This window comes from Phragmites australis, chromosome 23 (assembly GCF_958298935.1).
Source record: "Phragmites australis chromosome 23, lpPhrAust1.1, whole genome shotgun sequence".
NCBI classification, from domain to species: domain Eukaryota; kingdom Viridiplantae; phylum Streptophyta; class Magnoliopsida; order Poales; family Poaceae; genus Phragmites; species Phragmites australis.
The window spans coordinates 1,184,300-1,238,070 of NC_084943.1; the positions used below are offsets into that span (position 1 = coordinate 1,184,300).

Sequence of the window (53,771 nt, forward strand, 5' to 3'; positions counted from 1 at the left end):
AGAAATAAATGCACCGGGGTTTAGACAGGTTCGGGCCGCTCGGGGGCGTAATACCCTACTCCTGTGTAGATGCAATATACTTCTTTGAAGGGAATCCTTCAAGGATGTGCCTGGTTACAAGGGTGTATGGCTAACAGAGAGCTTGGGGCTCCCTTGCTCTAGCTCTACCCGAGCTTGCTTGTGGTGTTCTTCGAGAGTGTCGGGTTGGTTTTTGGGCTTGTCTTCCTGTGGTTCTATCTCGGTTTCTTAGGTCTGTCTTCCTGTGTTATCCATCCCTTCCTTTTATACACACGCCGACCTCGACTTACCCCAAATGGGAAAGTGGGGGCACGAGTTCCAATATGCCACGGAGAAAGGCGTCATCATTCCGTCCGGGCGAAGTGACAGGGGCTGTGGAAAAACGCGGTGCGTATCCGACCACCCGTTACTGTGGACGTCTTGGCGCCGTTGAGAGGGCCCACCGGACGGCCACAGAGGCACCCGGCGCGCCCACCCTGTCTTATTCTTCTGCCAGGGCAGGGTGGCAGGCGGAACGCTTTGATCCTGGCAACGTTATCCCGAGATACCCCGGATGATACGGGACGGGACCCGTGCAATTAATGGACCCACGCCCCTTTGCCAAAGCATGGCAGGGACTGACACTGCGGCGTGGGCAGTTGGGAATGTCAGGATGTCAGACCGCGCATGCCCATTAAATGCAGCTTCGGACCTTTGACTGGCTGACACCTCGCCGACGGGTCCTTCCGGGTTGTCGGGGCGTCGGGTGATCTTGCGCGAACCTTCGGGGAACCGAGTGCTCGGGGGCTGCCACGTGCAGCCCCGAGCACTCTCTTCCGAGCACTTCCTGTAGAACCTTCGGGGAACCGAGTCCTCGGGGGCTGCCACGTGCAGCCCCGAGCACTCTCTCCCGAGCCCTCCTGTAGATCCTTCGGGGAACCGAGTCCTCGGGGGCTGCCACGTGCAGCCCCGAGCACTCTCTCCCGAGCCCTTCTGTAGATCCTTCGGGGAACCGAGTGCTCGGGGGCTGCCACGTGTAGCCCCGAGTGAAGGGTTGCGGGTAGGCTACGCTAGCACAAAATAAATTTTCTCTACCGCATTCAACCAGGAAGCCATGCGAGTAGGGGATCATGAATCGTTACCACTTGACGAGCAGTGCAGCGGAAGAAGAGTTGGAGCAGACCAATCCAACGTCGTGCGCGTCAAGTAGTCGATCGTCAACCTCGTCCCGAGCACGTCCCGAGCACCTTCCGAGTACTCGCGGGTACGTCCCGAGTACTCCCGAGCAGATCAGCACTGCAATAGTAGCAGCGCCTCCACGGTATCCACACGTACAAGGATGGAATCGCCGTGCGCCGGTGTGCTAGCACCGCGCGCCCGGCTAGGGTTTCGAAGGGAGTTCGGGAATAGGAGGCGGCTAGGGTTTCTGAAGAACACTATGCGCCTTGGCCCCTGCCTATTCTTATATAGAGCACGCTAATGGGCCTTTAATCAACATTAAAGCCCATTATGACTCTAAACCCTAATGGTCCTTTAATCAACATTAAAGCCCATTAGCAGATCCAATCCGCAAACTCGATCGCCTCTAGGGCATATTTTCCCCAGCACATGGAAGACTTACATTAGTGACAGGTAAAGACTATTACCCGTCACTTATAACATACACATAAATGACGGGTCGATCACCCGTCACTTATGTCAACATCAAATGCATAACACGTCACTGATGTATTTCTCCCTAGCACATGGGAGATGCACGTCAGTGACGGATCACTATTATGGTCCATCACTAATATAGTCATCGGTGACAAGTCATAAACCGTCACTAATAACCTCTCATCAGTGACGCGTTCGAGGTGACGAGTGTGATACCCATCACTGATGTGCTTTTTTCACGTAATGAATGGGTGTTCTGTAGTAGTGTACTAACCCTGAATTATTACTTCAAGAGATTAGGATAGCAGCTTTACTGAAGTTTAGCTTAAATCATAGCCACGTTTGAGAATAATAACAGCTAATATGGTGTGCGACCTAAACAAGAATCTTTTATGACTGTTGGATTGTTGCTCTAAACAAGAATCTAGAGCTAGTTAATATGTTTGGCCTCTAATCCTCTCGTGCCCAAACTGCTTTGGACGAGTTCCTCTTGTTTGGCTTGTGGCTTATGGCCACCCCTGATAATCATGTATAGTCCTCCTAGTTCCCTTCCCTTAGCAAGTATAAGAATCTCACTTTTAGTAGGATTGGTATAGGGAATTCTTGTAGCACTCCTCTGCTATTCCTAAAAGAATGTGATTCCAGTTAGGATTGGAGTCACATCTCAGCCGTAACACGTTCTGCCAAATAACCTTTTATTTCCCATTAAAAAAGTGAGAACTTTTATTTCTCTTTCGTCACTGCTATAAGATCAAACAATCTATTGCTGCCGGCCTGCCTGATGTTGACATGCAGCATGGTGTTGGATAGAGAAGGCCAATGGCAGATTTTTTTTTGACACCTCTCGACTAGGTACAAATGTAGCATCTGTTCGAACAAACATACACACAATAACAACACACACTCCACCCTACACATCCAACACAAACACACAGACCTACATCTATACGAAGCAAAGCGTCCTTCTAGGAATCGACGAAACCAGTTGATTCCGTAGGTGACGGGCACGTCACGATCCCCTTATAGCTTCACGCAGGAGAGGCAGACTTGCCACTAGGGCAACTAGGACCATGGACTTCCTCCAATTTTTCGTGTAGCCTAACACAGTCAGCCCAACAGTCCCATATGCAGTTTACATCGGCACTATCTCACAGGTTGGAGATATCAACGTCAGATGCATCATTAGATCCATAGACACAAGAGGCATCCTCTCCTTGCATAACCAAAGAGGGGGAGTGGGAGGAGCAAGATATGGAGGTCCATGGCATCTGCGGCTTCGCCACTGCTCTCACTCTTAACCGGTGACACCACTCACTTCAATCCGTCCCCCTTCGACAGGTATGAAGATAACGAGAGGCCTAGCCAGCTTCACATGATAAGCTGATCATACACCCAGTCTCATCTGCTCATGCTGTCAATGATCCTGCCATTCACGCAACTAACATTTTTCAAGAACATGTATGATCCAGAAACCACCAACGACGTGAGCAACGGGAAATAGTATGCGCTCGAAAAGTTCCATGAGTACCAGTGCCCTGCCGTGTTTGCAGAGATGGTGCGGCGCAGCATCCCTGAGTCGCTGAAAATCCTGAGCAAGGCGTGGTACCGGCCGCCCTGGCAGGTGGTGCTCGGCAGGTTCCAGATGGGCACGGTGACAGTCGCAGGCGACGCGATGCATGTCATGGGGCCATTCAACGGCCAGGGAGGCTCGGCCGCGCTGGAGGACGCTGTCGTGCTCGCCCGCTCGTTGTCGCTAGCCGTGCCAGGAGGCGTCTATGCAGTGACGAGTGACCATGGACTGCACGAGAAGATCAGTGCGGCGATTGGGAGGTACGTCCGGGAGTGGAGGCCAAGGGTGGCAACGCTGTCTCTCGAATCTTTCGTTATGGGAACCTTGCTACGGCCAAAGTCGCTTTTTGAAGAAGCTTGTCCGCGTGGCCATCTTGGCTATTCTGGGCAGCGAGTCACGTCTCCAAGCCAACTATGACTGTGGCCGTCTCTAGCAATTATGATCTGATGGGAGTACAAAGAGTTTAGCTCCTGTTCCAGTTAATTTGTTATTAAGATCACGTCTTTGCACTCATAAAAAAAAGATCATGTCTTTGCTCCACTTAATGACCACAAGAAAATATCATACAAAAGGGAAACACTTGCGCAAACGGATCATGAAGTGGTCGATGTGCGTGCATCTAGAATCTCGTCCACTTACGGATGAAAGGCTCTAATGCATTGCTATCGCGGTCCTGTGCTAATGCTACTAGAGTTTTCTATCCTAATTGTGAGATCATGTACTGAAAAATTGATTTGATTGATGAAATTAGCAGAGATGATCCTCCCATATTTAAAGGGCAGCAGGTCTTAGCCGTAAGAGATCAGGATTACTAATTCAAACCGAATAAGACTTACAGATATGATTCGATTATGCCTACCTGATCTCCAGACTTTCTATAACAAACATATATTTCATATTTGAACACGAAAGCTTCCATATATCTACCCGAATACTCTTTAATGTAGTTCGGCCTCCTTAGATTCGACCAACCATCTGTCTGGAGACCAACTACAGGAACAAACCGTGATCACCGGTCGCCTGGTCATAGGTCACGGTCACTAGTCGTGGTCACAAAGTCACTGTCCACTGGTCTGAAATCACTGTTCATTGGTTGGAAGTTACTATTTACTAGGCGAAAGTTACTGTTCACCTATCCGAAGCACTATTTGCCTGGTCGGATCACTGTTTATCTGGTCGCGGTACTATGCACTGGTCGACCAGGAAATTCTCATAACCGAAATTCTTCACAATATACCAATTTCAGTCGTCAACACATGCCCCCTTATTTTTTGGGTAAAACTTGCTTGCAAAAAAACACTTGCATCCCAAAACAATCCCAGGCAATATATTGGTCACTATAAATTACCTTAGGGCCACATATACTTCTTCGGGCGATGAACAAACTATATCGGCCTTTTACATATATCTTCTTCATCCATTAACCATTCGAAATTCTGAAGGTATTGTAAAAACCTTAATAACATTCATACCTTCGTTAGGCAAAGCACCATCTCTGATTAATGGAGAACCATTATTCATTTGCATGTCATCATCATCAATATTTGATTCTTCAATCTTCTTAGACCTCCATACCTTCTTGACAGGTAGCATGGGCTTGACTCCAGTAAGAATATGATCTTTCACCTCCCCTGCCTTTGCTTCCTTCAATCCTTGCATGTGCAGCCTTTGCAATCGCCTCTTTTGTGAAGGTAAGAGACCATCCTCAGATGAACCATGCATAGCCGCTACCTTCATTGCTTCACCATGCCCCTTGTGGTTAACACTTGAAACAACATTAGCCAATTGTTGTTGCTCCTTCTCTTTCTCAATACTCGGCCCCTTTTCTTTTCGGTTCAGATCTGAATTCTCACTTAAATTAGCTTTTTCCTTCACACAATAAGCCCTTTTAACCGGCTTCCTACCTCTCCCATTATTCGACCAATTCCTTGGCTCAAATCGGTCCTCTCTAGGATGAGATAACCTATCAAACACCGGTGGCCTAGGTGCTGTTCATACTAAATGGAATGGCTCAAGGGGCATTGGAGGTGGCGCCCATGGGCCATACCAGCCCCACGGCGGACAAGGAGAAAATACCATAGGAAAAGGCCTCCACGGCATGTGTATTGGTGGCCCGAAAGGAGGATACAGCGCTGCTGCATGAAAACCTTCCCATCGCCGATCTCGACCATCAAACTCATGCTTTGGAGTTGCTCTCGGTGGCTTAAAATTATCAAACCGACCAGCAGCACGTGGGCTGGCTTTCTTCCTCTCATACTTAGCCAGAAGTTGTTTGAATGTCACCTTCGGCTTTACATTTGGTATAGCTCTAGCAGTTGATGCTTGAACATTAACCTTAGCTTTAATATTTTGACTACCTTTAGAGACCCAAACCATCTTCTTATTTTTACCTACAATATTGCTAGCCTTACTAGTTCTATCATTACTAATCTTGCTAGCCATTGCCACTTTCTTGCCTTTGGTTGCATCAGCACGTTCTGGCCGAATCCATACCTGCTTGTCTTCACAATTCAGCATACTTACAGGGAGAGATTGTTCTACTCTATGCCCCCTTGTCTCTAGATGATTTGCAAACTTCAATCGACCTTCATTAATAGCCGATTGTACTTGCCGGCGAAACACATTACAATCATTAGTACTATGAGTAAACAAATTATGCCACTTGCAATATGAATGCCCTTTCAACTCTTCACATGAAGGTATAACATGATGATCAGATAATCTGATATGTTTCTATTGCAATAAAATATCAAAAATCTGATCACACTTGGTAAAATCGAATGTATACCTTTTCATCCTTAGCCGATTCTTTTGCGGAGATGATTTCAAAGCTAAACAAACAAATAGTTCAGATTTGACACCTACCCATTCGGCTACACATTTAATTGTACTTATCTTGCTCGATATCTTAGAGTTATCTTCTACTATATTAATATTGGTCTCTTCAAATTGTTTCAACCTCGGTCTTGTATCTCTAAGTCCGAAATAATCACAAAACTTAAGCCACATTCGTGACCAAATGTAAACCGAGTTTAGAGCAAGTAAAATAATCAATATAAACATACTGCCTAGCAAAGATAATGATGGGAATAATCCTAACTTGAATGTATTACCATTATCGGTCTTTCTATATAACACAATAATTTGGCTGACAAATCCCCTAGTGATTCTACTATCTTTACCCGTAAATTTTGCAAGCTCTAGCATTTTAAAACCCCACGAGTATGAGACCGCATTATCAAAATCAAAATACGATCTTTTGTGTATAGATATTGCATTATCAAGCTCTATTTCAATTTCTCTTGCAACATACTATCAATTTGTTCATTAACATCTCTACCCAATCTTACAGAATTATTAAGCATAGAATCACCAAAAGACTTATCTACCGAAACCATAAAATCAGATTGGGGAGCAGATAACGTAGTTGCAAGTCGTACCTCTTTTAGAAGGGTATCATTGGATGGGAACTCTTTTATCTTAATAACACATTGCTTTGTCTTCTGATAGCACGAAAGCAGCTCCTTTCGATGTTCTTGCAATTCCGCTTCAATCGCGCTATTATCTTCTTCAGATAATTCATTAAGCGTAGATTTGTTGCCACTATTTACATCAGCTATGGGCATGACCAAAACACCTTCATTTCGGTCTTGATCATCAATTGTTTTAGCACAAAATTCAGATGATAGCACCATACCTTCCTTTATCTCAAGCATAGCCGACAATTCAACAGTAGCCAGCTTTTGTTCTTTTCTTTCAATTACAGCCGGCTTTTCTTTTTCTAAAACCGACTCTGACTCCATATTTGAATTATAGGAACTCGCAATCTTCCACACTGAATCAATTAATTGTTTCCTACCTTTAGACCCCCAAAATGTTTCACATATCCTACGTGCTTCATCTCTGTTCATGCCAGATTGCCCCCCGATACTTTTAGGCCCTATATGTTGCTCGGCTATGAGCCGAGTAGGTGTGGGATCAACCTGTTGCTTTCGGGTAAAGGCATGTGCTTGTGATGTATCATACAAATACGACGTTGTGGGCTGCACATATGGTGTATCTTGTTGAAAAACACTAAAATAGCTTTCTGACAATGAATAGCAAGGAATACCAGAATTTTGGGGTAGTGTGGGAGATACATTATATGCCACAGTATTATATGGAGGTACATGCATACTTGTTGAATTCTCATCTATTTGGCCATAATCATCAGTGGCATATGAAGCTGAGTTATACGCATTAGGTGTTGCATATGGTGCTGAAAAAGTATAGGGTGTAACCTCAGCTCTAGTGACATATGATGTAGCATATGGTGATTCAATATAATTGACCAAATGATCAACATTACTATGGCCATACATCTCATTCAACAGCATAGCTTGTTGTGTAAGCATAAATGGTGAAACCCTTGCCGATAAATCAAGAGGTCCGATTTCTTGTTGTGCACTACTAAAATTATTAACATGTGATGGCTTATAATGATTGGCCGAACCTATCATATCAATTCGGCTGTAATGATTGTTCATCGGCATGTTAGTTTGTGATACACTAGGTGATACGAATATTGCTGATGAACTAGGGGGTACAAATTCTTTCTGCATGCTACTAGCATTAAAATTCAAAGTACTGGCATTATTGAACATGGAAAATTGCATGTTATTACTACCATATAGTCTTTGCACAGTACTTACATGACTAGAGAACTCAGCATAATAGCATTAACAGATCTATTTAGTATACTTACAAATTGTACCTCAGACTTGGCGTAGATGGATGGCGTAATGAAGTTGTTGGAGTTGATTTCGAGCCCATATTGCGTCATGGCTAAAGAAGTCGATTCCCCAGTGGAGTCGCCAAAATATGTTGGCACAAAAATATGGATCCTCATGCTAACACATGAGCACCTCGTGTGCAATCCGTAGCACAACGCGTAGGGCGTGTAGCAACGAAGATAACTATTGCGCTTTCGCGGCAACAAACGACCGATTTATGAGCAAACAGACAAAGGATAACTAACCCAGTGAGCAGCACTTGGGAAGCCCAGTCTGGTACTATGGCGATGGATCTTCGTCAGCAAATCGCATCCGGGAGGGACCCCGTCGGAGCACGGTCGGCTGGCAGTTTGTCCTTGGTCGTCGAGATCAAGAACGAGTAGAAGCAGGAGGAGGACGAAAAAGAGACAGGACTACATGAGCTAGGCAAAAAGACGAAAGATAATGTAAATTATGTTTGATTGATTGGTTGATGTCCTCAATCGGTCATGACCCTCTCATATTTAAAGGGCAACAGGTCTTAGCCGTAAGAGATCAGGACTCCTAATTCAAACCGAATAAGACTTATATATATGATTCGGCTATGCCTACCTGATCTTCAAACTTTCTATAACAAACATATATTTCCTATTTGAACATGTAAAGCTCTCGTATATCTACCCGAATACGCTTTAATGTAGTTCGGTCTTCTTAGATTCGACCAACTCTTCCATCTGTCCGGAGACCAACTCCAGGAACAAACCGTGATCACCGGTCGCCTAGTCATTGGTCATGGTCACTGATCGTGGTCACGAAGTCACTATTTACTGGTCTGAAATCATTGTTCACTGGTCGAAAGTTACTATTCACTGGTCGAAGTTACTGTTTACCTGGTCGGAGCACTATTTGCCTGGTCGGATCACTGTTCATCTGGTCGGATATTGTTCACCCGATCGCAGTACTATTCACTAGTCGACCAGAAAAATCTCAGAACCGAAATTCTTCATAATATACCAATTTCGATCGTCAACCCTCTTCTTCCTCTCCAGCACCTCGGTGAGCACCCCCGCACCTCTCCGATGCTCTTCCACCACCTCTTGGTGATGCGGAACCCTTCCTCTCTCCTCACTGTTGTAGTGGCTCTTCCGCCGCTCCAGCTCATCACCGGCCATCCTCCGATGACCAGCTCGGCCGAGCCGCAGCTCGCGAACACCGCCCCACTACCGTGAAACCGGTGCGCGGCTCAGGGTACGGCGCGGATGCCCGAGCCGCTCCCGCACCGTGCACCCTCTCTTCTCCCCTCGCGACGATCGACCCTAGGCGTCCAGCGCAGCCGCGCGTAGCCACAGGGACGTCACCGCGACAAGCAAAGGCTAACGCACCGCGCCGTTGGGTGCCTGAGCTCTCGACGCGTCGACTCACCGGAGCGCGGTAGTTCCTGCCACTGCCGCTCTAAGCGGGCAGCTGCTGAGCGCACTCTGGGCAGCCGCGGTTGCCGCCGGCCAGTTCACAGTGATGCCTGGGATGGTTTCCGCACAAGAGAGCCCCGTTCCAAGCCTCGTTCCCTCGTTTCCGCCCTAGCCGAAGCCGCGACCATGTCCGGCCGGGTTCTGGCACTGTTCCTGCAAGCCGCCGGTGAAGTGGGACCCACCATCGAGTTCGCCTGCTCACGTAGGTTCTCAGCACGTAGGTCTTAACGAGGCCTGCCGCCGTTTAATCGTTGCTCGTAGACTTCCGGTCGTGCGCCGCCCCGGTGACTAAGCCATGTGGACGAAGGTCCACGGGCCCGGCTCACCGTGGACCCCCATTCAAACCAGCTCTAGTCCACGGACCGTGGACCTAGTTCACGGTGGACCTAGCCCCATGTCAGTGGACCCGGTCTATAGACCAGGAGCACACCTATCAGTCTCTCACATCTTTTTCCTTTTTCTAAAAATAATTTCTGGATTTAAAAACTAATTTAAAAATCCCTTCATATTTTCTGATTTTCAAAAACTATTTATTAATTTTGAAATGTAATTAAAAATCTAGTGATATTCTTTGGAATATTCTTTTCCTTTTTTCGAATTTCAAAATTAATTATTAATTATAAATTCTAATTTAAATTGTCAAAAATAATTATGGAATAATATTTTCTTTTCTAGGATTTCAAAATTAGGTTTAAATTTTGAAAAATAATTTAAAAATAAGAAATATTCGCTATAATATTTAGTTTAATTCCAAAAATATATATTAATTATAAAATCTGTTTTTATATCACAAGGAAATATTCTTAGAGAATATACTATCCTCTTTTCTTTTTCTGGAATTAGTTTTCTAGAAGATCTTTCGAGGACTATTTCTCCTCCGTTCTAACTCTGATTTTAGCGTTTCTTTCATCTAAATTCATCCTCTAGCTATTTGTGCTAGTTTAATAATAGAGTTTATTTGAATTTTAGTTGGATTTAAATTTGAATTTAAATCTTGTTTCTATATACGCTTATGAACGGTAATCTTGCATAATTTAGAGGAACCAGAGTTCCAGGAAGGACCTGAAGATCAGGACCAGTTTGAAGAGCTACCATAAGACTTCAAGGAAGGAGGCAAGTCTTGTCTCCTTGATCATATTGATCCCACATTAAAAAAAAATTGGTCGAGTTCTTTTAAATGTATATGCATGCTATGTTTTAGATCTATTTAACCATGCCATGTTTACCTTATACCATGGTCAAACTTAGATGTTTCAACATTATTTATATTAATGTTGATGCTACTTTGTCACTAGTATGCTTAGGGTTTGTTACCTCTGTATGTTGTTACCACTTTTTACTTATTTCATAATATGTGTTGCGAAGGTGTGAAAAGGTGGTGTTTCGGTTGATGATGTGAGTGTGTGGTAAGTGTGGGTGAAAGTTAAAACAACAAAAACTGTTTTGACAGGGTGAGCAGTGGTACCCTGGATGATGGGCAGGAACACCTTCGTGGTATTCGCTGCTTTGTTGGACAAGAGGCCTAGGAGTCCCTTGGGATAGAAGAAGATCGTCTTGGTCGCTTAAGGACCGAATCTTTGTGACATCTCACCTAACTCCTACCGTACAACCACATGCTCCCTGTATGGGTGGGGACTTGGCTGTTTTCCTGTCTTGCGAGCTTGTTGACCACGATGGATGTTGGAGTACTTCAGGTCCTGGAGCAGATGCATAGTGTATCCAAGGAGATCCTTGCAATCCGGCAGAAGACCGTAGGTGGTCATGAGCCCCGAGATAACCGAGAATGTGGAAGTCTTGCAAGGCCAGATAGGCAAGGGCCTCGTTATAATCCTTCCCCACAAGGCCTTGGTATGGAGTTGGCTATATCGTGTGGGAAAAGTGTACAATTTTTACAGAATGCTAATCTATTCGAATAGCCACGTCCTTAGTCATGGACATGGTTACGGTTGAGTCACATTGGTTTGCCCCCAAGTGTGAGTTTTCCTTGGTGGAGTGTGTGGGCTGTGTGGATGTCTATATTTTGGGAATGCCGTCTGGGAGCCGTGGACTGGGTGGGATCAGGGGTCCACCAGTTTTAAACTTGAATCATTGATTGGGATGGCTAGCTCCCTCGGTGAACAACCCTAGTAATTAAAACTTGTTTTATCAAATGCTTTGCATCTTGATTGCGAAAGGTTTATCAAACTGCATAAAAATTGCTTTGTGCTTAATCTATATCCCTAAAGGCTTATCCTGGCCATACCCTCAAGCGTCTATGCAACACCTTGAGGTAGGTCTAGGAAATTGCTGAGTACTTTGTGTACTCATTCTTGCTTACTGTTCAAATGAAGACGGCGACTACGACTTCACCCTTAAAGATGACATTTGAGTCAACAACCGCACCCATGTTGCCTGTGGCAATGGGGCTCACCTTGTATGTTGCCTTCTGCTGTTAAACTCTGTCTTCAATTTGACCGGTCAGCCGTAGATGTAATGAATCCTATGGCGTATGACCTTTGATTGGCAAACTATTATGATGTAACCTTAATTAAGGTATGACTATAGTGTACTCTATTATAATTCTATGCGTATCAGCTGCTGATCTAGAAACTGATACACGAGACATATGAGGACTCAGGAATAGGGTTCGACATGAATGATCTGGTTGAACATGTGGCAGAAAAGGGAAGTACAAAGCAGTGAGAACAATCCTAGTATTTTCTCCGTAAGGCGATGCATGTAACTCTCCATCCAAATGTAATCCCAAAACTTCCCAAGAAAATACGCTTCCTCCAAAACAGGGCCTCAATGTGTATTGTTCAATCCATCTCCTCTTCTTCTGCATACTTTCTTTTTTGCTTGAGATGGTGTTCTTGTACCAACCTGTTGTTCCTCTTCATCCCCTGAGTCGGTACGATGAATCAAAGACGAAAAAGTACCAAACAAGTTCAGACTCTACTGTAACATACTGAGAAAGACGGAACCAACACAAGGAAATTAAGGAAGCATATGTAGATGAAGCGATTGTGTTAATTTACCTCCGAGTTTGGAAGATCTGTCGACGATATTGGTCTCAATGTTTTTGGGTTCTCCTGTGTACATCACGTACCATTTCCTTGGATTGCGTCCATCGCGCGCATAGGCATTGACGCGCTGGATATGGCACAACTTGTCCCATTTTCCTGTGGCTATGGAAGTGAGCAGCGGTAGGCTGCAGTCCAGAAGGAGATGCCTAGGGTTCACATTTTGCAAGTACGTTGGGAGCGTCTCCATGCAGTAATCCTCCAGCCCGAGCCTCTGGATTGTAGGAACACCGTGCAGTACTTTCATCTTTGGGCACTTAACAATAGTAAGACTTCGCAATTTGGGGAGGTTAGTGATCTTCTCCAGGTTGGGGTTGTTAAACACATCAAGCTCAATAATGGAAGCCAAGCTCTCCAGAGAGCTGAGGTGCTGGACCTCATATATGTATACCTTTTTCAGGGCCCTCGCATGGGAGGCAAGGCCAGGAGGAACGCGCCTCAACTTGCACCTCTTGAGTAGGAGCACCTCCAAAACAGGCAAGGCTTGCACATCAGTTCGCTCCTCCCACTCCCACTCCTCCCATTCCACCATTCCAATGAACTCCAGCCTATGCAATCTAGGAAACGCCGCCTCTGCCTGAGGTGGGTGACCATGGTAGGGCCGCTGGAAATCAGGCCCCACACGCCTGATGGCTGGAGCATGGTCAACCTGTAGGAGCTGCAAACAGGGGAGCTGACACAAACCATCAGGGAGCTTGGTACAGAAGGCCAGGTCATCCATCGTTAGAAACCTCAGGAACTTAAGGGCCACCATTGCTGTCGACGACATCATCCACCTTGGGAGCCGCTGACCAAAATATCCTCCGATATCGAGACTCTCTAAGCATGGCGGAGGGCAGAGCTCATCAAACACCTCCACAATACGTCCTTGCTCCTCCTCAGAGGCGTTTCCTTCTTTGGTGGCCAAACCATCGTCTCCCAGTCTGCTGCTGCACCCTAACGTCAAATAGGTAAGATGCTCCTTGGCACCAAGCTTCGCCTTTGTGGCAAGCGAGGCAGCAGATACATTCTCGAGACCCTTTATTGCAAGATCCCTGAGCTGGAAAAGAGGCCCCAACTCTTCCAAACTACACCAATCACCACACATGAGGGCTGGAAACCCATATAGTTTCCTCAAATTTGTTAGGCCACCGAACCCCCTAGGTATGCCAACATTTATACTTGTGCCAGTAAGGCTCAGATACCTCAGCTGCCCTAGCTTTACAATACTATTAGGAAGTTTCGTCAGACGTTCACATCCTCTAAGGCTAATGAGCTGCAAGAACTTCATCTTGCCAATGTTTTCTGGCAGTCTAGATATATCACAGTACCGTATGGACAGATACCTCAAGTGCTTCAGTTGATACAGTGTGTCAAGCAGTGGAGCAACATTTGCAGATTGTATATGCAAGGTTCGCAGGCTTGAAAAAGCAATCAACGAATCACCAGGCATAATATTGAATTGTCCAATTGATATTAGTGTTCTCAAAGATCTCTGTCCTTGTAACATGCTCCACTGTAATTCACCTGATTCGGATCCTCTGGTTTCTATACACAGCCGGAGAAATTTTTCTGAATTGAGTTTACTAATAATACCAATTTCTCCGTTGTGGGCTACTAGTGCTTCATCTCCTGACACGCATTGACCAAATGAGCGAACAACATCGTGCATGGTGCAATGATATTGATCAATATACTCTTTGTCTGGCTCTATGAGGTTCCGCACGATTAACTCCTTGTAGTACTGTCTTCCTGATTCTTCAAGTTCATCTAATGAGCTTCCATGAACAAATCCCTCGCTGATCCACATTCCAACAATTATATCATAACCAAACACTATATTTTTGGGGAGAAGGGAGTAGTGCAGAAAGCATTGCTTCAAACAAGGAGACAGATCTTCGTAGCTTAGGTATACAGCGTAGTTTAGCTCTTCCGGCATTCCAGCAACTGACCATGCAGAATCATTCAGAACTTTCTCCCAATCACTTCTATTTCTCTCTTTCTGGCACAAGAGTCCTCCCATCACTTTGACTGCAAGTGGCAAGCCATCACATTTTGCTATAATTTCCATTCCGATATCCTTTAGCATATCAATATTAGCTTCATTTATCTCATTTGAGACTACCTGCAAGCAGTTGAAGCCCATAAAATTGGTAAGCGATATATGGGCAGTGCTATTTTTAATTACTAATAGCTCTATCTTCATTATTATTTTTTAAGTATAATGCTATCTTCATTGTTTTATTTTATGTTTGTCGAGCACTTTCAGATTTCACCTCTAGTAGCACTGTTTGGTAAAAAAATTAGGGCATAACAGTTAGTCCTGCCTTCCAAAATAGTGTGAGTACAACCACCAAATTTGACTCTAGTTTCGTAAACCATTGGGGTTAATCTTTATTTGCGCATGACACCGGGTTTACTGGATTCATAGTTCATTATGCAAAGCAAAAATGAATATATCACTCTTGCTTCATGTCAGATGTTAACAGGTGGATTACTGAATGAGAAAATTGATGGGCTTCGTTGGTTAATTGGTAGAGCAGTTTGAACTAAATTTGTACTGAAATATGCTATGCCTTTTTTGAAGTCCCAATGTATTAGAAGTTTAGACCAGCTCAGTGCATGTTGCCCAGTATAAACATAAACAAAAATGTTTTGACAAGCTTGAATTGATGGCACGCATGTCATGTTAGTGCTATTTCTGTGTGAGTCTTCACTGAAAACTTTTTTCGATGCAGGAGTCTGTACTGAAATGTGTTTGCTCAACGTTTCAAATGTATATCAACAGTCCATCAGATCTTCAAAAATAAGAACAAAGTTACACAGTAACACGTGGAGTATCAACTTGTAGAAATGCGAAGCAGATTGCACAATTGCAGGCAAAAAAGGTATTAAAAGGCAGCAAACATTGCACGGACCTGCTTCTTGAGCAATAACCAGGCATCTTCGGGCCCGAGTTTGTCGACATGGTGGTAGGGCTGCACTGCTTTCATTGCTCGAGCGACTCTCACATCTCTTGTGGTGACCATGACTCGGCTACCTTCTCGAAGCGCAGCATTGACCAAGGGTGTTTCGAGCACATCCTCCCATGCCTTGTGGCTCCACACATCATCCATGACCAGCAAGAGCTTCTTCCCTGCCAAGGCAGCCGCAAGGGCTGGCATGAGCACGGCCATTGCTTTCTCTCCGCTATGGTCTCCCCCGGCAAGGGTGATGGCGGTCCGGAGCAGCTCGGCCTTGTCGAAGTCCTGGTTGATGCTCAGCCATATCCTCTTGTCGAACTTGTCCTTGATGGTCTCGTGATTGAAGATCTCCCGGGCGAGGGTGGTCTTGCCGATGCCGCCGACACCCACGATGGCGACTACCATGATGTCGCTGTTGCTGCCCTCTTTTTCTGTTAGCATCTCCACCAGTTCTCTCGTGTCCTCTTTGATCTTCTCCCCGACCACCACATCCGACCGGACAGGCTCCCCCGTCGTCTCGCGGATGGCAGCTCGGCGAGAGGTCACCTTGCTGTTACGGGGCTTGTTGGAGCTGAGGTTGAGGAACCTCAACTGAGCACTCCTCTCCTTGATGCCGTCCAGCCTCCGGTTGAGCGCCCTGATGCGGCTGCCGATGTCGTGTGCGAAGAGGGGATTCCGCAGGCAGAACAGCAACGGGTTGCAGCATCCAGCCGTGCTCGCGGCGAGTGGGCCGCGCTCCATGGCCCTGAGCTGGCACAGGTCGAGGATGTCGATGGCTTCGTACATGGCATCCTTGAGCTCCCTCACCCACCCCTGCACGCTCCGGTCGGTGATGTTCCTCCTGTCGGCGTCGTCTAGTATGTTCTCGAGGTCCCCGAGCTTGACACTCAGGCTGTTGATTTCGCTGGAGACACCCAACAGAATTCCCACCTCTTCTCTCGTCATATCCGTCAGCAGGCGAGCGACGTAGGATGCAAAAGCATCCAGGACCACCGCCATTGCTTCAGTCTTTGGTTCGTGCTGTAACAAAGTTGAACCAATTAAAATCATTTCCGTCATTAATTTCAGCTAAAGATCTTTACCAGTGCTAAAATAGAATTTCATGTCACTAAGAACGTTATTAGGAAAGAAGAATACTAATCAATTTACTAGAAGCTGCCGCTTTATTCTTTTGATGACAAGGCTAGCATTGCTAACAAGAGAGACAGAGCTACGCTACACTTGCAAAATTGCTAAGGCAGTCAGACAAAATTTCAACAAGAAGATTACAAACAGGCAAAAAGAAGAAAAAAGCATGGTAGTTGCTTCATACTCAGAGGATGTTATCCAGACTAGAGCAGAGGCGGCGGCGGGCGAGCAGAGGGTGCAGGTGGGCAGGTTTGCAAGTTCATCGGTTTGCAGTGAGTGAAGGACTGGGTGATTGATTGTCTGTATTTCAGGGATTCTGGTTCGGTGGATCTATATAATTTTGGAGACAAATGTGTATGATTGTTTATATATACTATTTTTATTTGGTTCGATGGATACAAATATATATTTCTAATTTGGTTTAGAGTTTTTTTCCGTAGTTTGATCCGATAAATATAGATTTCTATATCCGTTTATACAGACAGATCTACTTGTTAGTATTATAAAATCACCTTTATACAAATAACATATCAGAAACACAATTCAATCTGTTCAAATAAATACAACCAACCAAACAATATTACATCCGCTCAACCTGCTTCCTTCAGTCTACGTATATACGAGAAACAGAATTTAAGAGCAACCAATCACGTCTACAGTAAAAGAGTCAATGATCGAGTCAAGAACAGATCTAACAAAAGATTTCTTTAACCTTTTATATATGTCGGAAAGGCACCGTGCCACGCAGCCCATCGAGATAAAGGTTTACAACTGCTACAAATCTCCATGACTAGGACGGCTGGACGGGCGTGCCTTTGCGTGGAGTCCAAGAGGGCTTTGCGCGGAGAGAGAAAGCCGTGGGTTGTCCACTACAGACGCACTTTGTGGGGATGACCATGGACTCGACTTGGCCGCCGCTGACGATGCCAGATTCCGCCAGCGGCGCCGTGTGCTGCCCAGATCTGACGGCGGGATGCGTCGAGGGAGCGATGGGGAGGGAAGGGAGAGAGCCTCGGGAGGGGGCAGCACAGGCAGAGCTGTTGAGGGAGAGGGCCATCGTCAGTGAAAAATGGGGAAAGGGTGAGAGAAATTGGAAGAGCGGGCGACAAAAATCAAGAAGTAAACGCATCCACGTACAACACTCGCGTTGACACTTTTATATTTATTAGGCTGATTGACGCGGCTATAAGATTTTAGTGTTTAATCAGAATAAAAAAATAATGTTATAGTAATATTATCTAAAATTAAAATTAAATAGACGAGTTAAGAAATAATCAATCTAATTCTCCTTATTTGTTACAGTGATTGACTTGCCACATCTCCAATCTCATTTTTTTTATCTCACGACACCTCAATTATTCCTGTTCTCCCTCATAGGAGAAGAAAAATATAAACCATCGTACCAGCACCTTTAGTACCTGTTTATTATTCTTCTCATAGTAGCTCTTTCTATTTCTCCTGTTGAAGCATTAATATATTAAAAATAACTAGAAGAGAAACAAATCCCCATTTTGCTGCTCTTGGAGCCCACCTGGGCCCTGCACATGGTGGCGGTGTGCTGCTGCTCTTCTCTTGTGATGACAGAAGGAAGTGAGTTTAGGTTGAGGAGTGTTGTAAAGGAAAACTGCGGCCAGCGCCTTGGTTTAGGCATCAACAGCGTGTGGAAGAGAGAGAAGTGAGGTGGTGATGATGTTGATCTAATAATGGAGGAGATCTAGGGGATTGGAGGTGGTCTTGTGGTGCTGTTCTCACGAGGAAGAAACAGAGAGAGATGAGATGTTGTAGCTCTCGCGAGGGGATTGTACGTGAGATTCTAATAAAGAGAGCACTATGAAGGTGAGGAAGGGGATGGGGAAAGAGGCGGATAGGTAGGAGCACAGAGGGGAGCCTTACCTTAGATCGGTTGATGGAGATGAGCCCGTGGTCCGCTGGCGATGACGTTATCGTGGGGTGTGAGCAGTACGAAGTCAAAGCGGGGATTGAATTGTGCGGTGGTCGGATAGCAGCAGCAGCACCCAAGGAAAGCCAGCAAGGGTATGGGCAAGGGGGATGGGGTCGAAGCTGGGGAGTAGGAGGGCAAGCCGAGTTAGTCCACGATGAAGGGTGAGCGAACTGGGGCGAATCGGGAGGAGGGCAGGAGCCCGACATCACCAAAAGAGTCTGGAAGGACATAACACGACAGCACCACCCATTGGTGAAAAATCAGGTGAGCGACTGAAACGCTAGACGCACGTATCAGAAACAGTAGCTATAGTGAGAAAAGTGGCTTAAGAGGCCACCAATCTCAAGTTCGTTAGAATATGTACTTGATGCCCTGAAAACTTCTTTCAAAAAACCAGTGTGAAAAAAGAGTAAAGAAAAAATGTACAGCTCACGTGCTTGACATTGCATATGTTAACTTACTAAAAATGTTAAGTCGAGAAAATACGGTAGGACAAAATCAACCAAAACAAAATGAGCACAAATTATTTTGAAGGGGACACCTGGAGGATTTTTCCCACCTGAATGCGAGCACCCGGTGGAACCCGGGTGTGTGAGCTCCGGAGAGGTTCTATCATGCGAGCGATGCTCGGTTCTCCAAAAAGAGTATTAGCGAACCTACTTGACTATGACTCTCACAATCCTCCTACCTTATTCTGCGAATCTACTTATTGGCGAACGACGGCTGAGAACTTGAACGAACAAATTAGTAGTACTGTGTACCCTTACATTATTGGTTCAATTTAAAAGATCACTTGCAACTGGGATAGCAGAAATAGAACCCCTCTCATATTTGGAAACATGATGTGGAATTTTTGGAACCGAATCTAAACCGGTTTTAATCTGACGTGGTGCATAAATTCCTGTTTTGGTCCGACCTGGCATCGAGGCGGCTGCTGGCGCTGGTGCTCGCCTCGATGGCGGCGTTCTTGAACCGGCCAAGCCTGACGGGGAACATGACGCTGCTCGTGGCCGCGTTTGGCGCCTCCTACTGCTCCTTCTCCTCCTCGACGTCCGGCTCGACGGACGACGTGTCCGCGACGGTGAGGACGCACGTGGAGAGCGAGGCGTGGCAAAGCGGGCACGTGGCACTGGAGCGGAGCCAGATGTCGATGCACGCGACATGGAATACGTTCCCCAACCCCCTACCGACGGTGGCAGCGGATAGCTCACCGTACGCGAACTCCAGCAGCATGTCGATGGCAGCCTAGTCGAGCCGCCGCCAGTGCCTTTTTGGCCCTATTAATAGGACCTCCTCCAAAACACAACGGAGGCAAAAAAACACACACCCGCCCACCCGCCTCTGAGCTCCATCTCCACTAGGGTGTCGTTGTCTGCACCGCACTCGTCGTCGTCGTGCTCTTTCATTGGGCAAGGAGGAGAAGCAGCAGCAGGAGGCGCCAAACATGGCTGCGAGCAGCATCGTACTCCCCATCAGGCTTAGCCGGTTCAAGAACGCCACCGATGGGGACGCCATCGAGGCGAGCACCAGCGCCAGCAGCAGCCTCGATGCCACGTCAGACCAAAACAAGGATTTATGCGCCACGTCGGACCAAACCCGGCTTAGATTCGGCTCTGAGGGGTTCCACATCCGGTTTCCAAACATGAGGGGGTTCTATTTCTAGTATCCTGGTTGCGAGTGATCTTTCAAATTAGATCAATAGTTCAAGAGAGTAAAATAGATTTTTTTTTCCTATATTTAACATGCATACATGCACTTTTTTTTATAGTTGGGCATAAAAACCCATAACAAAATGGAGGCGATCCATGGGCCGTAGCCCAAAGGAAAATTTGGTTGACCCCAGCAGTGCGAAGCCTACTCTTCTCCGCATCGAACCTTGCTCTACTTGACTAGTCCAGTCCACTTTGGCTACGTGCCAGCGTACGCTGCTCTGCTAGTCCTATACTCCACCTGCCAGCCAGTGTGTCCCTTATCCAGACCGAGGGCTCAGGTCACCAAGCCCGGGTGTCTGCGCCGCTGCTGACCCCGATTCCCCACGCGTGGCCATCCACCCGAGCCGGACCAGCACCCAGAATTGATTTTTTCGCCACCGTCAAAAAGGAGTTTTTTTTGCTTATTTGCCATTTTTTACTTTGTCTTCGCTTATTTGCTACCCAGAATAAGGACTTCTTGATTATCTCGCCATTATCCTATTTTAAGTCATTTTTATTTTCTTTTCCTCTCTCGGACCAACTAAAATGACAAAAATGCCCCTGCTCATCTCAGGCTGAACCAAATCGACTCCATATTCTGGCCATACTCCGGCCCGTGTTCACCCTCCCAGCGTCAGCTGCTGCTGCTGATACCAAGAAGAAGAGGAAGAATCCCCAAGCTTCTGCTGCTGCACGGTTGCTGAATAAAGGTTAGATCTGATGTGGTCATTCCATTTGAATTGTTCAAGCATGATCCGAATAACCTAGAACTGCTTGATGGTGTTAGGAGGTAATGAAGCTATGTCGTACCAGTAATCAAATCATTCAGTGTATTACATGATATGTTTGCATAAACCAACAAGCTAACTTTTTAACTATTTTTCACATTTGCAGCTGTATCGAACAGATCAACAAGGCCAACAGGGGTGAAATAAGTCGGGACTAATTGCAAGAAAGACAGGTAATACTATTGATATACTTCTGTGTTACTTTCTTATTTGCTGCTTCAGATTAAAGTATTGTTAACTGGTCCTCATGCTGTTTCTGCAGAACAAAGCTATGCAAGACCCATAAATCCAGAACATCCTTACCGATCCTATCATGCGACAGGTATCATCAAATGTTAGAAATCAAGCACCATACAATCAAATACAGGATATAATTTTTACGTGAAAAATTCTTACAGAAAAAAATCACGAACGTCAATCAACGATCTTCACTATATTAAAAATGTGTATAATACAGTAGATTATAATGTGCGTCTCAATTCTCCTTGCAGCTTACAATATATATTTATAGGGTGAACATATACGACTCGAGTCTAATACGGACTGTTTCGAAATGTAAACCAAATGTGTCCCATGTATGACCTAACAAGAATTCATATCACAATCCAACAAACTCTACCTTAACACAAATTCAATCTTGTAGCAAATGAAGAATCATCAATAAATTCCCTTCAATAATAAATATCACCGTCGCTAAAAAATCTCTAGGACTCAAACTGTAATACCAACTAAACTTAAGCATTGCTCAAATTTAATAGCAGGAATTGGGTTTATCATCATATCAGCGGGATTATCATGAGTGATCATCTTCATATTTTAATATCATCTTTAGCAATACACATCTCGAATATAATGATACCTCGTATCAATATGATTTGTTCTTTTATGATACATCTGATCCTTTGTAAGGCAAATAATACTCTGCCTATCACAAATATATTAACGCAACAATTATCTTCACAAAGCTCAGTATACAAACCTTTCAGCCAAACAACTTCTTTGCATGCTTCAGAAATAACCATATATTCAGTTTCAGTAGTTGATAAAGCAACAGTAGCATGCAAACATGCTTTCCAACTAACAAGCACAACCACCAATAGTGAAAACATAACATGTGATAGATCTCCTCTTTTCCAAATCACCAACATAATCTGAGTCAATATAACCAACAAGTCCATTTTCAGATATTCCAAACTGCAAACAAGCATTAGAAGTACCACACAAATATCTGAAAATCCACTGAACAACTTTCTAATGGTCTTTGACAGGATTAGCTATGAATCTACTAACAACACTCAGTACATGAGATAAATCAGAATAAGAGCAGACCATGACATATATAAGTGAACCAACTGTATTTGAATATGGAACTCTAGACATTTACTCAATATCATAATCTGACTCAGGACATAAAGCTGAAAATAATTTGAAATATGCAACTAATGGAGTACTCACTGGTTTTGCATCATGCATATTAAAATAACGAAGGACCTTCTCAATGTAGCCTTATTGACTAAGACATAACTTGCCAACTTTCCTATCTCTAATGATCTACATGCTAAGAATTTTTTTTGCTGCACTTAAATCATTCATCTCAAATTCACTACTCAACTGTGATTTCAATTTGGCTATTTTTGATTTATCCTTTGCAGCAATTAACATATCATCGACATAGAGAAGCAAATAAATAGCTGAATCATAACAGTTTTCAAATAGACACAGCTATCATAATCAGAACACTTAAAATCATTAGAGAGCATAAATGAGTCAAACCTCATGTATCATCCAATTATTATAATTAGCAGAAGTAATAGTCTCATTATAATTAGAAGGTTTTACTTTACCTTCAACTTCTTCTGCACAACTCAAAGCATAAGTAACAATATTACACTCCTCAATTAACCTATTGGGTGGATTAATTTACCTTCTAAGCCTATCAACTGCAATAGAATGTTGTGTAGGCTGCACAACGAAAGAAGAATACGGAACACTAGATGAATCATGATCAATAAATAAATTTTCAGCAATAGGTGCATCATGGTCAGCATCATCTTGTGTACCTTTTGCATTAATAAAATACTCCATCTTGTGTACCTTTTGCATTAATAAAATACTTCTGTGAATTTTTTTTTCAAAAATAATATCCTTTGCATCATATTTCGTGGAGAGGAAGTTTGAAAAAAAAATGTGCAGCTCATTTATTAACTCATGTTATTTTAACTTTGTCATGTCTATCATTATTTTTCCTATACAAATAATTGTATAAGTAAATTAATAAAAGTGGTTTCACTAATTTTGAGGTGTTATGGATTAGTTATGAATTAATCTATTTGCATCACATTTACTCAATCATGCACGTTACAATAACTATTTCAAGATTTTATGTATTTTTAGAAGATAGAGGATCATGTAAGAAGACTAAAAAAATTGGTTTCATGATTTTTGGATTAGTAAATAATTAACTATGCATTTAACTCGAATTAATAAATGAGTGCATGTTTTTCTTTTTTTTTTCAAACTTCCTCTCCATGAATTATGATGCAAAGGATATTATTTTTGAAAATAAATTTCACAAAAGGTCTTAGAATTGTCTCTACTTTGTTTTAGAATTTTTTGTGATTTTTTTAAAAAATATTTTGAATTTTTGAGGGTGTTTTTCAAACAAAACCAAACCTTTGGGGTTTTTTTAAAGCAAAACAACTTTTGAGGGGGAAAGTCAAAATCCAAGTGACTTTAGGAGGGTTGCATTTTTCCTTTAAAGATAACATTCCTGCTAATTACCGCATTTTGTGTTGCATGATTCCACAATTTATAACCTTTAACACCAGATTTATAACCAAGAAAGATGCACTTAATAGCTCTAGGCTCCAATTTACTATTATCGACATGAGCATAAGCAGGACAACCGAAAACTCTCAATTCTGAATAATCAGTTGGAGAACTAGATCATACCTCAATTAGAGTTTTATTATCAATAGCAATGTTGGGTGATCAATTAATAAGATAGCAAGCAGTGGAAGCGGCTTTAGCCCAAAAACATCTATGCATACCTGCATTATACAACATGCAACGAGCCCTCGATATGATAGTTCTGTTCATACGCTCAGCTACACCGTTTTGTTGTAGAGTATCAGGAATAGTGTAGTGTCTCACAATGCTTTCAGACTTACAATATGAATCAAATTCATCATAACAGAATTTCATTCTATTATCAGTGTGAAATTTCTTTACCTTCTTTGTGGTTTGCCATTCAACCATAACCTTCCACTCTTTAAATACTTCTGATTTATGCTTCAAGAAATAAAGCCAAACTCTCCTCGAGTAATCATCAATAAAACGAGAATCACCAAGTGAAGGCATACAAGATGGTCCCAATAAATTAGAATGCACATAATCAAGAATACCTTCTATTGTATGAACCGAAGTGTTGAATTTCATCCTCTTATGTTTACCAAAAATACAATACTCATAAAATTTTAGCTTGACGATGTTATGTCCATCAAGAAGATCTCTCTTGCTCAATTCTACCAAACCAAGTTCACTCATATACCCAAGACGCATATGCCAAATATTAGTAGCATCATAATCTGATAATGAATGTGAACTTATAACGACATCACCTATGATTGTAGTGCCTCAGAGATGATATAAATTGACAGACTTCAAATCACCTTTCATTACAATAAGGAAATTTTTTTCACCTTTAAAATATAATCTTCTCCTAACCAATCATACCCTTTATTATCAAGAGTACTCAAAGAAAATAATGTTTATTTTCATACATGGAACGTGACTTACATCTGTTAAGGTTCTAACAATGTCGCCATGCATCTTTATCATAATTGATTCAATTCCAACAATTAGACATGGGTTGTCATCACCCATCCTAATAAAACCAACACTTGAACAGAATTATAAGTGGTGAACCAATCTCTATATACGCATATATGGAAAGACGTAACAGAGTCAATAATTCATTCATCACCACTACTAGCACATCCGACAAAAGCAACGAGAGTCTCTCCATCAGAACTATTATCGGAAGCAACAACTAAAACTTTACTATTTTCGTTAGATTTACCTTTCCTATTTTCTTTATTCTTCAACTTGTAATATTCAGATATGTCATGATTATTTTCTTGCAATACCTGTAAAAAATTTCTTTGCCTCTGAACTTCAAACGACCCCTGTAACCGTTCGAACTTTTACCTCTTTGACCATGATGCGAATTCTTTTTCTTTGTCCTGCCACGCACAATCAAACCATCTCCATTAAAAATCGAGCCATCAGTAGATACTATATGTTTCATCTTTTCCTTAGCATGCAATGCCTCATAAACTTCTTTCAAAGTTAGAGTATCATGACTGTATAATATGGTATCTCTTAAGTTTGCAAAAGAACTGGGCAATGAGCACAAAAGAATAAGACTCAAGCCACCATCATCATATTTTACCTCCATGGACTATAGGTCAGCAACGATCTCCTTGAAGACTGAAAGATGATTCAACACATAGCCACCTTCCTGTAATTTGTACGTGAACAGCTTCATCTTCAAATGTATTTTGCTGATCAGATCCTTTAACATGGAGATCGATTCCAGCTTTAGCTATAAAGCAGCAGCATTTTTCTCCTGTAAAACCTCTTGTAAAATATTATTTGATAAATGAAGATGAATTTGTGACAAAGTCTTACGATCCTTTCTCTTTTCTTTATCAGATCAAACTTTTGATCCTTGTTCTCAAAATTATCGAGCGCATTATCCAGATTAATATGTATAAAAATAGCTCATATCTTAACTTGCTATAGAGAAAACCTTCTATCTCAATCTAGCGACAGAATACCGTATTTCATATAAGCGTGTAGCAAAAATTGTGTATGCGTGTAGCAAAAAATTGTGTGCGTGTAGCAAAAATTGGCTTGAAATTGTTTTTCTTCTCCTCGGGACAGCACACGCAGACTCGGGGGCAACCTTTTTGATCTTCGAGATAGTACACGCACGCGGCCACGCGGGACAGATCGATCTCACCGTCTCGAAACGGCTGTCGTTCCTCTGTACGAGCGAGTCAGCGAGATTCCTGGTTGACACGCGGCCGACGGCTTCAGATCACAGCAGCGCGTGTAGCAAGGCGGCATCGGGTGCTTCAGCGGGCCCCGCCAGGAGATCGTCTCCACGATCGAGACAACAGCAAGAAACCGGACGGTTGTGCTGATCGAATGACGCGGGAACCGGCCGTCGAGACGGTGGGCGCGCGAACGGATCAACGTAGATGCAATCATGGACGACGACGAAAGCGAAGGAGACCGATGGCGAAATCGATTCGGTGAAACCGAACAGATCTGATTTTTTTCTCGTACTCGTGTGTTCAATCTGGCTTTAGTACCACCGGTTAGAAATTAAGTATAATAGGATCAAATATGAGATATAGTTGTTACGTGAAAAATCTTTAAAAAAAATCACTAGCGTCAATCAGCGATCCTCACTATATCAGAGATGTGTACAATATAGAGAATTAAAATGAGCGTTTCAACTCTTTTTACAGCTTACAAGATATATTTATAAGGGTGAACACATGCGACTCGAGTCTAATACGAACTGTTCCGGAATATGGATCGAAGACATCCCTTGTATAACCCAACTTGAATTCGAATCATAATCCAACATAAAATCTATGTTCTCTGTTGAAACTGATAATATCTGGCTGTGAGTGACATTATAATTCTTGTTTTGTAGGTGCTAATTGATTTCCTGGAGAACCCCCGGGCTGCTCTTTTTTTTTTAACTGAACCGGAAGAAAAACTACCCGTTGTATTAATTAGAAGAAAATCCAACAGACAACGAACAAAGTTTGAAAATGAGAGGCCACAAAAGGAAAAAAATACACCAGGGCCGGGATCTCGGCATAATCCTGAGCCCAAAGCAGAAAGCCTACTCTTGCGCGATAAGGCGTCCTAGATGGCGCGCAAAAGCCCAAAGAGAAGCTTCGTCCTTCATGACTTGGACGAGTGGGCTGCAGCAATCTCTCGATGATCAAAAACACACCGATTTCGTTCCTTCCGGATCTCCCAGAAAACCAACATGATGAGCGATCTAACTCCTTTGTGCGGGGAGTGCTGGATATTAGCCATGGCCGTCCACCATTCGTGAACCGAGTCCGTATGGGGCCAATTGGCCGAGTCAATGCCTGAGCGAGCCAAGTTGCCATTTGGGCCAAAATGCGCAAGGTGAATCTGCAGTTCGCGAGGAGATGATGACAAGTTTGAGGGAACCGTCGCAGAGCCCGCAGGTGGAGGTACAGGGCCATCCCCTCTTGGAGAGTCGATCAGTGGTCCATAGCCTTAGCTAGCCATGCAAAGAATTTGCATTTGGGTGGCGCCCAGACCTACCAGAAGATGATGGCAAAGTTGGTGTCCGTGGATCGCCAAAATCGCATCTTGCAGGCCAAAGACGTGGAGTACACCTGCCGCGCATCCATCTTCCATAAGATGTCATCGGGAGACTGAGGGTGTAAAGACACACCATGCGTAGCCTGCCATAGGAGAACAACCTGGTGAATGTGTTGGTGCGATGTCATTTGACGAAAGTCAATGTCATGGAGCTAGGAGTTATCTCCGAAGACCTCACGCAGGTTCCGTCGCTTTGCCCTGCACGCCTTGTAGATGAGGGGGTGGGGCAAAATCAATAGGCCTACGACCGCCAGCCCAGAAAGAGTGCCAAAATGAGATGGAGTTACCATCCCCAATCATAATCTCAGTAGACGTCGCAAAAATAAGCCTGCCAAAATTGTCACAAGGAATCTCGGACCCAACTATAGCTTTTGTGGCGATTTCCACTCATGCCACAACCATCGCTGCCTTGGCGCTCTGCCAAAAGCTTGTAGGTGCAGAACGCCTAGGCCGCCCTTGCTTTTCAGCCTACTGACGCGATCCCAGTTGACTTTGCAACTACCCCTGGTTAGCCGCTGACAGCCGGACCAGAGAAACTGATGCCTAGCCAAATCGATTTCCTTTAGAGTTCATTTGGGTGCCCTAATACCCGCGAGGAAGTAGACAGGCTATGAGAAGGGCACCAATTTGACCAGGGTTAAACGGCCAGTTTGCCCTGCCATGTGGCCATTTTGGTTGTAGTTCTGCCCACCAAAGGTTGAAGATCGGATTTTTTAGGCGCTTTGTGGAGAGCAGGAGGCCAAGGTAAGTGATGGGGAAGTCGACATGGGCAACGAGGAGGTCAGCTAGGATCTCGTCCATTTTAATCTCGAAGCATCTTATCTTGGTGGCCAATGTTTTGGCGAAGTTGGTTTTGAGGCTGGTTGCTTCCCCAAAGGAATTAAGGATCGCAGCGAGAACCGAGACATCCTTCGTCGTTGGAGACACAAAAGCCACTGCGTCATCAGCCTATATAGAGATATGCAACTCTGGGCGCTGGCCTCTCAAAGTAGGGTAAGAAGGTATTCCCAGCGGATCGAGTTGAAAGCCTTAGCAATCCAACCCCAGGGCTGCTCAGGATCACCTGAAGAACCCAGAAGCTATGCAGAAGATTCACAAGCTCGTAAGTGCTGGAATAGACCAAATGCGATAATCAAGCATGATGCGATTGTACCCAATTGTTTGTGCCTTGTTGCGGTTTGTTAGCTCGCATATCCCTGGTCCCACCCCTAAAAAAGTGCAGCAGAAGAAGAAACATCCTGAACTTTGATAGGGCGAGTCTTTCTTTGCAACTGGATTTGTATTGTAAGTGCAGGTTGACATTGGATTATTCATATTTGGGGTTGATTCTCATAGTAGCTCTCGTTTGGTAGATAAAGAGAAGACGAGTGAAGAATGTTGCTCTCTCAGCCTGGAACACAAGATGCTACCATGATATAACTCAAAGCCGAGCCTTGGCCTGGTCCGCCGGTGCACTCTGCAAACAAAATTTATTTCCGAAAGAACAAAAATGATCAGAAAACATGTGCAAAGTCTCACAAATGGAAGAGAAATGAGCCCAGGCATTGTTCTCACCAGAGGAACTCCTGCTGCTGCCCTCTCGGACAGGTAGGAACAAGGTTGAAGAACTGGCCATACTTCACCTCCCACCACTTGTAGCAGCCATGTTGCGCCGATGAAATCATCCTAGTACTTGTAGCAGCAGCAGCTGACCCTGGGAGGACCGCCAGGCCGCCAGGGAGGGGCGGGGAAAGGCGGGGTGCCAGGGAGAGGCGGGGGGAGGCGGGGCGGAGAGGATGAACACGGGCCAGAGTGTCGATCTGGAGTCGATTTGGCTCAGTCTGAGATGAGCAGGAGTATTTTTGTCCTTTTAGTTGACCTGAGAGAGGAAAAGAAAAGAAAAATGATTTAAAATGAGATAATGGCAAGATAATCGATGAGTCATTGTTCTGGACAGCAAATAAGCAAAAGCAATATTGAAAACGACAAATAAGCGAAGCTCCTTGTTAGCGGTAGCAAAAAATCAATTCCCTCCCCTGCACGCGCACCCCTCACCCTACCTGAAGATCCTACCTCTCCCCGGACTCTAAACCATGATTTGTTGTGGTAAACGAGTTTTTCTCTCTGCTGACTCTTTCTTAACTTCAGCTTTCGGTTGCACTTGAGCTTGTAGGGTAAACTGATGTGGAACTGCTATGATTTATCAAACCAGTTGGTTCATGTCCATAACATCAATCGAGTGAAATATTGATTATGATTTTGTTATTAAGGACCCTCGATCTAATGCATATCTAATTAGCCTATTCCAAAGACCTTCAAGCTTTAGTATCTTATTGGTTGCTTGCTTTAATTATGCCAGCCACCGGGATAAACCCCAATAACTAATGCAGAGGCACATATTACTAGGAAATGACTGATGACCAATGCATCTTCCTTAAAGATTAGAGTTCGTGAGGTTTTGCTTGCCTGTGTTCCTAATTGGTCAGGTCATGTTTGCATGCCAATTTTCTGGGACAGACTAACAGGTTGTTTGGATTAACCGGCCTTTCAGACATGGGTCCAACCATAACAAGTTGCTTAACTACTCCTCGCTCCATTTAAAAATAATAGATATATTTCTTTTAAGCTTGATCTTCGAAGTTATATTTTAACTAAGGTTTTTTACAAAATATATCATTTATAGTTACAAAACCTATATAGTGTTAAATCATTTTGAATTATGAATCTAATTAATATAATTTTTATATACTATACATTCGTATAATTTGATTAAATATTAATCAAAGTACGCAAAGTTTGACTTTTCACAAAAGAAATAGGCCTAGTAGGCACATTTCTCTTGGGCTTGGTCTTCGAAGTTAAATTTTAACCAATATTTTCTCACAAAGTGTATCATTTATAGCTACAAAATCTATATAGTGTGAAATCATTTTAAATTGTGAACCTACTTATATAATATTTATACACTATGCATTCTTATAATTTGATTAAATATTAGTCAAAATACGTAAAATTTGATTTTTAAAAAAATACACCTACTATTTCTTAACAGAGCGATAACAACTTACCCTGCAAAAGTTTTGCCATTGTAAGTAGATGCCACATCTCTTCTGGAATTACCACTTCTTTTTTCAGCGCATAGTGTAGGATTTCTCAAACATGTGAATCGTCATTAATGTAATTTTGCTGGAAGTTTCGAAGCATAGTCTTCTACAGTCTAATGTGGTTGATCCCAAAGTTTGCTGGTTGCTACCTGGTAGATATGAAAAAGGCAAGGGGACGAATCCAAAGGGAACAAACTGAACATTCCCATAGTATTCGTTCCAATGCAGACATGCCAACTAGGTTCAACTTTGCCTTCACCGTGAATACTTCCGAATTGCATAGTGTCATTCTAGATAGAGCTAAAACTCCTTGTTCTTATCAGTTAAATGCATGGTGTGACATGCAGTCCTATAAATGTAGCAGTTGTAACAACTAGAGAAGTTGCTCCAGCTAGGACCACCGGAACACTAGTTACTATTTCAACATACCAAGCTTTCCGCAGGATATCAGGGAGTGATGTACAGGCCATTCGTGCAGGATCAGGGCACGACGGATCACTTGGCACAGCTCGGCCTGGTCCTGTACTAGTGTGCCGCTCATGTAACCGAGGGATCCTATGAGAAGACCGATAGCAGCCTTAGGCAGATAAAAAACCTCACCTGCATAGTCGATGGGCCGCTGCAGCGTCTGTCTCTGATCATCGCTGGCAGCCTACCCCGGCGCCTTTTGTGCCCCACCCAGGGTTTTGCTGGTGCCCTCATTCATCCATCCGACTACTTTGAGCAGTCCACCCTTCAGACTGCTCGCCACAACTTCACCAACCTGAGCCCCTACTTGTGCACTGGCTTTGTCACGATTAACCGGGCCATCCTGGAAGCAATGGAGGATGAAAAGCTCACAATATACTCTGAATATGCTTGCAAAATACAATAATTCATGATGTACACAATTCTTCCAATAAATTGGCTTCTATGCCCTATCTCTATTTTGTTCTTAGAACATGCTGGTTTTCCGTGTTTAATTTTTATGTCTAATTTTTCTTTCTTGAAAGTCAACTTACTAGTGTGTTGATTTTGTGTCAACACTACTGCTTACTTTCTTTCCAAACATAGCCTAGAGGGAATCCCAGGGAAGGAGATCCCTTGGGGGATTTTAAGGACAATTTATTTCCCCGGGGGGAAATTCCTGCCCGGGTTTTTGTTCCCTGCTGCTGTTTGGGAACCAAGGGGATAAAAATACCGGAGAACAAAAATAGTCTCAAAAAATCAGAAAAAACCTAGGAAACTCATAAAAAACTATATATCTTCATTCCACCATGGAACACACCACAAACATAACGAAGGATAGTACACAGCTAGCAACTAGTGCAATGTAAGGACAACATGACACATATTTCACATGTTCTGTCTCACATATCTCACTTCCAAAACCTGAGCATCAGAGTGTAATATCGATGACACATGATTTAGAAGAGGAACAACAGATAACACAAGTATTCCATCCGACAAACTTCAATCACTTGTGGTTGAGCTCATAATCACCTTGTCGCAACTGAAAGAGGTCTCATCTAACCCAATAACCTCCATGTCCCTGGCACACACATCATGTGTTGGGCTGTTTGCAAGTTTTGAAATTGAAAGGTCAAAATAAACTGCTTCTTGCTAGCAGAACACGTCGAACTTAACTACCCCCACACAAAAGGTTTTCAGCAGATGTTTTTGTCCTCTCAAAAAACCCTAATTAGCAAATTCCCATCTATCTGGATCAACCTTTCTAAACCCCTGATCAAATGGACCAATGAGATCATTAGAGAGGTTAATGCACATTACACAGAAGCTGCTTTGCTTTTGAGATTACAAATTTTGTAGCATCAGCCAAAGGTAAATACAAACAGAAAGGACTACCCAAGCAATCCAAGCGATGCTAATTTGATCTAAAAACATCTGCAGTTCATAGCTAACTGATCACATCATGAAAAGGACAGAAACTACGATAGGTTGCATTAGTAGTGCTTAGTGCCATAACTAATATGGGTGAAAATGATGATATAAATAAACAACATATAATATCCCATCGGGCTGGCTGATTCCTAGTGAGTAGTGATGACAAGCAAAACTTCAACTGCAAATTGGTAGTCATGAAGGTCAGCAGAAAATGCCCAAAATAGGCTGCTACATTTCATCTACTTAGTACGTACTTGATAGGTACAGCTCTATTGCTGCAACAGTAACTGCAACACCAAAATGTACACATCTAAGTAAGATTAAGAAGGTACAGAAAAGGAAACTACACAGCCAACAAAAATTGCTCGATACTGCAGTGCTATATCTGCTCCTTCGCTCAGAATAAAAATTGCTTCTGAATACATGCACTCGATCTTAGTATTCCACCAACAAAACCATCTGCATGTTAGCACAATTGCATACGTTTAGTCAGGCACCCATGCTAAGTGTAGAAGTTCCAGACTGACACCGATTCCACAAAGTTGGTGTCAAACTCTAAAGGATCAAGGTTTAATCCTAAACCGAAATACCTGTTTCAATCGGCAAACCAGTGATTGTGTGATAACCACGAAAGTAGCACGGGTACTAGCTGGGCTGAGAAAGCCACAACCAGGGAACAAGAACCCTCAGCAAGACTAAATTGCAATAGCCTTTGCGAAATCAACCCCGATAGTTCACTCGTACGAAAGCCACAAGGACAGGTAAAGGTAAGGAAATCAATACCGATTGAGCAGCCAAGCGAAATCCGAGCCCCACGGTACAGCAACTCCAAGCCAGCTTGCACTTCGCTGCCATCGGGTAGCTTCTTCTCATCATTGTTGATAGAAGATGTCCAACATTGTGCGTAATATCTTAGAACAAATACAGTCCATCCATGAACAAGTAGAAGAATCAATATAGGAGTAGATCAAAGGAGAGGCAAAACAAGACTGCAATGAAGAGGGACAAAGCAGTGAAAGTTTCTGTTTAAATTTTAAAGAAAGAATGCGCCCCAAGATTTGACACTTTCCCCATATTCCACCTAGAACAGGCAAAGTAATCAAATCTAACCAAATTTCCCAGACCAATTGGGAAAAAACATGCAATACATTAATCAAAACATCACTCCATGCCCCAATTGGCAACTCGAAGCGCACAAAAATCGCATCGTTGCCAAACTATTGCACCTGGCTATCCACTACAACAAGATTGAAATTCCCAATCCTACTATCCTCCGGTGAGTGACATACAGCGCATCGCATCAACAAATAGCTTGCATGCACTATTCGGCTAACCAGGAAAAATTGATAAGAAAAGGAGTTCAGCTAGTCGAATCAACAAAGCTAATGTACTGTACTAGTAGGGATTAAACCAAGCACCTAACAGATTACCAAGAGCATGTTCCAGAGGACAAGCTCAAAGACGAATCTTGAACAGTGATCACTCTAGATACATTCTAGTATGACAGGAAGCAGCAAATAGACAGGTATCAGTTCAAGGCCAAATTTCGCAACAGCGATTGTCTAAATCTACCTCTAAGAATACTACACATGCAACAACTAAACTGAGAGATGCTCCCAAAACACTCACTAATGAACAAGCACTCGAAGCTGAACATGGTAGATATATTCAGTCTAGCGTCTGAACAAAGGGAAGGTCACGGAAAGCAGCACACAGCAACAAGTTAGGCTCGGTACCAATCTCCGTGATGCGCGCCTCGCACAAGGTGCTCGCCGCTTGGTGCTACACCGAGCCGGAGATCAAGGCGGGCCGTGTTCGGATCGAGGCAGCATCCTGAAGATCGGATCGAGGCGGCGCCCGGCGGGTGCGGAATAGGCGGATCGAGGCGGGGGTGGAGGCGGAGCGTGTTCGGATCGAGGCGGCGTCCGGCGGGTGGGGAATAGGCGGATCGAGGCGGGGATGGAGGCGGAGCGTGTTCGGATCGAGGCGGCGTCCTGCATCGACTAGGGCGGCGACGTCGACACTGTGTTATGGCGCCTGTACCGCGCATCTCCCTAGCACCAAGAATGCCGGGAAAGATGGCCGGAGGAATTCGGAAACACGAAATTTATCAGTTTGTGGAAGAACACAAGTACTCACAAATCACAGAAAAAATTACTAATTCAGACAAGGTGCCTGATCTGTGCCCCAAGTGCACAAACATGGATCCGGATCGTCGGTGACGAATATCTCCGGGGATGATGGGTCGGAGGTCTTGAGGTGATTGGACTCCTTGCCGGTGAGGCCATCGATGTCGGGGCGGGTGCGGCGGATCCAGCCGAGGATGTGGTCGAAGCTGCGGTTCTCCATCACCACCACCACCCCCCCTACCATCTTGATCGGGCGAGTGGATCTCGTGCTTCCGGCGGTGCCGCTTCAGCCCGTGGCGGCCCCGTGTCCAGATAGTGGCCAGAGACGACCAGGTCAGGAGGAGGTGCGCCTCGCGGCGGCGGCCCGCGTGGGCGGCGGCCATGGCACCGGAGCTAGGTCTTCGTCGACGGCGGTGGCCTAGTGGGGACCAAGGTTTCACTCACCGATCGGAGTTTGGTTACCCGTTCGGTAATCGAAAATTCGCGATTATCAGATAACCGTTTTAAATTCGACTAAAATTCGTGTAAAATTTATTTACTAAAATTTAAAATTTGGTTAAAAATTTGTCAAAATCGTCTCTCGATAACCGATCGAATCAGACCGGTTACCGAGCGATTTTCTCGATCTATCGAGCAATTTTTTCAAATTTTTCGTATTATCAGTAATCGCTCGATTTTATCGGTAATCGTTCGGTTTTCTTGATTTTTAGTGAAGTTAAATAAACACATCTAAAAATTAGTTCAATCTTGTGAAATCAATAATTTCATCTGGGCTTCAAATTAAGTGAAACAAATTTTGTTGGTTTCTTTGTAACATGATCTACATGATAAAAATATTTATACTTATAAAAAAATTAAAAAAAATTGTGAGAAAATGTATTTGTTAAACCAAGTTAAATGCATAGTTTACTCTCTGCTAATCCAAAAATCATAAAACTAATTTTGTTAATCTTCTTATATGATCCTATATCTTTTAAAAATACATGAACTCATGAATTAATTATTGTAACATGCAGGATTATGTAAATATATTACGACTAGATTAATTCATAACTGACCCATCACACCTCTAAAATTAGTGAAACTACTTTTATTAGTTTATTTATACTATGCTTTACGTCAAAAAAATAATAGTAGACATGAAAAAGTTAATTACAATGCTGTTTCTTAACATATTCACTTTATCCTTGTGAAATTTGTAAAAATCATAAAGAAATTAATAAAACTCTAAATAAAATGAAATTAATTTTAAAAATCCTCTTAAGATATGTCCTACACAATAAAAATATGTGTTTACATGTTAAGCTTTTCCTTAACATGAGTTAATAACTCAGTCGCACGCTTCAACTTTTTTCATTTTTTTCAAGTGTCCTGCCTATAGAATATGATGCAAACGACATTATTTTTTAAAACAAATTTCACATAAGATCTTAGAATTGTGTCTAGTTTTTTTAGATTTGTTTTCTGATTTATTTTTTTTCAAATTTTTTGAATTCAAATTCGGTTACCATTTGGTTTCTGAAACCGGACCGGAGCGGTAAACTCGGTAACTGCGAATTTTGACCGGTTACTGTCGATAAATTGAACCCTGGTGGGGACAGCAGAGGGAGATGGGGAGTGGTCTCACATCGTCGCCGGGGAGGGAGATGTGGAGATGGAGGTACCGCAGCGGCTGCGGAGGTGACAACCATAGAGGTGGAGATGGCAGCGGCAGCGGTGGTCTCGCTCGCGAGCATCAGAGACGACGGGACGACTCAAGCAGCGAGACGGGAGGGCGCTGCCCCGACCTGTCTAGATGGGCTGTGTTTCCCCGTGGAAAATGAGTGGGTTGGGCCGGAGACCCCGTGAGGTGGGCTTCTAAATGGACTAGTTTGTTGGCCCGTGAAAAATTTTCGTGTGGGGCTGGGAATCTGGTGGGGTTGTGGGCTTCCAAACATTATGTAGCCTAATGCATGTTAAAGATGTCATCCTTGCGATGGTCAAGTTTTTTGTTTGAAGCAAGGGACAGGTGCTATGGAAAGATTGAGTTCAGAAATAGAGTAAAAGAAGTTTGGTGCGGTAGCACAAAGCTACCTATATGCAGATATTACAGAATAGCCTTAGAAGTGTAATTGTCGACAACATGATGTTGTTCGTGGGGTAATCCATTAGTTATCCTGAGTTTTGCTCGTCGTAGCCATGCGTCAATTGTTGGTATCCCCTTTGTTCTTAACGCCACCTTCACGTAGTCTTCTTCGCGTCCTTCGAACAAACATCGATTTCGTTCTTTCCGTACGTTCCACCAAGCATAAAGGATTGCTCCAATCTTCGCTTTGCGCTCCTTTCTTGGCCCTGATGGTGCGACCCTATGCAACCACTCCGTGAGAGTGCTCTGCAGCTCTGCTACCTCATCATTTCCTGCAAGGTGGAACCAGAGCAAAACCTAGGAAGTAACCAACTTGGTGTAGGAGCACTGGAGGAGTAGGTGAGCAACTGTTTCCAGGTGCTAGTGACACGGAGCGCAAACAACTCTGTTGTTCATACCTCTAGATTTCAAGTTGTTAGCTGTGAGAAATTTACCGTGCATGGCAGTCCACGTGAAGAAGCGCACCTTGAGTTCCACGTTTGCCTTCTAGAAGAGCGTGTCTCGGAAGGTTAGTCTTGTGCCATTGTACTGTATCTCATACGCGGACTTAGCCGTGTAGATGCGAGTGGATGTTCATCTCCAGGTGGTCATGTCCTGCTATCCCGGCTGCAAGGCGACCCCCTGTTGAATACTATGAGTGTGTTTTATATTAGTGATCCACCGTGAGTTCTTGAGCTCCTAAACTATTGTTCGGTTTTTTGTTTGGTGATGCTGTAGAGATTTGGCGCAAGGTTTGCTAAGCTGCATTGACCAAACCATTTGTCCATCCAAAACTTGGCCTTGTTTCCATCTCCAATTTGAATGATTGTTGATGTCGCAAATGGCTCATTTTCGGTGTCATCCAGATGCACCGAGAAGTTGTTCCATGGCCTATCAGGATTGTTCCAAGAGAACCATGGCCACCACATTCGAAATGCTCGACAGAATCGTTCAAAGTCAAGAATCCCAGCCCCACTAAGGGCCTGTTTGTTTCAGCTGTGGATTCTGAAAAGCAGCTTTTGGATTCTGGATTGTGGAAAGCTGGATTGTGAAAAGCTGATGATCCAAAAGCTGAGGGCTGTTTGGCAATCTGGATTCTGGATGTGTTGGATTGCTATTTGTGCAGGTCAAAAGTCTGAAATGCCCTTATCTGTCTTGGGTACATTGTTTACCATTTCGTGACACGTTTCTCATTCAATCGAACTTGTAGCTTATTTGTAAAATACGAAATTGCATAATTAAATTACACAAAATACATCATTCAAATAAAATTTAATTTTTGTCCATATCAATATCCTCCTATAAATAATCTACTCTCTCATAGCATACAAAGCATTAGCAAGGTTATCACGGAAGATATTCATATCTCCCTCTTCTTCTCCTAATTCACTATTTTCACCACTCCCTTGAGAGGGTATTGGCATGTAATTTTCATCTTGATCACACATGTCAAAATCTTCATCACTCATAACACTATCTCGAATGAAGTTATGAAGAGTCATACATGCATGTATTATTCTTGTTTGCTTTAGCATAGGATAACTTGGTAAGTCCAATAAAATTCTCCACTTCATCTTCAAAACACCAAATGAGCGCTCAATCACATTGCGAAGAGATGAATGCAAATAGTTGAATACCTCCTTCTTGCCACTAGGACGTGGGCTAAAAAACCCGTTCGATTAGGATAGCCCGAGTCAACAAGATAAAATTTTCCTAAAAAACAATGTACAACATGAGAAATAGTTTTCGATATTGAAATGAAGTGAGATGAAATCAATAAAATATGTGTCCTTACCATGTGAAGGAAATGGGAACTTGTCGGCATATTTCTGTATAGCATCATTGAACACCCTCATGTCATGGACCGATCCGGGCCATCCCGCAACAACAAAAGTAAACCTCATGTCAAAGTCACATATAGCCAACACATTTTGAGTGGAATATCCATGACGTCCCACATGTTGAACCAATTTTGCCGCAGGCACAACAACGGGTATGTGAGTACCATCTATTGCGCCTATGCAATTGTTGAAATATGGTGCAAAACGAGAACCTTGAAGTCTTGGATGCACCATTGTAAACTCTGGGTCCCTTGGTTTCACAACATCTATTGACATAAGATATATACTATCCAACACTTCATTGAATTTCCTACTAATTGTTTCCTTTGACCTCTCAAATCGGTTTTTCACTTGAGTAAATGACTGAGGAGCCCCAATAGTCCATAAAAACATGCCTAAAGCTTCAATGGAGCTCATGTTACTACTTGACTTCAAACCATAAGATGACACCAATAAATTATGAAGGGTATCAAAAAGTGGTCTACTCATCCTAAACATGTCATAGCAATCTTTTGGAATATTAAGGGTATGCATAACCCAGTCATGACCCGATAGAATAGATTCTCTTCTCCGTGACTTGTTCAAATAAGTGTCGGCATAGTACATACCAAATGTGCAAAATATTGCTCCATATTGTTCAAGCACATCAAGTTGATTGCGTGCAACCTCAAATGCTTCATCCTCATCATCACTTCCATACATGTTCATCTACAACATATTCAAACATAGGCATTGTCAAACATAATGAGCATTGATAATGCAACAAATATTGTCAAACATAGGCATTGTCAAACATATTTCACATTGATAATGCAATAATTATTGAACCCAAACATAGACATTGTCATACATAAGTTCAAGCAAATATTACATGAATAAGCTAATATTAGATAACTACTAATAGCCTTCCTTCTTGCACCACATTTTCAACCAACTGAGCCTCCCTTCCTTTGTGGTTATGGTGCGGAATACATCACGATTTTCAGCCTTTACAAAGAGTTGGCTAGCCATGAAATGCTCTACACTTCCTTCGGTTGCTCCGCACTCTACCGTCAAGCTCATCACTTCCTTAATGGACTCAAACCTCATTTCACCCTGCATCACCTTATTGGCAACATCACTATTAGCCTGCATAGTATCCCAAATGCCCTTCATTATCTTAACCATGGGATTCTTCACTTTCTTCTTTGGGCTAGTTGCATTGTTACTGCTACTACATCGCTTTAGTGGATTACTGCCCTTTGAGTTGCTCTCATCTCTGCCATTTTCTTCACCACCTCCTTCTCCAATTCCTTCTCCTATTCCTTCTCCGGGAACACAAGAAGAAGAGCCATCCACTGCTGTAAGATCAAACATGATCTGAAGCTCATCCAGACACTCAGGTGGACCATTCTTAAGCTTCCTCCATTCTGCATGATTCTGTAAAACATTACAAGATAACAGTGGTTCAGATTTGTAAACAATACATACAGTGTAAATGATGGACATCAATAGAAAATTTAGTACCTTCGTGTTCACTTTCCAGTAACTGTCACTAGCCATCACCGTTCCTTTAGCACTGTCCCATCCAAGGCCAGTGTCTTTGTTAAGCCTTAGCCAGAAGCTATACAAACCCTTAAGTGAGTCCCATTTGTTTTTTAATTGCGTTCTAGAGTGACGCAAGCCAGTCGTTACCAAAAACTTCTCAGCTATGTTCTTATACCCTCTAGTAGTCATAACTCCAATAGGTCTATTCCCAGCTCTTATCTCCTCAACACATATTTCACAAAATGCTCTATTGTTGATGGTATTCCAATCGGCTTTGTCAAACTCATCGATCTATTCGGTAACAATAAGTAAGATTAGCAGCCTCTAAACATGCAATAGAACAGTAGATTTGGCACATATCAAATGATAGAACAGTACATGGCATCAATCTATCCCATTACTGACCAGCCTCAACTCAAGCTATCAGGAGTAATTTGGTACATATCAAATGATAAACAACAAGTAATACTATAAAACAATTGGCATGACAAGCATTACTCCACAAGAATTTCAGAACAAGTTTACTAGCTGAGAACTACTTCACTCTCAAAAAAGGTCTTCTCCCAGGAACCTAACAGCCTAGCAGTACAATAGTGGAGTGCACTTCTTTTACCAATCACAGAGGCATGTGATTACATGAAGCAAAACTATTGTTGATGATCATACAAAAGCACACGCACAAAATAGTTTCATCTCACTAAATAGAATTGAGGCAAAATGATCTCACCGCGCCTGGGAGGGGAGCTGCGCCGCCAGCTCCTGAGAGGGGAGCAGCACCGGCCGAGCTTGGGAGGGAAGCAGCACTGGCCGCCAAGCCAGGGAGGGAAGCAGCACTGGCCGCCAAGCTGGGGATGGGAGCAGCGGTGGCCGCCAAGCCAGGGAGGCCAGCAGCGTCGGCCGCCAAGCCGTGGAGGGGAGCAGCGTTGGTCGCCAAGCCGTGGAGGGAAGCAGCGCCGGCCGCCAAGCCGTGGAGGGGAGCAGCGCCGACCGCCAAGCCGGGGAGGGGAGCAGCGCCGGCCGCCAAGCCGGGGAGGGCAGCAGCGCCGGCCGCCAAGCCGTGGAGGGGAGCAGCGCCGGCCGCCAAGCCCGGGAGGGGAGCAGCGCCGGCCGCGCGGGAGGGCCGAGGTGCCCTGTATGCGGCCGCGCCGGGCCGGGCCGCCGCGCCGATGCTGGAGAAGTAGGCCGCCACGCTATCTCCTCCAAACAAGGTCGCCGCCGAGCCGGGTCGCATCGGGCCGCGAAATGCTCCGGGCGGAGGAGACGGGACGGCCGACGGAGAGCCACCATCTCCGAGGAAGTAACTCGGTGTGCCGTCGATGGGGAACAGGTTGTGCGCCTCCGTGCCTGGGATCAGATGCGCGACGCAAGATGACGCGGGCGAGGGAGCACCGTCGGGTGAGGGAGAGGCCCCGGCCAGACCGTCTCGGTACGAGAGGGCTGCGTCGAACTCGTTGGTGGCGGAGGCGCCGAAATCGTCCATGGCGGCGCTAGGGTTCGACAGAAACACTGGAGACGATGGGGAACACGGGTTTGCCTGTGGAGACCGTGGTCAGGGGCGCGTGGGAGCGGGAGGGGGTAAGGGAGGGTAGAGGTGGGTAAATTCCACTCAATATTGATGGGTAGTTCGGTCTTTTTGCAAATCAAAAGCTGAGAAAAGCTGGTGGAGTACAGATTGTGGGGTTGTAATAATCTAGACTACAGATTATGGAATCCAACTTATAGAATCTGCTTGTTTGTTTCCACTTCAGCTTATAAAAGCTGGATTCTACAATCCCAAGTGCAAACAAACAGGCCCTAAGGCTTTTTAGATTGCACATTACCTCCCAGTTAACTAGACTGCAACCTCTTCCCTCACCATCTTGTGTTCCGGACCATATGAATCGCTTCCGGATCTTGTCGATTGTTTTTATTAGCCATTTAGGTAGTTTGAAAACTAGAGTGTGGTAGATCACGGTAGATATCAGCAGCGAATTCGTGAGCTCAATCCTTCGTGATCCTCGTTTTTTTCCCCTACATCAAACTTTCTACAAAATAGAGAGGCAGAAATTAGCATTTTCGGTCGAAAAAAATAGCATGTGGTCAAATTCCAATGGGTACTCCAAGAACCCCACCTTGCAATCACCTAACAGTTTGTAAATTCAGACAAAACTGAAGTGCTAGCTTCTTGTCCTCTGGGAAGATATTGTTTGCACATGAACGCATATTCTGGAGCCATGTTAGCAGCATTTGAACCTCACTGGTTGGTCATCGAAAACAAACATATAGCTTGAGTTTTCTGTCAACCTTTTGTATCTCTATGTATTGTGCATACATACACATGCAATGACCTGGACCGGAGAAATTGATCACAAAATTGTTTGGTAGCTCCTGATCCAAATGTTGTAGATAAGTTCCAAGGGAATAATTCCAATCTGCTTAGTTATTCCACCAAGGTGCAGACGACATCACTTAGCTCTTGCCGCAGATGCATCCAATTCTACCTTGTTCCTTTTGGCATCCCATGACAAGGCTGCCACCTAGGAACGTATGAACTCGAGACCTTGCAACATTTGTCGCCACACCAAGAACACAAGAGGATCCCAACAATGGAGTTCACAGGCACCTTAAGTAGCAAGCACTGTATCCACTAAACCAATCCATTAGTCCAAAGTGGTAATTTCTTGAGGATTTTGCTCTGGACATGGACATGTTCCTGGAGGACACGCTGTCGTCGGCGACATCGTCTCTGTACTCGCCGTCGCCGCACGGCCACGGCTCGTGGGTTCAGGAGCTGAGCCAGGACCAGCAGAGCGTGCAGCTCGTCGGCCTGCTGTACCAGTGCGCCGCCGAGGTGGCGGCCGGCGCCTTCGGCCGCGCCAACTTCTACCTGGAGCAGATCACGCAGCTGGCCTCCCTGGACGCACCCCACACGCTGCAGCGCCTCGCCGCCGTCTTCGCGGACGCGCTCGCGCGCAAGCTGCTCAACCTCGTGCCGGGACTCTCGCGCGCGCTGCTGTCCACGGCCAACTCCCTCGAAGCGCACCTCGTCCCGGCCGCGCGCCGCCACCTGTTCGACATGCTCCCGTTCATGAAGCTCGCGTACCTGACCACCAACCACGCCATTCTGGAGGCGATGGAGGGGGAGAAATTCGTGCACGTCGTTGACTTCTCCGGCCCAGCCGCCAACCCGGTGCAGTGGATCGCGCTCTTCCACGCCTTCTGCAGCCGCCGCGGGGGGCCGCCGCACCTCCGCATCACCGCCGTCCACGACAGCAAGGAGTTCCTTGAGAACATGACCGGCGTGCTCACCAAGGAGGCCGAGGCGTTCGACATCCCGTTCCAATTCAGTGCCGTAGAGGCGAGGCTCGACGAGCTGAACACGGACGCGCTCCGGCACAGCCTCCGCGTCAGGTCCGGCGAGGCGCTTGCAATCAGCGTCATGGCGCAGCTTCACCGCCTCCTCGCGGCCGACGACGCCAACAGGAGGCACGGGGGCAGCAGCTGCCTGACCCCGCTGCAGATCATCGCGCGGTCCAGCCCGAACAGCTTCGGCGAGCTGCTGGAGAGGGAGCTGAACACGCGGCTCCAGCTGAGCCCTGACTCGTCGGTCCTCTCGTCGCTCTCGCCGCAGTCCCCGGTACTGGCGGCGCAACAGAGGCCAGCGAAGCTGGGGAGCTTCCTGTCAGCGGTGAAAGCGCTGTCCCCGAAGATCATGGTGGTGTCGGAGCCGGAGGCGAACCACAACGCGGCCACGTTCCAGGAGCGGTTCGACGAGGCGCTCAACTACTACGCGTCTCTGTTCGACTGCCTGGAGCGCGCGTCGGCGGCGCACAGGTGCGCGGCGGAGCGGACGAGTGTGGAGCGGCTGGTACTGGGGGAGGAGATCCGCGGCGTCGTGGCGCGGGAGGGCGCGGAGAGGAAGGAGCGGCACGAGCGGCTGGCGCAGTGGACGCGGCGGATGGAGGCGGCAGGGATGGAGCGCGTGGGGCTGAGCTACAGCGGCATGATGGAGGCGCGGAAGCTGCTGCAGAGCTGCGGGAGGGGCGGGTACGAGGTGATCCACGACGCGCGCGGCGAGGGCTTCTTCTTCTGCTGGCACAGGAAGCCGCTCTACTCCGTCTCCGCCTGGAGGCCGGCGGCGTGCCGGCTCAGCTCGTAGATCATCGTGGCGCCGCAGCTGACACAGCAGCTGAGCTGGTGCTGCTCCCCGCGTTGCTGCACGATGCATGCACGCATGTACAGCATCTCTCGTGCCGTGTGTACGCAGGTTCTGAATTCTAATCAAACTCTGTTTGGATTGGAACGACAGGAAGTTGATCAACATTAAATTCTGTAGAAAACTACCCAGTTCCGTAAGAATTGGACAAGTTTTCCGAGTTATCCGATGAAAAAACACTGTTGCAGCCATGCTAATGACGTGATTAATGTATATTAATAAGTATTAACTAATATTAGTATATTTTAAATTAAATTAAGATTTAATATGATAAATTAAGTACTATAGAATGTATTTATATAAAATAAATATTATATTAACACTTGTTTTTATTTTAATCTTACGTAACATATACTCATACGAGTAATCAAACATCATCTCTTTTCAACCAGACTAAATATATATGATGAACCAAATAAATAACACTTCATCCACCGACATTTAAACTAGACTCACTAGATACTGGCCAGATTAGATCAGCAACAAAACGAGCCCTTTGTTGTTGGATCGTACAAAAGCTAGCCATGATTCTTGTCGATAGTGAAAACTGGGTGAAAAAGGCTGCTATATATCTTCCCTCTGGTCTTTATCACTCGAAAAAGTGAAGGAACGGCCGTGTACTTTTGACTGTGCGCCGGAAGTCAGGTCAGCCAACGAGTGAATCTAGATGCAGCCGTGCAATCCATCCAAAAAAGTGTCATTGTCTCTCGGACCTTTCGGCGAAATTGCAAGAGTGGAGGTCGAAACTCTGGATCAAAGTTACGGTAATTTCGTTGCATTGCATATGGTGTTGCAGTTTTGGCCTCTGCAGTGGCGGACGCAGACAGATAAGGTAGAGGTTTTTTTTTTCTTAGCACCGCATCCTTTTGCCTAGATTTTTTTTTAGACTTTTTAATAAGGTGTAAATCCGGGTTCGAATTTCGGATTGGTGAAGACACGCTCTTACGTCTTATCGGTGAGTTACGCACTTGTTTGCATAGATAGAGGGTTCTCATCTTCTTTATCTCTTTTTCTTCTCTTTACTCCTCCTCTAATCTTGAATAGAATTGCACACGCATCTTATTTTTATGTTATAACTAATTTTGATCAACCTAAATATAACTGTTGTACAGATATCATGAGCCATGACTATAGAATATTGCTTCCCATGTTAATTTGCTTGTTTATATGCCATTTGTTTTATTACCACTCATGGGGTAATTAAAACTGAAATTCTTACTTAATTACTTCACTGATGTTAACAGTTTATAAGAAAATCTCAAAAAAAATCATGACAAAGTATATCGAAACATGTAGTAGGCTTCACGTCCCAAACCCCATCTGCGTATATATTGTATTTTTTTTCTTGATCTAGATCCTATTTAAAACAATCAGGTAGGCTAACTTTGTTGCCAATGCATCATACATTTTTTCAGTGTAGTCCTTTTATTAATCTATTTTTTATTTTTTTACATAGCAAAGATAGCTTGCTACCGATCTCCTCATCACTACTTTTCAACCCATGGTGAGGTATTTGCCATGTCACCTCTCTACACAACCACTGGGACCTTATTACACTTTAGGAAATACTGATTCGAACAAGGTATAACAATACTGTCAAGGATGACAACGTGAATAGCTCAGTACTACTGCAATGCAACAAATATGGATTAATTGATGATGCAAGCTTATTAATTATCATAGCACAGTCTGTAAATTTTAATTTCTTTTTCAGAATATAATGCTATAGAACATTATTTTTCAGTTTCACATGTAGTTTGATTGGACTCTTGATCGATAACCATATAGCCAATGGTGGATGCAGAGGAGCCCGCTAGGAGGCTCATCCACCTCTCTTTCTCCCTCCATTATTTTCCTACTCTTGCTCTTCTTCTTTCTCTCTCTTTTCTTCTACCTCTCTCTCATCAATGGCAAAAAAGAAATCAGAGAATCAAGGAGGCTTCCATTTGGCTAGGAAGCAATAGGAGGGCTGAAGCCCCTTGGATTCCCCCCAGCATGTAGAGCTCAATCAAAATGCTCCCACCCGCGAACTATGATGAAATTTATTGTTGGTTCACATAATGGAAGGGTAAATGGACAACTAACTCAAACTTCATATTTAGCATATTTGTCTTCTCTTTGAGGAATGGAATTGAAAGGTATACCTACCACCAAAATGGCAAAATCACCGGATGACAGCACAAGTCTTCTTTTTTTCTTAGTCCTCTGTTTGCGAGTCGTGTGGCAATACGGCGATGGATCGGAACACTCAATTTATGAAGCTAAATATATAAGTAAACTATGTTGGGAGTTAGCATTTGATGATCATTAGCTATTTCAATTTTCAACCAAAGTACTAAATAGAATTACAGAATGCTTATTTGTCGGATTCATCGCACAATGAAGAAGAAGAAGAAAAAGAAAAAGACAGATGATATTTATCAGGCGCCTGAAATCGGCCTTTTTCTAACCGCACAATTTTCATCCAATGGCTATCCTATTTCTTCTTCCTCCTGCCCGCCTTGCACCGATTTCTCCGGTGGCGTTCCCGCCGTCGGATCCACACTCGCCACCCCTGCCACGCTAATCACTCCATTTTCGCGCTCCCTTGTCGCTAACCCCGTCCAACACCCGCCTCACCAGCGCCGCTGCCGCCACTTTGCCACACTGCCAAGCCACCACCCATCGCCAGTCCGGTCGTCGCCTCTAGCCTTCCTCTAAATCTGGCACCCCGAACCACCCACCCCCAACCCCCCCCCCCCCTAATCCGGCGGTGGCGTGTTCACACGGACGCCACAATGTAGGAAGCATGAAAAAAATATAATGACAACATAAATGAACAGTTGCACATAGATATGCAACAGAATCATAGATTAACCGCACGTCACAGCCCATGCATCATCATGCGCATGAACTCATCAAAGCACATGAAGTCGTCGCCGTCAGTGTCCACGCCACTGATCCTGCATCGGCAGTCCTCGATGGAGCATCGCTCGTCCCCGAGCGAGGCGAGCACGGCCGGAGCTCTCCGTTGAGATCCTCCCATCGCCGTCTGCATCAAACACCACGAACATCTCCTTTAGCTCGCCCTTGTCCATCGTGGTGGTGGTGATCTCCTTTAGAACGATGAGCTTGGCATTTGCCTCTGTGAGCATCTCGGCCAACTCCTAATCATACGACACCACCCTCCATAGTGCCACCTCCAGATCCTCGAGCGTCACGGACACTGGATTCTTGACCCCGGATGCGGACGCTGTTGACGACAACAAGATGGACGAGTCATCGGACCAAGATGACATGGTCGAGCCGAAAGAGACGCTCTTTCTCTTCCTCTTGGTCTCATTGGCAAAGGAGGAACCGAAGAAAGGCATACTGAGCTTCATGGGTATGTTAGCTTGTAGATGTGGTATCGAATTGAAGAGGCGGACTCGAGTGTCACGGACTAGGCTTAGGCCGGAGGATGAGCTGGACCGCAATGGCTGGGAGGCCCACTCGGCTGGGAGCAGAAGGCGTATTTGAGCCGGTCACTACCAGGAAGGAAACCCATCGAAGAACAAAGACCAAACTCATCTTCCTCCTCCGACTCTGGCTTCCCTTTCCTAAACCATCTCCTCTCTAATTCTCTACCCCTGCTGATCTCCCTTCAATCCCCATCCTCTTCTACTCTAGTGCTCTGTCTCTCTCTCTCAACTAGTCATATTCCTCTCAATTTGTATATGTGACTTGTGGAACTCGTTTGAGTGATCAATATAGCATCCGGTTGGATAGATTTAGTGTTCTCGTGAGTTGATTTGTGTGTTGGACTAAGCAGAACCATGAAAATTGGTATCAGAGTCATTCAATTTGAGGGTTCGTGCTATGGAGAATATTCATGAAGATCCATGTGATGCGTTGTTGGAGCAACTTAAGGAGCGAGGTCGGATTCTAGACCAGTTAAGCGAGGCTGTGGCCGGGCTGATGACGGCGTTGCGAGTTGCCGAACTCGTGAAGTCAGAGGTGGAGAAGGAGGAGCTTGAGCCGCAGATCGAAGTCCTTGGTGATGCTGCTGCAGCGGCATCCACCGTCTTTGCGCCGGCATCCACCACCGTGCCTACATCGACCACTACAACAGCTTTCTCGGCCATGTTTGTCCCTGTCTTTGCCTAGGGCACTGCCACCATTAACCCTGATACCACTTCTTGCGTCAACAACATCCACGCCATTGTTGATAGAGAGTCCGACGCTATCCACGTCTATGTTATCGTATCCAGAGATGCCTACACCTGCAGACGCGTCACACTTGACCCCATATGCACCCACCACATTCAATGGGACGTTCCGCCATGCCAGCACCCGCACTCAACGACACTCGATGATTTCCCCCACATGGTGCACAGCGACGCGCCCTTCGCATGCAAGCTTCCACACCAAGACCCCGTACTCAACGCCGACTTTGACCTCGCGCTCCACGACTTTAGCCCCGGTGACGTCGTCAATCATGGCCTCCTCTGCGACATCTCCATGCCCTATGTGCAGATGTCCATCAACAACGTGATGAAGGTGCGCATGGCATCACTGTTCCTGACCCACCACTACCCCTCAATTAACGTGCCATCCACTGCCACCATCCGCGACCACAAAATTTTGCGCATGCGACGGGCCCTCGACACTGTCGACATCGAGCTCATCAAGTCGATGGTCATGAGCGAGGACCTCAAACTCAATGACACGCTCGCCGTCATCGAGCTCGCCAACCCGGTGCTCCTGCCGCTCTAGTTACAACCTGCGTCTACCAAGTGCTCGATAGAATGTGTCTGCCACCTCACAGAGGTCCCTTGTGTATGGACTGCTTCGGAGCTCATCAACGAACCAATGGCGTCGCCATCCACGCCAGCGCTGCCCAGTGGGCTTATGGCCAAGCTTCCTGGCCTTCCCCTAGGGGGCTTCATCTTTGACACCGGTGGCAGCGTCCATGCCTATAGCAACATGCTCTCGTTGGGTAACAATGATGTCTCCATCGGCACCTGACTACGGTTCTACAGCTTCCTCCTCCACATTGGCCTCACCAAATGCACACTTGCGGACGGCAACCTTGTCGTGGTGTCGTCTCTCTTTGCTATGATGGTGGACTCTCACGGGCACGACGCTGAATCGATTAGAAACAAGCCCCGATCCAGGCACGTCTGGGAGAGTCATTACTGCCAACATGACTTCGCCGATGGCCTCTTTGACGTCATGAAGTGCAGTAGCAACCCAGTCGAAGATGGCGGCAAGTTATGGTTCTTGAGCATTCAGAGCAGCTGTGAGAGGGGGCTGCCAGCGTCATTCTGGGCCATTTTTGTGCTCAGTTGCACCAGTGTCAACCTCACTCTGTCAACCCGTGACTAGTCTTTCTATGCAGGGAAAGCTCATGTACCAGCGACGGGTGTGATTGCCCTACTAATGGTGGAGATGCACTGGGGTGCTCCCTGACCTTCTTCAAGAGAGTCGAAGTGAAGCCATGGCCGCCACCAACGACACAAGTGGAACTCTATGGGTCAACAACTACAACAGTGGAAGCGTGGACTTTATATATGTGCAATCAATATGCAAAGGAATACAAATTTTCACTAGTAGTGTTCTCAAAGTCCAAATGAAGGTTTGGACACTTACTAATCCCACTCAATATATCATTAACTTGCTCGGATTTATCAATTGGTAAGGTGGATAACAAAGTGGCATCCTTTTGGACAAATGAGGAAATCATTTGATGCTCTTCATGATGTGATGTAGTAGAGATTTCCACAAATGACGTCTCTGGAAGAAGTTCTTCTTCATCACATTTGGACTTATCATATCTTTCTTTAAGAGTAGTCTAAATAAGATAAGCGTCTTCAAACAGCATGATGGATTAAGTCACATCTATACTCAAAGCATTAAATAAAGTATTAGAAGCTTGAGCAATGAGATGTATGTATTTCTCTTTCTCATCAAATGATATGAGTTTATCACTATAGGGAGAAATGCTCATATCTACAACTCGATCTAGTTGAGGACTCATAGTACTAAAATTATAAAGCATGCGAGTACTCCACTCAATATAATTAGAGCCATCTAATAGGAGTGATACTATATGCATCAATTCACTAGTCGACATCTTTACTCTCTAGACGGTAAAGCTCTAGCAGAGAGAATTGGCTCTGATACCAATAGAAAGGACAATGATGTCGCCTAGAGGGGGTGAATAGGTATTTTTACAAAAATTTATCCCCTTTTACCGTTTATCTAAACTTGCAGCGGGAAATAAACTAACAGATTTTTCACAAGTAAAAATCCTAAATATGTTAGGTTCAATTAGTGCACAATTACTCTAAATAAGTGTAAAACTTACAATCCTAGGGTAACAAAGATTATTCAAAACTAGCAAAAAATATACAAGAAAACTCTAATTGAAAATCCTGAAAATACTGTTTATCGAAGGTTCCTGGTTCAATCCGGAACTTCTGGGTTCATATCTGATTATACAGAATCCGAAACTTTTGGGTTAAATTCGGGACTTCTGGGTTCAACAGAGAATGAACTCAAAACTGAAATTAAAGATACATAATGAGTTCTAGCTCAAACCAAATGAAGTCATGTGTTTCAAATGATGATTCTAAGTAGATTCATGAAGAACCTACAATTAATTTCACACGAGCAAGTAAATCGAGTAATATGCATAAATATTGAGTAAGAACTCAAGAACAAGGATACAAGAGGAGACACAAGATTTATTTTTCAAAGTTCGAACACCTCCTCTAGAGGTTCCTACGTCTACGTTGAGGGACTCGATCACACTTGAGCCGGGTTTCTCTCAACCATTTTCCTTGTCAAACTCAGTCGCACTTGAGGTTGGGTTTCCACTCTTGATTTCTTCCCTTATGAAGGTAAAATTGAAGCATTCACAAACTTTCCGCCACACACCACAACATTGGGTGCTTACCAGTGACGCCTAGTGGCATAGGGGATTGAATCCCTAAGAGTAACAAACACTTCGCGAACTTCTTGTCGATAAAGTCGAGTGCTCAAGATGAGATTTAGCTCGCTTGCACTCTATCTTTCAATTTCTCAAGTCAAGTCAACTCAGCTCATTTTTCTTCTCAAATCTCACACTAAAATAGAGTGTGCAGACCTCAAATGGCTTTGGCTTTAGAGTATTTCGTGGGAGCACCAGCAAAAACCAAAGGAGGGGGTGAGGGGATATTTATACCCAACCCCTAAAAACTAGCTGTTACATGCTTTTCTGGCCTAACCTAGATACTCTGGGTTTAACCCTGAACCTTTGGGTTGGTAGTAGAATGCGTAACCAATAACCTCTGACCGGAACTCAACTCGGAGGGTCCGAATGAAATACTAGAACCCAGAACATTCAAGTCAACCAGGAATCTCCGGGTAAATATTTAGACCTTAATCGAGCATCCCTACTCGGAGCAAAGTCCGGAGACTCCGGCAACCTGGAGTATTCGGATCAGTCTGTAACTTTCGAGTTAACACAACAGACCCTCTGAAAAACGACGATAATTTTTGATCTCAAAGTCCGATTTCGACGATTTTGGACTCTACGAAAAGCTTATTTAGAGAGCTACATATCCCAACTAAAATCATGATCTCAAACACATAGGATCAAACTAGGAATACTCCAAAATCTAATTTGGATACTTCCACACTTTCCGCACCGGACTCCTAAAGTGAACTCTCACTTTGGGTTGGTTAGAAACTCTTGAGCACTGAGATGCGACAATTAGCTCAACGTTGTATCCCTCTTAATAGTACGACATACTTATACTTAAATTCAAATATAAAACTCCTTTGAACCAATTTGAGCCTCTAAATACCTTCAAGTACCGCTTCTTTCTTTCAAACCTTGAGGGTTGCCAACTTCTATATCGTTTTTAATCTATCTCTTCTTGATTCTTCGTGTGATTGATACGAATCATCCATAGCTTCCGAGTTAACACAATAGACTCGAAAAAAAATAGCGATAACTTTTGACACCAAAGTTCGATTTTGGACTCTACGGAAAGTTTATTCAGAGAGCTACACATCCTAACTGAAATCATGATCTCAAACACATAGGATCAAACTAGTAACACTCTAAAATCTAATTCGAACACTTTCACACTTTCGACATTAGACTCCTAAAACGAACTCTCACTTTAGGTTGATTAGAAACTCTTGAGTACTGAGACACAACAATTAGCTCAACGTTGCATCCCTCTTAATAGTACGACATACATATACTTAAATTCAAATATAAAACTCATTTGAACTAATTTGAGCCTTTAAATACCTTCAAGTACCGCTTCTTTCTTTCAAACCTTGAGAGTTGCCACTATATCGTCTTTACTCCATCTCTTCTTGATTCTTCATGTGATTGATGCGAATTACCCATAGCTTCCCATATCCTCGTACGGTATTAGAGCAAACCCTTCACTCGCTCTTCACCACCGTTTTGGTCCAAGCCATTTGCTTGCCCTTTACCACCGGATGGTCCATCGCAGCCAAGTCTTGCTCGCCCTTCACCATCTTGCCATAGAAAACCATTTTATATCCGACATCTTAAATAAATTCACTTTATCATATATGGAGTCTAATCTTGTTCTTCACTCTTGGCATATATACTATCTCAATTCAACTCATGTCTTCTTAAGGAACTTAACCTCAACTCACTCTCAAGCACAAAGTATATGGGTTAGTCCATTAAAACTCAATTGATAACTTTATACCTTTAGTCATTTAGTCTCCACAAGTGACTTAGCCTTAATGTTTATTATCAATCTTCTTTGAGCTTCTCCTTCCAAACATCACCTAGAGCTCATTCATCTTATGTATATCTCTTCTTCATGCATAACCTATAGAATAACCTACTAACAATTCTCAACAATATTGTTAGTTCATAGGTATTATCATTAATTACCAAAATTACGCATAAGGATTAGATGCACTTTCAATATCACCAATATGCACCTTGCTTGAAAATTTGTCAAGACAATAGCTTGCATATTTTAGAGAGCATGTGTGATTTGGACAAGAGTGTGTTGATTGATCAAACAAGTGGTAACACATGCATCAAAATTGTCTTTATGACGACTGCAAAGGGATACAAGCTGATTCTCACAATTCTGGCATTCCTGAGCATAGAAAAAAGACATATTTAAGGCTTTGGGTGCTGAATTAGCACTTACTGAACCACTCTTGGGAATAAAAGGAATTGTCTCTAAGGAGAAGGAGCTAGCAGCAAAGCCATCCAATTCATACGCCCTTCAACAATTTGAAACTCCTGCTAACCCAAACATTCATCAGGAGACAATGGGGCCTGAAGTCTGGAAAGTTGCAGCAGGAGAGGGAGATACCAAAACTAGAACTAGGCATAACTCGTGGCATCTTTTTACTATTGGAGTTCTCTAGAGGCAAATAATCTTGAAGGCCTCGTTCCATGGACAGTGGGCTTATGGGCTAACCCCTGCTCAAGTCTTAGCGCTGCAGCTGGAGATTATGAGTAGCAATATCAAGTGTGGGATCTTGGGGGTCAAGTGCTTTGCAAGTTCTCCGCTTGGTTGGCTTGAGGGTAAGCCAAGTCTTAATGGGGGAG

General features: G+C 44.4%; 5 protein-coding genes across 11 annotated transcripts; 1 reads left to right on the forward strand and 4 right to left on the reverse strand.

The window, feature by feature from the left end:
* Positions 1–12,053: 12,053 nt before the first annotated feature.
* Positions 12,054–16,836, reverse strand: LOC133905705 (disease resistance protein RGA2-like). Of its 2 annotated transcripts, XM_062347466.1 has the most exons (4): positions 16,760–16,836; positions 15,403–16,467; positions 12,461–14,609; positions 12,054–12,325 (listed from the first exon to the last, which is right to left on the reverse strand). In XM_062347466.1, the coding sequence occupies exons 2-4, from the start codon at positions 16,444–16,446 to the stop codon at positions 12,228–12,230; spliced, it is 3,291 nt and encodes a 1,096-aa protein (XP_062203450.1). In that variant the 5' UTR covers positions 16,447–16,467; positions 16,760–16,836; the 3' UTR covers positions 12,054–12,227. The 2 variants fall into 2 exon arrangements, with proteins under 2 accessions (XP_062203450.1, XP_062203449.1); XM_062347465.1 differs by lacking the exon at positions 16,760–16,836 and having other exon boundaries at positions 15,403–16,521.
* A 9,517-nt stretch (positions 16,837–26,353) lies between these two features.
* Positions 26,354–35,017, reverse strand: LOC133905868 (uncharacterized). 6 transcript variants are annotated; one of them, XR_009907710.1, is made up of 7 exons: positions 34,609–35,017; positions 34,144–34,461; positions 33,191–33,318; positions 31,124–31,334; positions 28,995–29,298; positions 27,381–28,896; positions 26,354–26,368 (listed from the first exon to the last, which is right to left on the reverse strand). XR_009907710.1 is itself a non-coding variant. In XM_062347650.1 (3 exons), coding segments are annotated over exons 1-3 (417 nt in total). In that variant the 5' UTR covers positions 31,065–31,109; the 3' UTR covers positions 28,665–28,895. The 6 variants fall into 6 exon arrangements, 2 of the variants coding, with proteins under 2 accessions (XP_062203634.1, XP_062203635.1); XR_009907709.1 differs by having other exon boundaries at positions 34,576–35,017; XR_009907708.1 differs by having other exon boundaries at positions 34,144–35,017.
* A 2,933-nt stretch (positions 35,018–37,950) lies between these two features.
* On the reverse strand, positions 37,951–39,182 carry LOC133906813 (protein ALP1-like). Its single transcript, XM_062348828.1, has 3 exons — positions 38,436–39,182; positions 38,278–38,353; positions 37,951–38,113 (listed from the first exon to the last, which is right to left on the reverse strand). The coding sequence occupies exons 1-3, from the start codon at positions 39,085–39,087 to the stop codon at positions 37,951–37,953; spliced, it is 891 nt and encodes a 296-aa protein (XP_062204812.1). The 5' UTR covers positions 39,088–39,182.
* Positions 39,183–39,347: 165 nt separating this feature from the next.
* Positions 39,348–41,488, reverse strand: LOC133906814 (L10-interacting MYB domain-containing protein-like). Its single transcript, XM_062348830.1, has 3 exons — positions 40,736–41,488; positions 39,988–40,299; positions 39,348–39,900 (listed from the first exon to the last, which is right to left on the reverse strand). The coding sequence occupies exons 1-3, from the start codon at positions 41,486–41,488 to the stop codon at positions 39,379–39,381; spliced, it is 1,587 nt and encodes a 528-aa protein (XP_062204814.1). The 3' UTR covers positions 39,348–39,378.
* Positions 41,489–42,378: 890 nt separating this feature from the next.
* Positions 42,379–44,365, forward strand: LOC133905861 (scarecrow-like protein 3). The gene has a single exon (XM_062347642.1). The coding sequence runs from the start codon at positions 42,689–42,691 to the stop codon at positions 44,144–44,146; it is 1,458 nt and encodes a 485-aa protein (XP_062203626.1). The 5' UTR covers positions 42,379–42,688; the 3' UTR covers positions 44,147–44,365.
* Positions 44,366–53,771: the final 9,406 nt, after the last annotated feature.

Coding starts and splice junctions, on each gene's coding strand:
- LOC133905705 (XM_062347465.1), bottom strand. CDS start 16,506: ATGACGGAAATGATTTTAATTGGTTCAACTTTGTTACAGCACGAACCA. Junction 14,610..15,402: donor GGTTATTGCTCAAGAAGCAG/GTCCGTGCAATG, acceptor AACTGCTTGCAG/GTAGTCTCAAATGAGATAAA. Junction 12,326..12,460: donor CAGATCTTCCAAACTCGGAG/GTAAATTAACAC, acceptor GTACCGACTCAG/GGGATGAAGAGGAACAACAG.
- LOC133905868 (XM_062347650.1), bottom strand. CDS start 31,064: ATGAGCGGCACACTAGTACAGGACCAGGCCGAGCTGTGCCAAGTGATC. Junction 29,299..30,952: donor GATATCCTGCGGAAAGCTTG/GTATGTTGAAAT, acceptor TTCCTCTCTCAG/GTCAACTAAAAGGACAAAAA.
- LOC133906813 (XM_062348828.1), bottom strand. CDS start 39,087: ATGTACTATGCCGACACTTATTTGAACAAGTCACGGAGAAGAGAATCT. Junction 38,354..38,435: donor GTTCCCATTTCCTTCACATG/GTAAGGACACAT, acceptor ATTGTTTTTTAG/GAAAATTTTATCTTGTTGAC. Junction 38,114..38,277: donor GTCCTAGTGGCAAGAAGGAG/GTATTCAACTAT, acceptor CATTCGAGATAG/TGTTATGAGTGATGAAGATT.
- LOC133906814 (XM_062348830.1), bottom strand. CDS start 41,488: ATGGACGATTTCGGCGCCTCCGCCACCAACGAGTTCGACGCAGCCCTC. Junction 40,300..40,735: donor CAGCTCCCCTCCCAGGCGCG/GTGAGATCATTT, acceptor GTTACCGAATAG/ATCGATGAGTTTGACAAAGC. Junction 39,901..39,987: donor ACTGGAAAGTGAACACGAAG/GTACTAAATTTT, acceptor AATGTTTTACAG/AATCATGCAGAATGGAGGAA.
- LOC133905861 (XM_062347642.1), top strand. CDS start 42,689: ATGGACATGTTCCTGGAGGACACGCTGTCGTCGGCGACATCGTCTCTG.